Genomic DNA, 72,089 nt, shown 5'->3' on the forward strand with positions numbered 1-72,089 from the left:
TCCGTGTTATATGTCATACTGCATTTTTGTCCCATACTGACCCACTATTTTATGAGCATAAAATATTGAAAATTAATGATTTGTATTTGTTTAATCTAGGACAATTTATGTATAATTATAATAAAAATAATCTCCCAAATATATTTGAAACAATGTTTCAAAGAAATCAATCCATTCATAATTATCCAACACGGCGATCAAATGATTTCCATTTGCCATTTCTGAGAACTTTGTTGGCTCAAAACACATTTATTTATGACGGGCCAAAGTACTGGAATTCACTTCCCAGTAACATTACTACAGCTCAATCTCTGAATTCCTTTAAGAATAAATTAAAATCATTTTTATTGAAACTTTACAACATCCAACAGAGTTAGTTTCCCTTTATCATCTCAGTCAAGTCATCATTCTTTTTTACATAAGTCCTCCTATCAAACTATGTCCCTGTCTGTGTTCTAAATATAACGATGTGGTTTTTTTTTCTCCTGCATTCTTACCAACATAACTACGTATAAAAAAATGTTTTGCATTACATTCAATCCAGCTTGTATTTTATCACTTATTTTACATTATGAAATCCAGATTGCTTGCGTCCACGATGGCACATGCTGTAGTTCCCTCTTTTTTCTCCCTTTTTTTCCTCTCTTTTTTCCTCTTTTTTTTCCTTTCCTTTTCTCTCTTTTTCCTCTTCCCAATCATTTTGATGTCAGTTGACATCGGTTCGTTTATTGTGTTTTATATTGATGTTTTGTATATTTTTCTGAGGGTCCCATATCGTACAAGCTTTGCTTCTTAGTGGGACCCTCCACTTCCATCCTCATCCTTAGTTGACTTGTATTATACGCTTTATGTATTTAACAAAGATGTAATCACATCTACTTTTCATTTTCATAATTTTCTTATGTACCTTTTCAAATTTTGTTCTGTATCACAAATATCCCGTGTATATGCAATGTACATAAATTTCTTTGTTCATTTTGATGGAGGTGAAAATAAAGTTGAAAGTTGAAAGTTGAATATATTTTTCCCGAGAAAAGAAATATTACGTAGATTTGTTTACACAGATCAAACAGAGAGGGACTAAAATGTTTAAAATGTATCAAAATTTTTTGAAGAAAATGACATGTTACCACTGGTGCCGTTTAAGGCTCAGTGTAAAATATATTTTGATGTTGCAAGCGTTATGCATAATTCAGTATTATAATCATATCATCATTATCTTTTGTTGAAAATTCCATACTGTGTAGGATGATGAATCATCTTCTTGTATGTAGGTGGTAGCTAGCAACGCGTGACTTGTTTGATTATTTTTTTTACTTTAATTTTCACTTCTGCATGCTGCAAACATTATATCTATTACATTTACCTTTCTTCACTCTTTATAGTCTTCATTATCGATATTGCTATACATTCATATTTTTTCTAATATGTACACTCAGCAAAAAAAAAGAAAGAAAGAAAGTAAACACATTTTCCAGTTAATATTTTTCATATTCACTATCAAAGATCATCTCATTGGCTATCAATCTGGTAGGTTTGTACAAAGGGAAATTTTACGCATCAGTGAAGGCATTTGTTTTTGTCCTCCAAGACAGAAAAGTAAAAATTGCAGAATTGGACATATTGAAATTTATTTGCAAATGTCCTCCAAGATAGCAATGATAACAAAAAAACAACAACAATTTAACACAATGAGATTCACGAATAAATTTGTTTCCTTTTATAATCATGACTCTGAAATAAACTCGATTTGTTATGGTGTTCCACAAGGCTCCCTCTTAGGTCCTCTTTTATTCATTTTATACATCAATGACTTCCGGAACTCATCCTCTCTGCTGTCTTTTCTTCTGTTCGCAGATGATACAAGTCTCTTTTATTCTCACTCAGATCCTTATGTTTTGCTCGATTCTTTGAATAATGAACTTAAGTTGGTGTTTGAGTGGATTCAGGCAAATAAATTGTCGCTTAACATCAATAAGACCAATTATATGTTTTTCAGTAACAATAAAATCTCTTCCAGGTTTAGTTTTAGTGAACGGTTTACAGTTAAATCAAATAGATTCAACAAAATTTTTAGGTATCTATATTGACAGTAACCTTTCATGAAAGGTACATGTTGATTATTCATGCAAATTATTGTGCAAGAATGTTGGAGTTATTCACAAACTGAAATATCTCTTCCCAGAGCCAATATTGCATTTTTTTTTTATACAACTTTATTACTACCTTACTTGAATTACGGAATATTAGCCTGGGGGAATTGCTCAAAGACTAAAATCAATTCGTTATTTTTGATTCAGAAAAAGGCCTTGCGGATTATAAATCGTGCACAGTTTTTTGATCACACTGTACGCGTTAAATACTGGTGATCTTCCTAGTATATTTTCTTCAATGTTTGTTAGAAACAGTGATATCCATACCTACCCTACAAGACACAGTGAATCCTATCATTTTTTCCCCTGTTCGTACAGTTTTAGCCCTTAAGACAATTACATCGACAGGCCCTTCTTTCTGGAATGAGTTAGATTCGGTTGGGTTTCAATCAAGTTCTTTAAGTTCCTTTAATCAAAATCTTAAAGCCAATTTTCTAAAATCCTATGTTTAATTATTTTGCCTTAATCATTTGAAAAATTTCTGCATACTCAAATGATGCCTCGCTCGGATGACTTCATTAGTTTGATCAACTTGCTACTTTTCTTAGCATTTATACCATAAGTTCAATCATAAACATCATACTCTGTACATTCCGTAAACTTTATAATGTTCTCGATATCTTGTATTTTTGCACTTTACCTCACTTTTGACATTGATATACTGTACTAAAAGCCTATGTTATATTTTTGGAGCTCACATCTTACAAGCTTTGTTTTTAGTGGGTTCCGCATATTACACATTAATTATACGTCCTTATACATCTGTGCAATATTGGTTCAAACTGACCATTGTGTTAAAAACATTTCTTTTTCAAAATCAATGGAATATAAAACTTGTATGAAATGTGGAATGTGGAACATATATAATCAAAACAAAAACATAGTGGACAAACTGACGGTGGAACATAAACATTTTCTATCAATTCAAACTTGAAAGACATAGGAAGTAAGCCCTAAAGGTGATAAAATCGACAGATTTTTTTTTCCATTCTACCTGTAATTAAGGAATTTAGGAATACATGAGACAAATTCAAGAACCAAATATTATTTCAAATTTTCTTAATTTGGAATAAGATTTCAATTTTTAAAATTTCTTTGTTATCGTAATGTTTTCTTTTATGTCTTTTGACTGCGGATTTACCAGAAGATTCTTCATTTTCCTCCGTTATTTTTTTGCCTTTCTTTGTCTTTGGAGGGTTACAGAGACATTAAAGAGATGATAGGTTGATTTTTGCAAACTTATTTGCATTTCTATTGTGTTGAATTTGTCTTTTGTTGCCATTATTGTGTGAAAGAGCAAATACGTTTGGATAACAACTTGTCCATTTTGCAATTTTTACTTTTGCGCCTTGGAAGAGAAAAACGAATGTGTTTACTCATTGTCATGATATGAGATATTTTGTATTTGTCACGTAATAATTATTTTGTCTCATTTTGTCAATGTTCATCATGTAGATCATGTAAGAGAGCGATATTACTGTAATGGTCAGAATAGAAGTGCAGCTTAAAAAACCCCCCAAAAACAAACAAACAAAAGTTTCTAGCTAGGTCAAAACAGGACCACTTCAAAGAATTTTGGTTTCCGTGGACAGGAAGTGATGACGTCAAGCAGAGGCTTGACCAATGCAAAATGAGATACTCAGGAAAGTTTTGACAGACAGAAAACGCCAACCAATAAGAAAAGGGGGCAGGACTTCTATGAAAACTTTCTAGGAAGTCACTTCATTTAATTGATTTTACATGGAGACTTATGGTCCAATAAATGTATAAATATGCAACGCTTAGGCACAAAATTCAGATGCCATATAATTTGCGGAACATTCAGGACCGGTACTTCGAGATTGCAAAGTAAGATAGTAGCAGAGTATTATATGGAATCAGTGTGATTCAGGGATTGTTGCATTTCGGCTCGGACAGCCTGACCGTCCAGAAGAGAATCTAGGAGGATTCGAATTTAAACACCAGCAACTGTTGTAAGTACACGATCATTTAAATGAAGTTGTTTGTGCCTTGTAAGTTTCTATGTAATTCCCGATATGACATCAAACTCTGGACATTGTATGTGTGATGTTTGTATGACAAACCGAATTCTAATTGCATTGTGAAAGAAACAGAGACCTAGAACAACGCTTAGATTTTAATGGGCTGATTAATCACCCCTACTCAACATTGAAAGATAATGATGCATTGTGAAACATTATTATGGAAATTATGTGTGGCTAATCAGTGGTAATATGATGGAATATAAATGTGTTTCGTTTAAGACATGAATAGAATCAGGAATAACCAAAGACCACAAATTATAAGGGAGGAATCATGTTACCAAATTAACAGGGTGTTTAGGGTTCCAGAGAGAGAGAGAGCCACAGTTTGGGGTTCCAGAGAGGACCAGAAGTTGGGAAGCCAACGACCAGAAAGGGGAGACGACCCGCTACTTCAGGCAGGGCATCGTCGACAGCCTAGAGCAACCAAGCACGGGAGCTTCTATAATAAACCACCGAGCAGAGCAACTTAGCTCAAGACCAAGTGGAATTGGATATCTGTATTCAAGTGTGTACTATGTTATCATTGTAAACCATCACAGCTTCGAACAGGTATAATACATCTCATTGATTGTTATATCGTAAGAATACTGTGTGATTGGCTACTTATTTCGAGGCACTTTAGTTGCGCAAGTCAAAAGAGTTGATTAATAATGAATGGTCTGCTAACAATCTGCTGCATTTTGAGAGAGTCAACCTTTGACTATAGAAAAGATCCCAGTCGCAGGGAGGACTTTCGTTCCCCACATTCAGAGGAAAGTCCCCTGTGACACTCATGCGTAAAATTAACCTAATCATTGACCTACTAGGTTGACAGCTAATCAAATTACCTTTAACATGGAATATAAAACACCATTTTAAGCCAGAAAGTCTATAAGAAAGATGAAATTGAAAAGTGTTTACTTTCTCTTCTTTTTTTTTTTTTTGCTGAGTGTGGTATATGGAGGCCTATTTTACTTTGACACAAAGTCTTGGTTTTTGAAAATGCTTCAATTTGACAACGAAATCTACCCCCAACAGGAAAACTAATAATCGAACAAACTCACAATTATGATGATAATAAACAATAACAATAGTTATTTTGCAAAAGTAAAGTTAACATATTCAAGTCGGCTTCTCCTCCTTGAATAGAGCGCCTAAGTTCACCTCCTGCGAAATCTTTCAGTATGATAACGCGTAAATAGATCCTTGCCATTTGATTAGCTATTTATAAACATCGATCAGTCGTCCAATTTCACTATAACGGCATCATTCGTGCAATTGTCGCTCCATTTACCGTGCAATTTCGGCACCCTCCGTAAAACGTTTACGTTTGCATGCAGTGTGTGAATACGACAGCGCGCTAGCGTAAAGCGTTCAGTGAGCACTCTCTAGATCTCAGATTATCTCTTGTTTGTGAATTAATAAAACATCGAACGACAAGGATTTATTTCAGGTGTTATATAAAACAAATAAAACATGTATATATTTGTGTAACGGAAAAAATATTTCATTCGGTGAAAGATGAAATCTTTGATGAATTCAATTCTGCTGCGCCTCGTTGAATGGATCATTTCATCTTTCACCTCATGAACACCTGTCCATTACACTCATAAACATTCATTGTTCACGTATATCACATAACGCCTGAAGAGATCCTTGTCCTTTGGTTGGTTGTTTGACATTGATCATTCGTCTCATTTCACGATGACGTCATCATCCGTGCAATTGTAGTCCATTTACAGTGCAATTTTGGATCCAAACGATTTGCTCCATTGCACGCTCGCCGAAAGCCTGGCACACTACGCGTGTAAAGCGCTTGCGTTTGCAATGTGTGTATGCGACAGCGCGCTATAGCGTAAGGCGCTCAGTGAGCACTCTCGCGATCCCAGATTCTCTCTCGTTTCTAAATTAATAAAACATCAAATGACAAGGATCGATTTTAGGCATTATATAAAACAAATAATAAATGTTTTTCATTCGTGCAATGGACAAAATATTTCATTCGGTAAAAGATGAAATGCTTGATCCATTCAACGAGGCGCAGATCTTTTATCTTTCACCTCATGAAATATTCTGTCCATTGCACTCAAAAACATTCATATTTGTACAATAATAAATGTTTTTCATTCGTGCAATGGACAGAATATTTCATTCAGTAACTCAATATTTCATTCATTTAACTCGGCTGCGCCACGTTGAATGGGTCATTTCATCTTTCACCTCATGAAATATTCTGTCCAATGCCCTCATAAATATTTTGTATACCATCTCACACTCATGACCATTCACTGTTTGTATAACGTCAACATGTACACTTCCTGCTAGGGCTTGGACACACAAGAAACTGGACTATGAACTTAACCAGTGTCTCGATGACATACTGGTCAACCTTCTAAGGGGTGGCTTCAGAAGGCAGTGACAACACAGCACACACACACGGACATCACTTTATGATATTCTACGATACTACACGTACACAATACGCACATACCCACATACACAAACACATTCTTACAATACGCATTGCGAACAAGCGCTCGTGAATTCTATTACTACTTCAGGAAAGGCTTTAGGAAAGGCTGTGGACGTCATAATGTCGGTCATTACGACCATTTTAGGGACTGTTGCTTTATCCATCTGTGGTTTCAAGATTGTCCAGTTTCTCTTGTCACTGGTCGCTACTCTTCGTCGTCTCGTGTACATCCGACGACATCTTCCTGGACCTCCGCCACACTGGCTCTACGGCAACTTCCGCGACCCGGGGTTTATGGAGCCGGGTTTTAAGTGGGAGCAAGAAGCAGTGAGCAAGTACCGGAGACTTCTGGTGTTTTGGATGGGATGGAAACCGGTGGTGATGCTCAACCACCCTGATAGCATTAAGCCTTTACTGGCTACAAACATCGGAAGAAAGGTGTGTCCCAATGAAACTCATAACTGAACCAAAAGAACAATGCAGTTATTTGATAGCACTGTAATAGGTTAAAAAAGATTTAATGGTTACCAGGAAACCCATCGAGTTTTACTCAATTCAGCTTTAAGTTCCAATGTCAAATAAATTTCAAGTCTTTAATAAAGCAATATTTACAAATCGATGTAATGCAATTTATGCAAGCATGTATCTACAAATTGAAAAGAGAAATAAGCAAGTAGGCCTACATACGATTGATCAAGCTGTGCGAACATGAGGCTCACGTAAAGGACAGGCTTGTAGAGATATGCACGTGGAGATATGGTCCACTCAATTGAATTGAAGTGCAGATAATGGGAACACATAGAAGCATTCGTTTTCATTTTTAATTAATTTGTTTCTGTACCTTTATCATGAGGAAATGTTAACAAAGAAAATACATATTGAAGATAACGATGAAAGTAAATTTTGACATCGTGATTCAGCATAACACAGACTTATCAAAATCAATGAGCAGGATAGATTTTTCTACATTGTATATGTGGTGTTTTCTTAAAGTTTCATTGGGTGGCTCAGGGCTTAAGACATATGGTACAAAGCGTCATGACCCTGGAAGATGAGATCCATGATCTGTATTTACTTTAATGCAAAAGAAGGATGTGCTGGGGAGGGGGCTATACGAACATGGAAAGAGAAGCTTTTGGTGTTTTATGTATAGTATGATACACACACACACACTAAGAAATGCGGGTTCAAATTTGAACCCCAGAATTGTCGTTATACATCCACCCTATAGGGTGCAACTTTGCACCCCAATAAGCAATTTTCACCCGTAGAGGTGCAATACGCTGAATTTTGAACCTGCACGGGTGCGAATTTGCACCCTCAGTTTTGTGCTAGTCAAGGGTGCAAACATGCACCATAAACATCAATACACTGTGAATTGAAAATTTGGACCACGATTATCAAGGTTTTACTCGTAAGATCAAACTTACGCTCTGATGGATATGTCTGCATGTTTGTAGGTAGGAATATAAATATTTAGAGATTTAATTTTCTACTTGCATAATAAAAGATGCAAATGTGCATCCCAGGGTGCTGCTATAGGGACAAATAGGGTGCAAATTTGAACCTTTATTTTTTAGTGTTTATATATATAATTTATATATATTATATATTATATATTATATATATATTCATCAAATTCATAAGACATTTACTACATGTAACATGTCTTTTAAACTTATTTCAAAAGAAGTAATTTTTTATCTTATTCGGGCAGTTAGGTCATTAACTACGAACAATAATGTGAGTATTTTTACAATTCCTTGATCGCACAACTTCGTTTGAACTAAAAAAGAATACTGCAGACTCGCTTTCACGATTTTCTGTTCAGACGATTAATTTAATAGAAGAAAAGAAAGTGTTGCACCCCATCACATTAGGAGCTCCAGTTGACTCATGGTCTATCACCCTTTCTGCAAGTTGTGATGGCGGGAGAGTTCCTACTTTATTTAATGACAACCGAGAGAATATTGTAACAGAGAGAAAATACAATAAAATGATTTTGTCTTATGACGTAAAATCCCCCACACCCTCTCATATATATATATATATATATATTCATATATATACATATGGTTTAATGCTAGACCAGACTGTGAAGTAATCCTGACAATCCACTGTGTGAATTACTCTTTTGTCGTTTTACGTTTCGTACTTTATCGACTTATCATTCTGGAGATTATAGGCTTTAAGGGGACAGTTTAGTGAGTAATTCTAATTATCACTGTTCTTGTAGTCACTGTGATAATTGTTATTTTCATGATCACCGTCGTTTCTATTATGGTTATATTATTTCTTTCTCTGAATCAGTCTGAATTATATCAGGTTTTCAAGGATTGGTTCGTGGGACTGGCTATAATAGAGGGCGATGTTTGGAAGCGCCATCGCTCTCTCATCACGCCATCATTTCATTTTCAGGTCTTGAAACAATACCTAGTGGTTATGAATGAGGTGAGTGGCCTCCAGCAAGCTGCTCAACCATTCCTTCTTTTTTTCTGTGAAGTTTATTGTCATGATAAACATGTTGCTCCATGCAAAAAAATTGTACTACAATGTGTGAAAAAATTGCATTAAAACCTAGAATTGCAGAGACAGTCATTTCTTTGCTTGAAATTCTATATGCACTTAATTTCTAGAGCTATGATATGTGATATTATGTAATATATTTGCTCTGTTGGTTTCAAACGCTTCATGGAAGATGAAATTGATATTGTAGTTAACTTGTTACAGTTAATTTGTTATTCTTAATTTTACGTGAAAATAGAAAATGCGTAATTGTATTAAATCAGTGCGAAAAAAATCTGATCATAGGAAATCTTAAGGCCAAAAAGTTATCACCTACCTTCAAACCTCTTTTAAAGCGATTAAAATGTTATTTCCCGCCAAATTATGACTGCATTCATGGTGAAACTTACAGTAAAGCACATCTAAGAGTAACATGATGAAAATGTCTGCTTTAAGAATGCAGAAAATTCACTCATCAAAATGTTTTGTGATTGAATGAACCTACTTAACAATTTCGCGTGTTTATACTCTACTATACCAACTGCATGGTAGGGTCATATTTTATTTGCCATTCTTAAAGTAACTACCACTTAGATATCAATAGTGTGATTATACTTATAATTGCTCTGCATGTGGTTCCTCTGAAACTTACCTTTTTCATTCTTTCAAAAACTTTAAATTTAGCATACTTTTTACCTTATATTGATCCTTAGAATTTTTTCAGTGTGTCTCTGTGATATTTGGTTAACTGGTTGTCTTGTTTGATTGTATGTTTTTATGACTGAGTTTTAGTTTATCTACTCTTTTTCGATAAATAAAGAGGTTCCTTGTCACAGCTGTCTCTGCCTAAATTGTTTCTTTAATCTAGGCATTGGACGTCCTGATTGACAAACTTCACGTCGCTGTAGACGAAGGAAAACCGGTCAAAACACATGAAACCATGTCACAACTTTCACTTGACGTCATACTCCGCTGCGCATTCTCCCACCAATCACATTGCCAGGAAACGGAGTCACGTGAAGTAGAGGTCTTGGAGAAACTGACGAATATCTGCGCATACAGGTGATTCGACATCATTAAACAATAAGATAATCTCATTATCAGCACGCTGATATTTGCTATTATTAGTATGCATATCGCAATATACATTATATAAATTATATTCATTTACTTTTTACGTCTACGGCTCTCCTCCGTATACAATAACAAATGTCAGTCCTATCATGCTTATAGGTCGCTTTAGGGGGACTCTTAACCATTGTCACTAATACGGAGAAAATGGTGAGGTACTGTAATTGCGTCTAATTCACAGTCCTAGATCAGTAAATTTTTAAGTATATACGTAGTAAAATTAACATCTCATGAATACAATGCGCACACCAGCTGGTTGTAATATGCAAGGTGTTGGTGGATTTTTCTTAGAAAAAGACACAACTACCACCGTCGATACGGTCATAGCAGTTCTTCAACATAGTTATGAATCTGCAAGCCAATCACATGCAATATACGTGCAACGGGAATGGTTCCTCTGCCAATCAGAGCACGTCTATTGTATACGTACATTTAAAATGGCGACTTACAACTATAGCAAACGGCGACGTTGCGATATGGATACAAATTTTTGCAATCTAACTTCGTTACTGTTAGTTTTTCCATTGCACAATTGCACAAAGTTAGAATAATGCTATACATAATGTCAAACTTGTTTGGAGGTAAAAAAGAAGAACAGAAAAAAAGCTGTATGAAATTAGGGATATGGTAGCGTTTGGTCCTCGCGCGACCGCGGGCAGACCACCCCTGCAGTAGGGGTCTAGGGCAATTTTACCTCCTGATGAGTAGTTACCCACGGACCCTTCCTCTGGCCCTAATCCTAATCCTAATCCTGAACCTAGTCCTAACCCTAATCTTCGCTCTATTAAAAGCTTACCACTAACCAATATTTGGCCGGGGGTAATTGCCCTCTGGGGTACTAGCCCGGATACGTTATGGAGACAGCCTTCGATCTGTATAACGAGGGGATTCCGTGAAGCCATGCAGACGTAGTCTCCGCGGAATATAAATCCCAAACGCCGCAAGATACAGACCGACCTTTCGGTCAAGACTTTCCCCAATTTTTTTTATTTTCATTTATTATTATTGGTCTTCTTCAACAGAATGTTCCATCCTTTCATGTTCTACGACTTTATCTTTCGGCTGTCCTCCAAGTACCGTGAATGGAAAGAGAGTTATTCGTACATGCATGTCATACACGATAAGATCGTCACTGACCGGCGACGTAAATATGTCACGGAAAAAGAGGTAATTAGAGAGATGTACTAAGAGAATGTACTAATTCGATCAATACCATTCAGCACTTGTGTGTAAATTTTTGCACAGCCAATACAGGTGCTACTAAGGGGGGGGGGGGGGGAGGGTCAAGAGTCAATGTTAACACCCGCCCCACCCTCTTCGAGTGCTGAGCTCACGAGTTATACAGCCGATGGGTCAAACAGGACACGAGCTAGACACTGTAAGTGAGCATCGTCCATGAGCTCGACATCGAACAAGATAGGCCCAAGACCTTCACGGGCAACTAGCTCAGCTCGACACTAGGTAAATTAATTAAACTAGGTAAGGCCCATGAGTTCGACACTATAGGCAAACAAGACCCATGAGCTTGACACTAGGCTAAAAAGGCCAACAAGAGCGACATTATCACGGGGCAGTATCATGGGCCTTTTTTGTTGCCTAGTGTCGAGCTTCTGGACTTTATTTGCCTATTAACAGTGTCGAGCTCGTGGGCACTATTCGCCTAGTGGCGAGAACATGCATGGACCTTATTTGGTTCGTGTCGAGCTGGTGGGTCATTTTTGCTTAGTGTATGGAGCTCGTGGGCTGCCCCCTTTTTTTGACTGTATGACTCGTGGGTATCGAGCTCATGGGATGACCCCACCCCCCCCCCCCCCCCCCCCGCCTAGACTGAAAGAGGCTCTGGAAATATCCCTTGAGAGTTCATAGGATTTCTTATGATTTTTTTTCTTATTTCAACTTTGTTCCAATTGCAAAATGTGTGTGTGTGTGGGGGGGGGGGAGAGGGAGGGGGCATTATGGGCTGTCCCCCACCACCGCTTGCGGACCCTTCAATTTGTGTATTTTATATTTGCTCAAAGTTCAATCAGAGTCCACATTGGATTGACAAACACGGGAACAAACACAGTGAATAAAGACGAGTTTTACGAGAAATGCATAAACGGTTTTAATACAGACACCTTACAAGCACACAGCGGTGCTGATCCCATCATATATTGAAACAGAATACCCCCCCCCCCTCCGCATATTTATGATTACTCTCCTTGAATGTTTACAGTGTCCATTTCAGTTTGCCGTTTCTAGTTACAAGCAAATAAAGTGTTGGCCATAAAAGTTAGTATTTTCTACTGTATTCATTTTTGTTCTCTTTTTATGAAGCCGGAGAAGAGAACGATGGATTTTCTGGATACATTACTGCTAGCAAAAGATTCGAATGGCAACGGACTAAGTGAGAAGGAAATACGTGATGAGGTACTTTCCAGCTAACTTTGTTGTGTTCTTTGTTTTTCAATAGCTTTTCAAATTACCCGATATTCAGATTAAACCTGTATTCAGAGATGTACAAATACACACTTTCAAACCCATTGAGCCTAAATCAGGCTCTGGTGACAGATCAGTTTTTCTTAGAAATATTAGAAATGCTATTTTGTAAAGATATTCTCGGTATAAATAATGTTTATTTCATGATATAGATGAAGAAATATGATATGAAATATGATTCATTAAATGAATTGAAAACATCTCGACGGAAGAATTTCATGAATTTGAATAATTACGCAGTACCCGCTGCATGCTATAAGGATCAGAACCAACACTTGCTGTCGGGCGAAAGCTCGGTTGTCTAGTGGAGATGACGCCTGTCCGGTGATCAGGAGGTCGTAGGTTCGACTCCTGCTCGAGTATGCACGCCCATGATTTTTGTCATGACTACTACTAAAACACTAATCAATTCAGTGCTTATTTACGTCGATGTAAGGCAATTTGTCAATCAGTTGCAATGAAAACATCTCGACGGAAGAATTTCATGAATCTAAAAGATATGATCCTTTATGATAGATACCATTCCCGCTGCGCCATGAATCTTAATGGTCGGTGTTAATCGCGATTCTGCGTTAGTTCCTTATTTTACAATGTACATTGAAAACATTGTACAAGATTCGTCATTTATGATTTAATAGAAATTGTCTTCTCTACATTACAGGTAAGCACATTCATTTTTGGCGGCACGGATACCACCGGAAGTGCCCTCACGTGGTTTCTGTACACCATGGCCCAGCATACCGAGGAACAGGCCCGAGTTCAAGAGGAGGTGGACACATTGTTCGCAGGACGAGATGACGACACCGTTCGATAGTAATACTATGTTCGACCGGTTCATATAGAGATTGTGTTGCCTGATTGACTGAGTTGGCAACAAAGACGTTCCTAAAGATTTTTCCAATACTATTCTTTCACTTTCATTCAATAAAAGACATCACTTTAGTTTGTTGATACTGTAAATCGTGACAAGGACAGTCCCTTCAGTATACTGTATACCATATCTGCACTAGGAAGTAAAAGAAAACAAGGCAATAACTGACACACACACAAGTCATTTTTCATTCTAAACAAAATTCAATGATATGAATCGATGTGCCTTAGGTACAGCAAAATTACCAAGAAAAAAGATGTGAATAAACACACATATTCACACACGCACACACTCACACACACACACAGATACACATACTGTGCGTATCCCCCCCCCAAAAAAAAAGAAAAAGAAAAAAGGTAATCAAACGTTGGAGTGCTACTATTTAATGATTGTGAACTATGGAAGAAGACTTGTTCTTTCCATTGATACTTTCTTATTTTGACAAATGTCATGCATGACTGAGCACATGATCTTTAAAGACAACAATGACAAACTGCACTTTTTCCAAGTTTACGTGTATTACATAATATAAGCCTGTGTGTGTGTGTGTGTGTGTGTGTGTGTGTGTGTGTGTAATATAATTACGTGTATGTATGTTTGAGGAATAATGTATTCCTAAAATCAGTGATTAAATGAACGAATTGAAATTGGCGTGTACTTGACTTGGGTTGTGTTATTAGATAAACTAAAAGGATGCTGTGAGGAGAGGAGTATAGCACTTGAATATTTCTCAAAATACAATAATAGCAAAGAAAGACGCATTCTGAATTTAAGTCATATGAACGATCTTTACATATCAGCACGACTTAGTATGAGAGAGTGAATGAGATAATTGGTAAGATACTGTCATTGATGGGAATCCCGGTTTTTTTTTTTTCTCTCTCTTTTCGTTTCTAGCGAAGATCTTAAAAAACTAACTTATACAACGCAGTGTCTCAGGGAATCGCTGCGCATGTACATGAACATCCCGCCATCTCGCGTGCTGAGGGAACCGCTGAAGGTGGATGGATTCACTATTCCCGCGGGAACCAGCGTGGTGGTGAACATCTACCAGGCCCACCACAACCCGGATGTGTGGGGAGACGACCACATGGACTTCAGACCTGAACGATTTGAGAGGGCCAACGTCGAGAAGCGAGACCCCTTCGCTTTCGTCCCCTTCTCGGCCGGATCTCGCAACTGCATCGGGCAGCAATTCGCCATGGACGAACTGAGGAGCGCGGCAGCACGAGTCTTTCGCAGGTTCAGTGTTAGCCTAGTGAAGGGAGCCCGACCCGTCTTCCAAATTGTAACTAAGCCAGACAACGAAATCCTTCTCAAGTTTAGTCACCGTTAAACTGTGCTTTGATCACATTGCGTCAGAGTCTGCACTAGACAGAGTTTGATTTGTTGTGGTTCAGTTTATTTCTGCATTTAACAAATGCACATTAAAACTATATATCCCCCCCCCCCCAAGAAAGGTTAAAGCAATGATTGAGATTTTATCAAAATATCTCATAGGTAAAAAAACATAGGCAATTATATTACAAGATGAACAGATAAAAACATGTAAATGACATAAACAGGATGAGGTAAATATTCTCCAGTAAATGAAAGAGATAACTGAACGCAGCAAACCCACCATAAGCGGTTAACCTGAAGGCTAAAGGAAAGCTTATTTTAATTCTATCATCATTATTGATTAAAAAATGCCGATACGTGCATGGGATAATATTCAGTTAATACATGACAAGGTTTAGACTATCATTTAAGGATTTCAAGATGCTTGATGTTTATCCATTGCATAGATTATCTATTTGTAGGGTTTTTTTTGTATGATTCAATTAATGAAAATTCACCACATGCGCTGCCACAATATTGTTCATTAATTCAACATGGTTATAGAACAAGGCAAAAAGAAGGTGAGAATTTTCATATAACAAAATTTAAGACGAGTTTCCCAAAAAGGTGTGTTTATCTTACCAAGGTACAAGATTTTGGAATGACCTTCCAGTCAAAATTAGAAAGAAAACATCAAGGTCAAATTTTCGTAAAGCTGTCATAGAACTTTAAACGTGCTCGTGAGATATTATTAACATCTTATGTTTATCCTATTAAATGTAAAGACTTTCTGTTTTTGTTAGTAGTTGACATCGTATATGACATACAATAACAATTATCAGTATATTCACCATGGAATGAATTATTGTTCATCCATTTACCCTTAAAGCGAACTTTGTTTACTTTGCTCAAATGCTTTTGTCTACCGTGGACCCAAGTTGTGGAACTCACTTCCTGCTGAAATGAAAAATTAAATTAGTATTGAAACTTCAAATCCAAGTTAAATGATGTCCCTATATGTGCACTGGACTTATAATGTCGCTGCCTGGTATTTTGTATATTTATCTCCTATGGCGACCAGGGATGACATGTCACAGCGCTTTGCATCCAGTGGAAAAGGCGCTCTATAATGTCTACTATTATTATCATTAAAAAGAATTCTATTCAGTTAGTAATGAAACACCGAACACATCGCATAAACATATTTATAAACTCAAAAGAATTTCCTCATTTCTTAAATGCGAATCTTATTTCATCAGACAAGCTGTTGTGACATTCTGACTGTATGTCGACTTCCTCGTCTCATGACCCTTTTGTCTTGTGTTTGTTTGCCGGGTTTTATGACCGGGTCTGTGTGTTGTTTGTTTGTTTGTTTGTTTGTTTGGATGTGTGTGTCTGTCATTGTCCCATTCCATTACTTGTAGGCCCTACATCTTTCTCATATCCCTTCTGAAGCTTATATTCCCACTCATCCATGTACTCACGCATGCAAAGACTTAACTTTTTCGTTTTTAGTCAGGGAACTTGCTAATTGTACAAGCTCTGCTTTTTGTGCAAGTTCCCTCCATATCCATATCCCCATATTCCTTACTATAGCGAGTGCTATTTAAACTCACAGTGAATTCATGATGATCAAATATTTAAATCACATGTATTTCTATGTGTTTGTAGATGCACATAATACTTTTGTATTATTGTTTCCATTTGCATCAGTAGTCTATGACACTTCACTTTATTGCACAAATGGATTATGCTATTTTGTAATTATTTTGCATTATTTGGATATGGAAACAAATCAATGAAATTACATGAAATCATTGTACTTTTATTAGCACTTAAATATCTTATTGATAGCACGTGACTTGATTGGGATTTTTTCTTCAGTTTAGACTTCATCGTGTTGTAAACAATACATTTATTACATTTACACCTCATTTACTCTTTGTACTCTTATCTACATCACTATTCATTCATACGAGTTTTGTTCGTCATAACTTTTCTAATATCTGTATGTATTTTCTTTTGACACAAAGGCGCGGAGTTTGATAGCCCTGCAGTTTAAAATATTTCTGCTCTGAAGGTATAGGTGTCAATTAACACGAAGCACATAAGAAATTGTTCGTGTTTTGATTTGGAAGCTGATAAAAACCATCGATAGATGACTAAATTTTGTTTAGAACAAAAATATCAACAGTTGTGATAACATCACAACAAAAATAATATTGATGTTAAAATATATCTTCTATATTATGTGAATGACATCAATAATAAACAGGTGCCCAGATTGTTTTGCATTTCTTGCAATGTTGTCAATTGTATTAATATACTATTTGTCCCATGAAATAGATTTAAAATTTCTGGTTTCTATTATTTCTCTCTCTCCCGCTCTCTTTGTCTTTCGTTCTCTTTTTCTCTCTTTACACACACAGACACACACACATACACACACACACACACACACACACACACACACATATATATATATATATATATATGCAATTCAATCCAATTTTGTTTCATACTTCTCGTATATATCAATATTACATCAAAAGTAATAGCACAAGTTCTTCTACCTTGTCAATAATGTACAAATCAAACAAAAACAGTAAACAATGCACACACATGGTATATGCAGTACTTGTAATGATAATTGGTCGAAATCTCGGTTTGGGTTGTACAAAGAGAAATACAGCGTGTCCCAGAAAAAAAACGAAACCGAGTTTCATTGCAATTTTTTGCGATCATAATCACATATTTGCTTTATGAGTTGTACATGGATTGAAAGATACACTTCTCATCTTTCATTTGATGCACAACACGTTGTTCATAATTCATGCATGACTGAGTTAGAACAATAGACAGTGGTGCTACTAAAATTTCATTTGCACGAGCAAATGGCGACTTTGAATGAATTTTTCAGACTTTTCCAGCAATCTTTTGCAAAAGATAGAATCATAGCTGTGATATCCATTCTTTATACTTTCATGTGATATCCCATGCGTAAAAAATGATCAACGCCTGCTTGAGAAAACTTAATTTGAAAATATCCTTACATTTTACCCAGATTATAGATAGAAAGTAAAAAAAAGAGCAGTTAGCTTTCCCGACTCCTGCCCGACTTGGCAGATAACAATGGCCTTCATTCTTCAATGATTTCCACAAACATGAAGGGAGGGGGTAAAAGGGAATGTTACAGACGATTCGGTTGTGAATAGGGTCCTAAATTAGCACGTGATCATGAGCTTGCCTGACCATGCAGCTAACTACATAGCAAAGGGTGTTCATCAGCGGAATGTTTGGGATGGTAGGGTGGGAGTAACGGACCGAAAAAAACTTTCCTAGCCCCCCCCCCCCAAAAAAAAAAGACTACAACTTTCTGCCCTGCAGTTGCACCTTTGAAATGTTAGAAGCGCAAGTTCAGTGATAAATAAAGTGATGTACCCTCTCTTTCTGCTTCGCCACCCCCTTCAAAAACTTCAAAGCCCTGTCAGTGATGAAGGACTAACCACGCGTGAGGGAAAAATAGGGAGGAATGAAAACTGTAACAGTTAATAAGTTTGAGGTATAAAATCATCAAAATGTGTATCATTGTTGTAATGTTGATTTCCCGTAGCCATTGGACTGCGTGCAGCCTGAGAATACTCGCGATATTAGTCTTCAATTATTATAAATAATTATGTCACATAGCTTATTCTAAATAAATGACAACAAAGGGCTGTCCGTCTCATAGCATTCTCTGTAAATACCCCCCCCCCCACCCCCGAACAACATTCACTGTAGCACTGCGGTTGTTTTGTGTGAATTCAATAGTGCAGATGAGCCCATTGTCTAATGCTAAGACGGGAGAGCAATGCTTGTTTTTTCGCTTATTCGTTATAGAATTGGTAGAAATGAAGCATGCTTTCATACAGATTTTTCTCAAGCATGCGTTATTCATATTTGACGCGTAAGGTCTCATATGAAAGAAGAAAATATGAATATTTGGGTTATGAACTTTGTTTTTCGAAAACGTAACGTTATAAGTCTGAAAATTCACTTAAAGTCACCATTTGCGCGTGCAAATGAAAATTTGATAACACCACTTTTCATTGTTCTAACTCAGTCATGCATGAACAATGAACATTAAGTTGTACATCAAATGAAAGAAGAAGAGTTTATCTTTCCATTGATGTATATCTCATAGAGAAAATGTATGATTTCGATAGTAAAAAGTTGCATGGAAACCCGGTTTCGTTTTTTCTGGGACACGCTGTATTATGGGACCTACTTGAAAGCAAGCTTTCATGTAGGCAAGCTTTCATATATATAATGTATATTTCTCTCCTTTATTCTTCTTTTTCTTTACACTTTTTGATAAGATACGAGAGGTTTTGAATTTGAACCCAAACAGTATATGGGAAAGGCGAAAACATTTTTACCTTTGAACAACTATAAATTACTTATACTGGGGACAGAGTTTCGAAATTTATGATAATTGGGATGAAGAATAAGAATATTTTCGAACTGTATAAAAAATTGCAGTAAACAAGGATGATGACATGGCAGGGTCACCATAAGAATGCATGATTTGGGGCTCAAGGAAGCAGAACAAAAGAAAAAGGCATGCAAAGACAGGTGAACTCATGAGCAAGCGGTACTGTAATGAAATTACACTGACTATATTTCTGAAATATGTTACCCCCCTATGTCATCATCCTTTTCATTGTAATTTGTTTAAGTTTTTTTTTCAAAGTATTGTTTCTCTGCTCAACAACCACAATGAATTCCACAAATTTATACACGGAGCTGTTTATTTTATGTGCTACATGATGTAAACTTATGAAAAATCTTCTGGAGTTGAATCAACCTGAACTGTGTGACCTTGTGCACGCATCTCATAAAAGATGAATAGTCTCTTCGTCAAGGAGTTCTTAGGCTGAAAACGTTATTATGAAAACGGCTGGCATTTAAAGACTATCTGCCTTCCCCCTTCTCTTCTGGCTTCTGAGATATAGGCCTTCTTTTGAAACTTGCGACAAATTCGAAGTAAACCCTATATATTAGTTGTCACTTTTCTTGTGCCATTCACACACATCCCGAATTACTGTAATGCTTTCTGAAGCTCGAGTTGTGCAGCGCGATGCAAAAGCCATTCATTAATTTTCATGGGTATGCATGCGGCTTATGTCGTGTGATTATTCTTCACACAAAGTATGACGTCACTTTATGGGTGGCTCCATTTTACCTTATCTTTTTAATGAACTTTGTATGTCATTTTATCTAATGGTACTATCATGACAACACTCCTAGTTATTTTGAATCGGACCGAAAATGTGCTGACAGCAGTTTTAGGAGTTGTTGTTGCTATTGAGGCAGTTTTTTTCACATCGCTTGAAGGAAAATAATAATCTGAATAAAAAGGACCTGAACATTTTCGTGTGCATTTCCTAAGCTGATGAATAAACTGTCAATATAGTTCTATGTCTCCATTTTCTGTTTTTGTTTTTGTTTTTTCTCAAGACATCTGCATTCACGGAATATAGAATTGATTTCCTCTGCGTTCCTATTATTCATACCAAAGTGCTCTGATCGGACAGCCAGATAAGTTTGATTATGTCTAATCATTTGCAGTTCAACGTGTCAGATATAATATATACATATGTCTTGTATAAAGTTGATAGTAATAATAATATTAATAATAATAATAATAATGATAATATATATATATATAAAGTTAATAATAATGATATTAATGATGATAATAATAATATACATACATACATATATATATATATATATATATATATATATATGCATATTACGGGTGCTGTTCGTTATTTCGAAGGTTCGTTAATCCGAAACACACAAATTCCCTATACCTAGAGGTTCGTTAATCCGAAAATGAAAAAGGGTTCGTTAATCCGAACATTTGTGGCGTTATTCCGAAGGTTCGTTATTCCGAAGATTTGTTAATCCGAAAATGAAATTCGGAATAAGGAACCTTCGAAATAACGAATCTTAATATACGGCACTGTTTTATACGTTGCGTCCCAGCGTAATCTAAAGCTACTTTTTCCACACGATGCAGGGAGAGGAGAACGTCCAGCGCAAGCGTCGGCTCAAACGTCCGCGCGTCAAAATCTAAAGCTCCCTATTTGTGTATGCTGCGACTGTAAGTGCACGTATGTGTGTGTATTTATATGTAATGTGCGCGTGTGTGTGTTTTGCGGGGAGATTAACAGTTAGGGAAAAAAGCATCGAAATAAGCTCACAATTCTTTTTTGATGGTTTTCTTTATTTTTTGGACCACTGAATCTAAGGTTCGGATCAGTAAAACAGAAAAAAAAATATGTCCGTGTCTTTTTACATTACCTCTATGTTGTCCTCCTCAGCATAATATTTATAATAATTATAGAAAGTAGGCCTACTTGAGGTTCATATTATTCATTAGAATATTTCTCTGTGTCTGTGCTTTTTTCCTTCTATTAAAAATGAGATAGAATTACAAGATAATGAATATCAGACAGAGGCAAATATCCCAGTCAAGCAATGGTATCCTCCACTGTGCCGTAAAGCACCGTATTGAATGGAACCATGACTTCTTGTGGGTTCCAAGGTTGCTAATAAACGTATGAACAAACATGGGACCAATGACTTTGACTTTTATCGAAAAGCCTGGGCAATGAGGTTAAAGGACAAGTTCAACTTCATTAACATAAGGATTGAGAGAATGTAGCAATATTAGTAGAACACATCATTGAAAGTTTGACGAAAATCGGACAATCCGTTCAAAAGTTATGAATTTTTGAAGTTTTTGTGCAGTAACCGCTGGATGAGAAGACTACTGCAGTGTGTGAATAACTTTAGATGTCACATGCGTACAACAATGTAAGGAAAATATAAAGAGAATTTCACAAAATTTCATCTTTTGAAAAAAGTACACATTCCCCCGACTCGTTACCGACAAATGTTATGGGTAATATTATTCCCCCTGCCTTTAGAAAGAGGCAAGTCAAGTGCTCTTTTATTATGCGAAAAAAAGTGAAAATATGTTGAATTTTCTTTACATTTTCTTTATACTGTTGTACGCATATGACTCACAAGCTGTAGTAGTCTCCTCATCCAGCGGTTCCAACACAAAATTTTTAAAAATTCATAACTTTTCCGTCGATTGTCCAATTTTCCTCAAACTTTCACTGATGTGTTCTACTAATATTGCTGCATTCTCTCAATCCTTATGTTTATGAAGGTGAACTTGCCCTTTAAAGTGCCTCGTCGAGAGGCACAAACCAGGGGAGCCATAGCCTTTAAACAAGGCGACTTGCTCTGCGTGCCCCCGTATAGCGCGTTTACCCCACAAACCTGTTGGCCGGCGAGTGGAGCGAGCCCACTCGCCGGCCAACAGGTTTGTGGGGTAAACGCGCTATACGGGGGCACGCAGAGCAAGTCGCCTTGTTTAAAGGCTAGGGGAGCCAGGGGACTAGATCCAGGTACCTCACGATTGATAGTCGTAAAGTATAGTCTTATTCTCGAAGCCTCAACAGGTTTTTAGCTCACCTGAGCCAAAGGCTCAAGTGAGCTATTGCGATCATTCATCGTCCGACCGTGGCCGTGTGATGTGCGTTGTTCGTCGTGCTTCGATCTTTTACATTTTCATCTTCTTCTTGTAAACCCTAAGACGGATTTTCACTACTCCCCATTTAAAAGAAACCTGTACTGACATTTTCTACTTGTCTGATAATTCTAATCTACATTTTTTGATGCCTACAACTGGAAAGAGAGGATTCTAAAACCCAGGATAAGCCTGTAATGATTTTTTGAAAAAAATGAAAACGAGTAAGCCAAGGAACGATCCACACAATTTGGCATACGTCACAGGTGCCAACCTCCGACTTTAGCAAAACGAACTAGAATTAAAAGTTCTACACATGTCAATTTACTGATGAAATCTCACACGAAGTACTGCAAAAACTGCTATTTAGTAAGATTGCAATATGGAGCTGAAATAAACATGTTAACCAATATTTATTAATTTTTAAAAGGAATCTCTTCAAAAGCTTTTTATTTAGATCAAATTTGTGGGAAATATTCCAAATATGCAAAATGAAATTGGCATCATTATCCGAACGTGCTGCCCATAGAAAACTGTGTGTAAGTAACGTTGCACTAACTATGCATTGATGATGAGCGATAACGGTTCAACATCACAGCTCAAACTATCTAACGAAGATGAGGACCGAGTGATTCTTTAAATCTAAATCCAAAAAATAGTCAACGGCAATCACGGTTTACGCCTAGTTAGAAGAAAACGGCACTCAGTACATAATTACTCTAGACTAGAACTAGGACTAGGACTAGTGAGCAGTCAAGGACCGAGAAGATTCTACTCGCCGCTCCGTGTACAGCTGTACGTGCACAGCGCTAATAATAGGCACAGCGTAAACGTTTAGTATGCAATACATACCCCTGCTGCCAGAACTTGAAGAAAGTCCAGACGAAAGTCCAGACTCCCAAGGTCTAGCGTTGCCGCTAGAGGCCCTTGTGCTGCAGGCCCTGTTGTTTCTTTGCTGAATTTTGCAGGTAAGGTATCTGCTTTATGGATTTTCAATGTTCTTGTGGTCGAGATAAATCTCATGGTGGTCGTATTAACACCAAGGACTAACCTAGATCTAGTTTTAGTAGGACCCATACCTCGGAAGAGTGGCCCGACCACGTAGATACAAACAGTGCCACCGCTTCGCGATCCAAGCGCTGGTGTAGGCATAGTGCTAGAGTACTTCCGTATCCATGTAGATATCTCCAAATTCACCCAACCAAATTGCACCAAAATCACAAGAAGTATTTTATGACTCATGTCCACTTGCTCACGCTAATTGGAACCAAATCGCAAGTTGAGAAGCGTAAGTGAAGTTGTCGACTTTCCTGTCGTCGCTAAAAACAATCTGCTCTGTACGACTAAACAAGAGTGATCGCGGCGTAGTAGCCCTACTTGCCTGCGCACGCACAGACTGAAGTTAGCCATCTAATATCATGAGACAAATCTTTCAAGTAATCGGGAGCAAAAAATCAATTTATAAATTATTTGAGCTAAGTTGAATGAAAAATAAAGTTCGTAAATCACACAAATCGCTAAAATCGTGACATTTTTTAATTTAGTTCCCGCGTAAATTCCCCGTTCGCACAGCACTAGTCGGCTAACTTCAGTTCTAGATTGTGCATATCGCGTTTACCAAGATCTCTCGCGAAGAGTGAGGTTTTTTTTAGTGACAACTTGAAATTCGGCGTCAATATTGATACTTCTCGATTACCGATTTCGTTCAAATAAAATACGGTATTTTGAAATATGCTTAGAAGTATATCCTGTAATTTTGGTGCGATTTGGTTCAGCGAAATTTGAGACAGCTGCATGGATAGGACAGTACACAAGTGCCGCCTGCTAGCTAAATTGGGCCTAAGCGTCGTCTGCTACTCGGCACGATTTAACGCACGCGTATGCGAGGGCTTGTAATCAGTGAAACATTTGGCACCTGTGACATCACGACATCCGGGCTTGTCAGCTCATTAGCATAATTCTCGCCCAAATATTTCCATTTTCAACATGAAATTACGGACTAAATCGTTATGAAATTTTGATTCTGTTTGCACCGCTGGGTCTTTTAGAATTAAAAGAACAACATATATGAAAAAATAAAAAACCGGTACAATGCCCTTTTAAGGAATCTTTAAAAATCCACTTCTCTGGAACCAGAAGTAGGTCTTAGAGCTAACGTGATGTGTAAGTACATTGATAACTATACTTTCAAGGTTGTTCATGGTGGCAAGGTTGTTCATGGGGTTGCCCCTTGGTTCCTGGGAGTGGGTCCATCTATAACAGGCCTAATTGGCGGGCTCAAATCTAACATTTTCATCTTCTCCTTGAAAATGCTTGCTCAAATTTTCTTCGAACTTGGTAGGTATATCATTAGTAGAGTGATATAATAGGTAATTATATGTGCGAATGGAAACCCTTTTCTATTGCGATTAGCAGCACCCAGGGTCAAGGGGGAGGGGGGAGGGGAGACAAAGCCCGAAAAAGTAGAGAGTAAGTAGATTGGTTGCTGCTGTTTCAAGTGTATTCATGGCAGATCGAGGGACGGGTTTGATTTGATTTGATTTGATTTGATTTATTCTCTGTATGGCATCATTTACATTTTGAGCAATTCAACAAAAATAATATACACAAATATGATACTAATCATAGCCAGTTTCTACAATTTCAACGATTTTCGTTGCACTATATATCTGTGACATAATTACATTCATACGTGTGGGAGACCAAAGGAGTTTTGTTTTCACGTTTTCATCGTATTCAAATCGCATGCCCATATTCTCACTAAACTTTTTAAGTATTCTCACTAGGATGACAAAATAGTGTATAAGATAAATACTGTAACTATAATAAATTGTTCACATTTTGTACATTCAACAATAACTAACATCGATTATATCCTGATTAACATATTTACATTGGTTGTTTCTATCTGTAACTCACTTTTTAGAACTATTTTGAAGCACTATGAAGCTGGGTTTTTGTTTCATCTACAAATGGTTAATAATGCCTTTAACATGTCGATTAAAATGACAAGAGAATTATTTTACATAGTCCATCCTAGTCTGTTTAGAAGAGTCTAAAACGTCCCTGGTTACTATAAGAGAACATTTGTTTACTTTATGGACTGATTGTGTGTTTTTTAAACAATAATGTAACCTGAATCAGTATTTGTTTCCCTAACGAGGGTGACGAATACAAGACATTCACGGAGTGGACCGAGGGACTGGGCATCCTGGATGGCGCTGCTTGGAAGAGGCACCGTCGCACAGTGGGCCAGAGAGATACCAAAGTGCGCCAAAAGTCACTTTGGGCACTTGGGATTTTTTGACTTTTGACATGCGCTCTTGAGAGGCAATACATTGAAGAATGTATCATTAAAATATTTAAATCAGGTATGTACATTAAAGGGGTATATTTCCTACCTGAAGTAGCAAAATACAATATTTTAAGAGTTTCAAAGCAAATTGTAACCTCTTTAATAAATAAGTAATTTCAACATGTAGTTTTTGAGATATCAACCTGTAATTTCTCCCACATATTTCTCAGAGTTCATTTGACGTTATGAATGCCGTAAAAATGCAAAGAAACTTAATGTTCATGAATATTTTACGCTAAATATCCTGGAAAAGAGGCTAATTATTTGTCTTTTTAATAAACCCTAATGAAAAGTTTAGATTGCCACGGATTTCCAACTAAATTCTATTACCACCACATTCCCTGATGTCTCAGCTTTAAGCTGATACCAGATTTGGCTGCCACCTTTTGCCACTTTTTGTGTTAGAGCCGATTTTCCGCGACACAGTACGTCTATTTTGGACCTTACAGCCGCTTAGAAATGCTGTTATATCATACGGGGTCGCATGAGGGCGGCATTTTTTTTTATTTGTTTTTTTTTTCTCGCACGTTAAAGGCACAGAAATATGAATAACACTGAATAAGAGGCAAACAGAGTTATAAAATACATGTTTAGGGCTAGTCCGGCATCTAAAAGACCTCCTCCGAAGATAAAAGAGTACATAATTGCACATAGCCAAGGCCGTATAGATATACATGTATTATTGTCCATAATTGTCATAGCCACTACTGTAAACATAGCTATTCCCACTGCGATACATATTGTATGGACACCTAAATACTTCGATCCTACTCTTGACATATGCAGATAGAACGTTATACACCAAAACACAGAGATTTTATTATCATCGTATACTCGTTGGAAGCAAAGTCTGTTGGTTTCCGGCCGCTCAGCAAAGTGTATCGCAGTTTGTGAATCCGATTGCAGGTCAATGTCAGACATTGCTCGCGTGATCCTCATCAGACGATCTTGCCTCATCGGATCATGCCTGGCATGTCTGACATTGACCTGATAGGCGACCAATACAAGTCGGATTCATCAGACTGTGATTCCATACACTTTGTGGGATGTCGGAAGCAAAAACACTTTGCTTCTGACGACTGATGAGAAAGAAAAAAATCATTGTGGAACGTGGATGAATTTATAATTTCATATGATAGTGATTCCGATAAATTTGTCATTAAAAAAATATATATTTTTATTTTAGCTTTTCCTAGTAAACTTTCATACAGCAACCCTAGCATACATGGCAGACTCATTCTTAGCTGCTAAGTCATAACCTTTCATTTTCCTGATTACTGACTTCACAATTTGTTATCTTTCAATTAAAGTTAGACAAAATGGTTTTTGCGCTTGTATGAATTGATATGGCATAAGGTTATATATGAAGTAGAGAGATAAAAACTATATCGGAGATTGATTTTATATCGCACATTTATGTCCTGCTAGAATAAAGTGAATAAATTCACCCAAACGTACAGCGTACATCATAAACTTATATTCTAACTAGTTTTATTAATACACGGACACCAGTATCATTTTGCAGTACGTGTGTAATATGGAACTTTCAGCATGAATTTGATTCTTTTAACGAAACCCGAATGTTTATACACTTTCTGTGACATGTAAGCATCGTAATTCAATGGTAGTATATAAGCAGTGTCAGTGAATGTGAAAAGATGATTTAATCTTTAAAGAAAAAAAATAACAGCCTAAGATTTGCATTGCTTTATTCGTCATTTACAGACAGATTTTTGGTAGCCAATGAAAAAACAGCATCACAGTGACGTCATATGAGTTTGAAATTATGTTCAATCAATTCTACGCCCCCAATTACCCTTAGACACCAAATTTGGGTAAAAAGAAACCACGGAATATAATTTTGGCGCACTTTGAGCTCATTCTGGCCCACTGTGCGTCGTCTCCTGACGCCATCGTTTTACTTTCAGATGCTGAAAAGATACGTCGCCACCATGAATGAGGTTTGTCTTCTCAGAGTTCATGAGCCGTTCCTACATGCTTTAACACCAAGCCACACAGTCACACCCACCCACCCACACACACAAACACACATATATAGGCCTATGTATATATGAACACAGATAGCGATCTTTAACAGACTACATCTACATACCTTTCATTATGATATACAGTGAAAGTGTGGCGTATCTTCAACAGCCTTACAATCAGAGTACACGTCAATGAAAAAGCATTTTCAGAGAACATAACGTTGTAGATAGTATGACATGTTTTCAGACTAAATGAAATTAATCTAAACATTGACAGTTTTAATATGTCGAGGGCCTATGTCAAATATTGCAATTAAGATTGCACTTTATATTTTACGGGCGAAAGGCAGAGAAATAAGCCATGTACATGTACATCCGATTCTGTTCTTGCAGACTGCCGACGTCCTAGTGAACAAGCTGTCGAAAGCTGCTGATTCGGGGGAATCCGTTCAACTCTCTAAAACAATGGCACACTTCACCAGTGACGTCATCTTCCGCTGCGCATTCTCGTACATGTCTCATTGCCAGGAACGAGAATCACGTGTTGTCAACGTCATCGACCAGTTGACCGGTGTTATCGCGTACAGGTAACAGGGAGAGACCTTATACCAATGTATATCGGGTATTTACCAGGTATTCTTTAAACTAACCTTCAATAGAAACTTATATATATTGTACATGTGGATTGATTGAATGCAACATAATACTAGAACACATGTGTGAAAATATGAGGGAAATCAGGCATATTCGTTCAAAAGTTAAGAAATGTTAAAGTTTCTGGAGCCACCATCACTTTCATTGGTATGTTCTAATAATATTACTGCATTCACTCGATCCACTTGTATATTTGGTGAAATAGTATATTTCAGTGACTAATGCACCTGATTAGGGCAAAAACTTATGCCTTACGAAAGGGTAAGAAATTCATGTCATCTCGCAAGTTCTGTAACAGAAAGTGAAATGGGTTTGTCAGAATTTCTTTATAAAGGGTTGTGTATGTGTGCATGTGTAGGTTGGAATATCCATCTGTTCTAAAACAGCGTTCTTATTGCAGAAATTTCCGCAATTACAGCGGCAACATACAGCATGAAAATAATCATAAAGAAATATACATGTGGCGTTAACAAAATGTGTTGCTGTTATCTATGTTCCACCTTCACTTACATACGCGTTCTTTTTGCCTATATTTCGGTGAAACTTCCAAAAAATGAACGACGAATCCATCAGAATATACACCCCTCTGATGTTGTACGACTTCGTCTTTCGACTGTCTTCGAAACACAAAGCATGGAAAGATGGTATCCGCTACATGCACGGTATTCAGGAGCAGATTATCAAGGAACGGCGACAAAAGTATGCCGAGGAAAAAGAGGTGAGTGCTGAATTAATCATTGGTGAGGATGATTTATAAAAAGAGGAAAGGAGCTGATTGTTCCTGTTCGGGCCAAAAAAAAAAAAAAAAAGAAAGAAAGAAGAATCATACACCCTTTGTGACTTCGTAACTGTTTTTACCGTTCTAACTTTCTTATCTGCAAAGCAGTTCCTAAGTTTTGATCTTGATAGGTGTTTTGAATTGATAGGTGTATACCAGCAACATTGCGAACAAACAGCACGTGATAGGAGTTTTTATGGACCTGAGCAAGGCCTTTGATACAATAGACCATGGAATTTTATTAAAAAAGCTACATAATTATGGCATAAGAGGAATAGTTCTTTCCTGGTTCCGAGATTATTTATCCCAACGTCAGCAATACGTAGCATTTCATTCAAGTACCTCGTTTAAGTCATATATTACTTGCGGTGTACCACAGGGATCCATTTTAGGACCTCTACTTTTTCTTATATATATTAACGATATTATAAATTCCTCAACCCTTCTCACCTATGTATTATTCGCGGACGATACCAGTGTCTTCTACTCTCACAACTGTTTAAACACACTAGTGGATATACTTAATTCTGAGCTTGCAAAAATTTCTACATGGTTTAAATGCAATGAATTATCACTAAATATAGATAAAACGTGTTTCATAAACTTCAATACTTCACATTTGCAACCGATAATGCCTAATAACATTATTATTGATGGTATGCCCATTATTGGAAAAAAATCAACCAAGTTCTTAGGGGTAACCCTTGACTCCAATTTAAATTGGAATAACCACATTGATAATATAACCACATTAATATCTAAAGTCATTGGAATACTTCGGAGATTAAAATATTTTGTAACGGAAAAAGTACTCACTATGTTATACAATGCATTAATCTTACCGTATATTAATTATTGTAATGTTGTCTGGGGAAACTGTAATAAAACCAAAGTAAATGTTATTTTTCTTTTACAGAAAAAGGCAATAAGAATATGTACTAACTCACATTATTTAGAACATACTGATCCATTATTCCTTAGACTAAAAGTTCTTAAAGTTGATGATATACACAAATTTCAAACAGCAATATTTATGTTCAAATACACGCAAAATCTACTCCCACTCTTCCACAACGCATTTTCCCTTAACAGGGATGTCCATGCTTACCCCACGCGCCATCGTAATGATTTCCATTTGAATAACCCTAAACTCCTATCAGCTCAAAAATCAATTCGGCATAACGGGCCTGATATTTGGAATTCACTCCCTCTCCACATAAAACAGTGCACATCTCTCTATTCCTTTAAGGCAAATACAAAGAAATATTTCTTGGCACAATATCATACGGTACAGTAATCATTAAACATGTACCTCTTATACTCAACAACAAGGCAATATTTTGGTCCACCCCCTTTTCCCCTTCTTTTACTTTGCTGCTTGACCCTTCGCCCATATTATAACATATTCAATCATTTTCTTAGAAGTGCTGACCATCAACACTTTCGCGCTTCATCACCTGCACACGCACTCACAGGCACCACTCCTGTTTACCAAGTAATTGTATAAAACTGGATTTACACGCATTTTAACATGGCCCATCCGTATTAGTGTTCAAGTACTACAATAAAAAATGGTAATTTAACTCTGGCTGTCCGTCTGTTCAAGCACGGCTTATAACGGCGGCCCTCTGCATTATATGTATATATTATATATTGTACTGTGAATCAAGTCATTATTGGCCATATAAACATTTTGTATGTTATTTAACGTTTCATTTGTCTTTATATACAAAATATGACTTACTATGTAATATGTCAATAATTTTCAGAATTGTATTTGTGTAATTGAACCTGCCTTTGTTATTTTTGTATTCTGAAAGAAAATATGAAATGCAGAAAATAAAATCTTTTCAAACAAACAAACATTATCATCCGAAGCGATTGTTCACAGTCACATAAGTGAGGATTACATGGCAATTTGTATTTTGCTCATGCATTGTGTTGGTTGTCTCATCCTCTTGTATGAAGCCCCAAGAGAAGGTGCTGGATTTCCTCGACACGTTGCTGTTGTCGCGAGATTCAGATGGTGAAGGACTGACTGACAAGGAGATCAGAGACGAGGTAAATCATTAAACGCTTCCTTTCAAAATGGGAAGATGGATAATTGATGTTAATGTAACGGTAATATACTCTAGAATGGTATGTTTGTTTGATTGTTTGCTTGTTTTATTTCGATATCCATTTGCAGGAGAGAAAAAAAAAAAAACATTATCTGAGGCTCCACTGTCGGCACACATTCTTTTTATCTTAGAGACGACCAGGCTTTGTTCGGTGTGTTTGAAGGAATGGGATAAAACAACATGAAGATATTAATCATCTTTTATCTCTTTAATAATGAGTAAAATTCTGGCATAAAGTTCGACTTTTCAAGATTCACGTGATAAGAGCCACGTATCGACCATCCACAAGCATGGTTTTGAATGAATGATAGAATGAAAGAAGTTTAATCGTCTGATGACATTCTGTTCAGAACTTGTGGATCTACAAAATGTTTACTGGCTTTATAACAGGTCAACGGGTTCATCTTTGCTGGAACAGACACATCCGCAAGCGCGCTCACATGGTTCTTTCGGATAATGGCAAAACATCCCGAGGAACAGGTCCGAGTTCAAGAAGAGATCGACCGAGTGTTTGCAGGCCGAGATGACGACAACGTGACATTGTAACTGTCAAATTAAAAGAGAGTGAAGTAGTCTACTGATTCAATTTTCATCCATTCATGCTTCCTGCCTCCATCCTTACTCAATTGGATCACAGTCTGTAGCCAGACTTTTAACCCTATATAGTTTTTGTTTTTGTTGAAAATATTGCCTTTTTCATATAGGGCATGCACAAGAATGAGATAGTAAACAGGTATATTGAAATGAGCTTTTTAGATAGACCGAGCCAAAGGCCTGAAGTGAACTATTGCGATCATGCATGGTTCAGCGTCCGTTGTACCTCGCCTATCATCCTCGTCTGTTGTGCGTAACCTTTCGTAAGGGTTGCGTCACATTGGAGCGTATTGATCCTCACGTATTCGAAAATTTGGAGATACGTTAGCAAATGTTACAAATCGTTCGTAGTACGCTTGACGCACATTAAGTTCTTAGCTGTACGTTAGGATTCGCAGAGATTCGCTGGAGCTGATTTTTTTTTTGACATGTTCCAAATTTTGAGTGCGTGACAACGGAGTACCTATCAATCAACATCAATGTATATGACTAAAATTCATTGTTCGGCCGTTTTGCACGCTCGGTGTACATATTTCATTCCTCTTCCGTTCCTCCAAATACGTCTAGGCCATCTGAAATTTTGCAAACACAAATACAAATCATAAAAGCATATTCCAACCTACTAGGGTACAACGTTCACAAAACGTATACATCTGACGTGCATGATGCTATCTTACTGACAGGGAAACGACTGTGCACAGTAGAGGTAGCATTTCAGTTTCTTACGTCACAGCGGATGCGAGTACCTCTTTCAGCTCAGCACCAAATACAAACTTGTATTTAGGAATCACCTGATTTCAAGTCCTGTACTTATAGAAGATTGTGCTTTAGGTACTTTGTGCTTTAGGTACTTTGTGCTTTAGGTACGTGTGATTACTAGTATGGTCGTAACAATAAAATTGGGGGCTTGTCCGGGAGCCGAACCAGGGACGTCTCACAGGCTATCACAGTCTTGATTCATATCCAGGGATCTGCACCACCTATGAAACATCGTTTCTTTTTCACGAGCAAACTTCACGTGTGTCTGACCTGTCCACGTGTTTGCACTGAAAATGATCTCAGGTACAAAAACAAATAATTCAGGTGAATTATTAGTAATCATATCGTACAGTCACCTTATTAGCGTCCATAGATGAATTATCCGTGATTCACGGACGAATGATCTTCTCAGAATAACGTAAATCAATGGGCACAGAATACGGTACTCCAGAATACAAAATCCACGGTGATATGTGTAGAATCCAACGTCGCGACGACCGATTCCAGGCGATGTGCGACTGATAATCCACCAAGTGATTATCTACCAAGTCATAGGTTCAATGTAGCAATGTCCATAAAAAAACGAACATGGAGTCGGCCACAAAATAAGCGAATCATCTCTCCACAGGCAACATTTCCTGGCCTTCTCTCCACGAAACATAACAGCTCAGCAGGTTATGTATAGGACCAGTCACTTCAGAGACGGATGTGACGTTTATTGCTCTCAGTGCTCTTCTTATGTGGCTTACGTTGGTCACTTCAACCATTCTGGAACCTTCTGCAAACGTCTAAAGCCTGTAGCTACAATTTCAGAGCCTTCCACACACCTTGACCCATTTCCTATTTGTGAGAAAGACCTCATTTCAAACGAATAGAAAGACTAGCTCTGTTATTTTCAATCGCGGGATTCTCTACACTGATCCAAAAATGTTTTAATAATCATCACAGAGATCATGTTGAAACTATTATCACGTGAATTAGGAAAAGAGAACCCCCCATACACGACCCGGATTGATTGTAATAATCCATTTCAATTTCTTTTCCCACGTCTGTCTATCTGTCTGTCTGTCTGTCTATTTCTCCATTTATCTTATTACTTCTTTGTGTATCTATGTGTATATGATTTATTACTGAATTCATCGATTTGTTCCTTTACCTTACATTCATTTTCCAGCGATGATCTCAACGAACTTACCTACACGACTCAATGCCTTCGGGAATCGATGAGGATGTACTCGAACATCCCCCCATTCCGCTTGCTGAGGGAACCGCTGAACGTGAACGGATTCACCATTCCAACGGGATCGGAGGTGATGGTGCACGTCTACCAGATCCACCACAATCCAGATGTGTGGGGCGACGACCACATGGACTTCAAACCTGCACGCTTCGAAAGGGCCAAAGTAGAGGAACGAGACTCCTTCGCTTTCGTCCCCTTCTCGGCTGGACCTCGCAACTGCATCGGGCAGCAATTCGCCATGGAGGTGCTTCGAATCACTGCGGCACGCGTCTTTCGTCGGTTCAGCGTCAGCCTGGTCAAAGACTCGCTGCCAATCTATAAGAACGGCACCAAGCCAGAGACCGAAATTATTCTCAAATTTCATCACCGCTAGAGGCGCTGTTATAAAAGCTTTAGTGAACATAAATTAAAATATGATTGTACGAGAAATATGTAACACCATGCCACTTATCCATTGCATTTATGTCCTCGTTTATAGCACCGTCCTATATTTACAATAAATCATTCTCTGACTTCGACAAATGAACTTCACCCATTTCTTAAAAAAAAATAAGTAAGTTGCAAAATATTATGTTGAAATCACATCAAATCTAAATATGTGAATTCTATATCAATCCAAAACTTGTTATTCTTTTCCGTGTTTCATATATCTAGCTCATGCACCATATTTATTTCTGTATTACTCCATGTATTGTGAGGACAAAAAAAAAAAAAGCTGAGGAAGATAAATAACGCAAGGTTATTAACCAATGGTAACCGGCGACATCCTTTGTCATCATTTTATTGTACCTATATATATCTATATCTCGAAGCACATGTATACGTGTAGGCGTATAATGCGAGAGATCGTTCCTACTCGAAACGTACGCGATATCTTTTGTGTATGTATGTATGTACATATATATTATGATTATATATATTTAGATTTAAAGAAATGAAGAAACAAATTGGTCACGCATTTTGGTTAATAAAGCACGAGTATATACTCAAATTCTTGCCGTCCTGCGCCTTCTTCAGAAGCCTTGATAACACAGTAATTTGTACACAATTTAGTAGATTCGGTGACAGTACCCAACCCTGAGGCGTACCAGCATGACCAGTGTGTCAATCAAAGATGGTTCACATTCAATTATTTGAGTTTTTTTTTAAATGACTTTGTACAGATGCATCGTATTAAAAGCGGAGAAGTTCACGTGAGCTACCATTGCATAACACCCCAAAGTGTCTGTTTGTTGATACAGTGCATTTACCAGTGCGTCTGTGGAGGATCGCTTACGTTGATATATAGGCCTATATGGGTGAGAATTTTGAACGATGTACAATTGCCCATTTTCGCACCTCATGACATTCTTTCCCTTAGAACACGCCAGGAAGATCTAAGAAACCAGATTTTTTCATGTCATCTCAAAGATTGGTAAATTTCCTTTCAGGAAATATATGGTTTGGTTGACTTTTGCCTGATATTTTTCATTTGACAAGGACTTAAAGCGTAAAAATACGGTAAAAACGCTATTTTCACAATAATTTTTGTTTTTCAAAGTAATGATGTGCATATTTAAGCATACGTGGCATCTAATATCTGACCATGTTCTGGATCTGACATATCATGGGTATGAACCACAACATTATAAGAACTATATGAGCACGTATAAAATCACAGAGAACAATTGAAATATCAAAGTCCTAAACAGGCGAACGTCCGTGGTGCTTTTATTTCTATCGCTGCTGCAAATTCTACTTTGTTGTCCCAACTGTAATGTATACGAAAATTTGGTGTTCCACCTAATGAACATATCCTGCAAAAATTGTACGTCTGCTGGCTGTACATGGGACGCAATATTCTTTTATGCAAAATTATACTCAGTTTTCGTCACGGACGTGCTTCCGCTATTTTCGAATAAAGATCGTATCCCATTAAACGCTATTGGTGATATTGTTCTGAGTCGTAATCAACTAAGATCTAGCCACACGATAATATGTTTGTTTTGAGTTTCTGTCCATCCTTTGTCAAATAGGAACCGAAATTATATTTTTAGACGAACCTCCGAGAAAAAAAGAACGTCCGTAATGATTAAAACGTTTTCGAGTGGGACACCATCTTGCTTTGATGACGAAGGTGCATTTTACCTTTGGCTCTCTAGCCGAGGAGCTGTATGTTATTTTTGGAGCGGACTGAGGCTTGTCCGCAGTTTTTGGACCATGCAATTCACGGAAAACCAAGCAAATAATTAATAGTTTCTCTGAAAATTCACCTCCTGATCCCCCTCTGAGCAATAAATATGTTGTAAGGATGTCAAATGTCTTATAATTTGCATTGACAATACCTTTTCAAATTTTTGACAGAGTTAGGAAGGCTAGGTACTCTCTGCCGATTAGTTATCCTTCCGGGAACATGACCTTATCAGTAGAACGAACGTCCGTGACAATTCCAGCGAACGTCCGTGACGTATGCAATCCCTTCGATAGGGATAACTTGTCCCAAAAGTGTCCTGTATTCTTTAAAACTTTTAGCTCCAATAGTCACAAATAAAGTTTTACAAAGTAAACAATGAGTTTAGGGCAGTAGTTTCAGAATTTTTAAGGCGTTATGTGATCATGATGAAGAAACAGTTGAAAATTTACTAACAATTTTACGCTTGTTTTCCCTCTAATTATACAAAAACAGCTAAACACTGAAAACAAAGTTATAGGAAAATGGAATTTTGCGTTATCTGTAATTTCTGTGCATTTAAATTTCTTTGTAATGAGGATCTGGAGACAATTTGTAGTGTTACAGGTTCTGAAAATTTCGCTCACGGACGTTCTGTCCGAGAAAGGAAATTGCTGATAATTACAAATATATCACTGCACATAAAGTTGATGTTAGTTGAAAATATTACCAAATCACCTAGCCGCTCATACCCAAAAGTAAATAATGTTCAGCACTCAATTTACTTCTAATAACAAAAGGAAAACGTTTTGGTCACGGATGTTCGTTGGTAGAATAAGTCAATGGATTACATAGTAGGAGAAAGAGGATCAGTGCCACTTTTTAGTGACAGGTGCGCCAAGTGTTTATCTTTTGAGTATGGTAGCTGCCGTCTCAAACAGAACACATCCAGTTTTGGCCCCCATAACGGACGTTCGCTGTAATTGTCATGATATTAAATGCCTTAATTCATTCTTATTTTTCTCTTCATGACGATTTTTCTCTCATTCCCTCAATACCCTGGACATGCTGCGACCAAACAGAAAACAGAAACAAAACAAAACAAAATAAAATAAATCCGAAAAGTGCTACGTAATCACATGCAGGATAATGACGGAAGAAGTCTGTAATGGGCATGTGTTGAATGAAAAATAGAAAAGTTTCAAAAGGACGTGTAAGCAGTTGAATAAAAATGACTGAGAAACAGAGAAGGGATCGAGCTGCTCCAACACACAGAGAAAAGAATTGCCAGTGCACTCCCGTCGTACCAAATTCCTCTGGAGAAGTTTTTGTTTGTTTGTTTACGTTTTTTATTCATCGAAATGCCGTCACAAGCGAACAAAAATAATGCAGTTTACAATTGTCGGATGAAAACAAACAAATCATCCGCTTATCATCACATGGTGTTGTTTTATACTCATCAATGAAAAGCAATGACCATTTGTAATTCTTTCCAAGATTTTTTTTTTTCATTTTACATTTAAGAGACAGAGAGATCGTCAATTTGTTTGTGTTTTTGTGCTTACTTTGAAAACACATGTTAAAAAAAGTAATGATCAAGAATAGGTTTAAGGTTACACTTTGATACGTTCGCTCTTCCTAAGATTCGTTACTCCGATGTCCAAAGGTTTGTTATTCCGAAAATGAAAAAAAAAGAAGTTTGTAGTTAATTAAGGAGGTTTGTTATTAAAAATTTTCTTATTCCGAAAGTTTGTTAGTTCGAAAAATAAATATTAATGATCATTATCTTTAGGTCCGTTCTTCTAAAAGTGGAAAGGGCCTGATATTCGTTTAGGTGAAAACGGTTATTATGAGGTTTTGAAATTTGAAGGATTGTAGTTGTTAACTTGTTTCTCCACATTTGGATAAGCGAACATGATTTTTCATGTTCCGATTAATAAACCTTTCGATTAACCTTCGGAGATTCCTATCATTTACCGAATAAAAAAGCTTCATAATAATACGAACTCTATCAATTTTCGTATTGACAAACTGTATGAATAACGAGCCTCCGAAATGACGCGCTACAACATGTTTGTTATAACGAATCATATTGTATAATATCGAAGTCACAAACATCCATCCATGTAATTTGGACTTTACTGTGTCTTGTTATGACGAAACTTCGCAGTATCGAACCTATTATCATTTCTGACTAATATAATAATAAAATTTCTCCTCGGTAACTGTGTGTAACACAAGGAGCAAACATAGAGGGATTTCTTCCCAACATATTCGTTTGTCCTCCCCAGCTAAACAACGTATTTCTATAACGGAGCACATTTCTGTTGTCTTTCTACGTTAATTCTTTGTCATAATTTTAGCTGTGACCATGTTCGTTATAAGCAAATTTTGCATTGTAGACTTTAGATAACAAATTTAGGACCTGAATCTTTACTTCATGATAAACAAATTTTGATAAATATATTCGTTCTCAAGGATGGACTACGTCACTGAGATTACACGTACGTTTTTACGTTCATTTACGAGAGATGGAAAAATTGTTTTCTTTGATTCCTCAGCATGAGAAGATAAACAAGCTTATGTAATTGAGAATTGGTAATATCTGTTCAGGATTTTGCAGAGGAGTTTGTTCTCGACATGAAATTGCTGTTTGTTGTCAGTAGAATGCGTTTCCAACTCAGGAGAGCTGCATCTTGTTTGTTCCGAACGTCCGTGAGCTACATGCGAACCTCCGTGATGAAAACTATGCTATGTTCGTTGGGTTATAGAGACTGCCTAGATCAGATACATCTTAAAAAGGTATGTTATTATTCGGGAGTGGGGATTGAAGTATGGGATAGTAAAATAAGAGGTCAAAATATTGAGTTTCTGTAAAATGCGCGTAAAGTGGAGAAAGTGTTTAGCGGAAGAGCAATATTTCAACAGAAACGACGAATTTAGTTAAATCATCAGTTGTCTACCATTACGTACAGGTTAAGAGTACAAGCTTAATATTCTGCAAGCACGTACACATGTCCCTTAAGATATTTTGTTAGGATTTTGAACTGAATCAGATCTTTGCAAACTATGTTAAATGGTATTCAAATGTATGTGCTGTACTATTCCTCACGGACGTTCGCTGCTCTGGACATGGTAAACTTCAGCGGTGAATAAAAACTTGTTCCTCTGGGCAAATCCTAGTATAATTGGGTTCATATTAAAGCTTGAGTTATACTCTTTCAGGTAAGATGAATAATTTGGAGAATTTCCTACTTTTTAAATTTTGCCTTGTTTTGGCTCAATTGTACATCGTTCAAAATTTTGACCCATATATATGCAAATTGATATCTATCCATGCGTTTCACGAAAAAGGACCTCCGAGATTTTGTAGCGCGATTCTTTTCAGACACTTCATTACAACAAAATGTCAGCGCGATTGGCCGAAAGTCATTGTTGACTGTCGGTCTTTTGTTCCTGGGTATATGCTTCTTACAACACTATTTCATGTTTTAATGTGATTGTGACGGAGATCTCTTGTTCATTAAATAAAAGAAGGCTAAGATTTTATTATTCCTTTGACTATCCGGTTACATTTTGGTGGTTTATGCTTTGACTATTCTGTTTGCCATACAGACTTTACTTTTCTTTTTTTTCAGATGAAAGGAACTTGAACATGGAGTAATGTACCCCTTTAAGGCTGACTTCGTATTGCAAAATTTGATTAGGTCAAACACAAGGTGGAAATAACATCATGCTATAGATAAAAAACGAATGACGATGTTAGACTTTAGATACTGGCTGCTCATACGCTGTATTTTGTTCTCACATTGGATAGTCAGTCCGAAATTAGCGTACAGCCATTCGTTTGCACACTACAAACTTCCCCTGTAACTTCGCTCTCTCTCTCCTTTCTTTGGTTAAGAAGAGGCTAGAGGTGCAATCCTGAGTAGTAAATTGGAAAGAAGAGAACATTTTTTTATGAGTCGTGTTGAATTAACCTGCGCCTTGGCCTTGCAAAGTCCGCATCTCGATCGTAAAAGATGAATAATCTCTTCGACAGGGTGTTCAGGACAGGAAACTTTACTATGAAAACGACTGGCATTAACAGACTATCAGCTCCACCCGTCCCTTCTGTCACCTGCATATATCATAATTATATCATATATTGCTATACCTGCTGCAATCCCCTGTACACAAGATTCGACCTCCAGTGCCATTCACACATACAAATAAGCGCTTTTGAAACTCGATTTTCGCATCATTTGCATCATTCATGTGTGTGAATGCGACTCTATTTTGTACTTTCTAGATAGGCCTACAAAGTAACTTGTGTATGATTTAATTTTCTACGAGCTTTTACATGTGAATTTTCTGACTCTGTTACTATCACGGTTCCAGTAGCTCAGATGTAATAATATTGAATACTCCTTTTCTGTCTCGAAAGTTTTTCGAATTATTGGAACACTTAACATTTTTGAACCGAAAGGAAAACGCTACTGTATAATAGGCCTAATAGCAGTTGTATCGGTTGCTGTTGCTATATGTATCATTGTATTATTTTTTCTGAACATTATTTGAGGGAGATAACAATCTGTATGAAATGGAACTGAACATTTTATGTCAATTGTCTTAGGCTAATGAAGAAACTGTCATCCCTATTGGTAGTTCCGTAGGAATAGTTTCTTTCTCTATTTCTGTATTGGACTGGGCGTAATATGAATTTGCTTTCCCGTGGCATGACTACCAACATAAACATGCCAACATGTTTTGATTGGACAGCCTGCTATGTTTACCATTTGATTATGTTTAATCCAACCCATTCAATTGACGTTCACTTATCAGACAAAAACGGGAAAACATAAGGACGAAATATATTTATGTTGTTGGCTTGCTATTGCTTTTTCTTTTCTTTCAAAGTGCAGAGCATTTTCCTCCAAGAGGAAAATAACAGATATCATTATGCTCTGGCTTGCACAAACAAGAAAAGGCACTTTGAACTTTACAAAGGACTCGATGACATACAATTCACCTCTATGAAAAGGTGCGGTATCGAAACGGACAAAACACACTCACAGATATATAGACATGCACATAACACATATTGTTAGCCTATACATGCGATAATAACACACAAAATACATTGACGCATATCAAAACAAGCGCTCGTGAATTCTGTTGCTCCAGGTGCATTTTGGAAAGGGTGCTGACGCCATAATGTCGTTCATTACGACCTTTTTGGGTACTGTTGCTTTATCAATCTTTGGTTTTAAGATAGTCCAGTCTATCCTGTCACTGGTCGCTACTCTCCGTCGTCTAGTATACATCCGACGACATCTTCCCGGGCCCAAGCCTCACTGGCTCTATGGCAACATCCGCGACCCGGGGTTCAACGAGCCGGGATTTGTTTGGGAGCAAGAGGCCGTGAAGAAATACCGCAGACTGTTGGCGGTTTGGGTTGGATGGAAGCCCATGGTTATGCTAAACCATCCGGATAGCATCAAGGAACTCTTGAGTAGCACGACCATCGGCAAAATGGTATGTCTCCAGAAACAAGGTAGCTGAAAATCAGAGAAAATATTTATTTAAGTTCATATTTCTTACTCCTACTATGTTAAAGAAAATTTAATTGGCTGTCACAATGGTGGGTCAATAAAAAAAAATGTGCATGAGTGAATACATTCGTTTTTGTCTTCTAAGGCATAAAAGTAAAAATTGCAAAAATGAACAAGCAGTGATTCATGGGTTGGGACCTAAATGCTCTTCCACATAACAATGAAAGGAAAAGGCAAATTTAACACTATAAGAAACATGAATAAATTTTCCAAAATAATACATGTACTACGATCTCTATAATGCCTCTGTAGCCTCTAACAGATAAAGCAAGGTTAAAAGCATTGGAGAAAAATGAAGAAACTTATGTCAAATCGAAAGTCGTCGTTTAGAAAAAAAAAAACAATACTAACAAAAATGGTAGAAATTTGAAATGTTATTTCAAATTTGGAATTGGCTCTTTAATTTGTCCCATGAGTTTTTAAATTCCTAGATTCAGACATGAAATTAAGAAATTCTGTCCATGTTATCATATTTGCGGCTTACTTTCTATGTCTTTTGAAGTTTTAGTTGACCGAAAATTCTGACTTTCCCCCTTTACAACACTTTGTCTTTGTTTGAGGATGAGAGATACAAGAGAAGTACGACTCTAATTTGCTATTTCATATCTCTCATTGTGTTAAATTGATCACACGTGATTGCTATCTTTAAGGGCATTTGCAAATGACTGACAAAATGTCAATTTCTGTCATTTTTACTTTTGTGCTTCAGAGGACAAAAACGAATATGTTCATTCATGCGTGAAGTTTCCTTCAGTATTAACCTACCAGGTTCAATGTAAATTAAATTACCTTCAATATGGTATATGATACAATAATTTCAATCTCAATCTCCAATCAAAAATAAGAACTAGAAAAAGTGTTAACTTTCTTTTTCATTTTACTGACTGTTTAATCAATCACATCTACTGACTTTCATATTATTTACTGACCGATCGTCAATCGCACTCCAACCGCTGATATTCATTTGCTGACTTGAAAAAAAAACACTTTTTGACGGACCCTTTTTTCCCCGTTGAAGTTGTGACGTGTTGTGACACTGTAACTGTATCAAAGCTAGTTCATAAACCGATGACGATCGCTGACTTTTTATATTATTTGTTGACCGATTGCGAATACAGACTAAAACCGCTGACATATATTTGCCAGCTCTAAAACAACAACAACAAAAGAAAAACACCGTCTTTTTTGGAACCTTTTTTTTCGGTGTTGTGCCAGTTTAACTGTATCATTGCTAGTCCATAAACTAAACCAATAACCGATGACTATGGAACCTATGACTTTACTTGATATGATATGATATATATAGTCTGGATTGGCAATCGGTCAGCAAATAATATAAAAAGTCACCGATCGTCATCGGTTTATGAACTAGCTATGATATATACACTGTAAAAACACCAGTGTTAGATTTAACACCATGGGTGTTAAATCTAACATCGATCAAGCTTCAATAGAGGACCACACCCACAGGTGTAGAAAATGTATTGTGACGGTGTTAAAAATTGTTCACCTGACACTTCGTGGTGTTAATTTGACACTGTGTCTGGTGATATTTTTGACACTGCGCTAGAGTTAATTCAATAAGGACACCGCATGGTGTTGATTTGATATTGGTGGTGTTAATTTCAATGGTATAACACCCGTCCAGCTTCAATAGGAGACCACACCAACTGGTGTTACTGTGGTGTAAATTTTGTTTACGCATTTTTTCAAAAATCAAGTACTTTATCGGAAAATTCTTTATCGTCTTGTTGAAGTTCAAAATTAACAAGTAGTGCAGTAATTAAGAAACTATTCAAAAAACAATTTTATATTTTGAAATGACACCCGGAGGTGTTAATCTAACACCATGAATGAGCACCGGAAATTTAACACCAGCTCGGTGTTTCATATTTAACACCGGACTTTTTGCAGTGTACGTATATATATATATATATATATATATATATATATATTATTATTATTATTATTATTATGGGCTCGACTGTAAAAACATCATACTGAATGGAATGGAATCATGACTTCTTTGTACTGTACCATGATTGCCAATACTTCGACAAACATAGAACCAATGACTTTGACCCCATCGAAAGACTATACTTAACATTCGTCACAGGAGAAAAACACAAGCCACACTGCTGCCGCGAGACTACAGATCCAGGGACATTGCGATTGATAGTCGTAGTCTTAATCTCGAGCCCGGCAACAGCCCTTCTTTCTCACTGTTCAATAAAGGCCGATCAATTTGTTTTCGGAGGGTCTTCGCCAAGGTATCTCGATTTAAACGAGGTACTAGCATGAGGATACCTTTGCAATATTGTGCTTTACCCATCTTCTTAGTTTCCTGAATAGTTTAAAGCTTCTCTGCTTGGTACAATATTGTTTTTGTTTGCTTTTGATAAATGTGTATTGAACTAAATGCATTCTGAATCCGTTTTTTTTTTTTCCAATGAGGGTGACGAATACAAGGTATTCAAAGAATGGACCGAGGGTCTTGGAATCCTAGAGGGCGCTATTTGGAAGAGACATCGTCGTCTTATGACGTCATCGTTTCACTTTCAGATGCTGAAACGATACGTCGCCACTATAAATGAGGTTTGTTTTCGCAAGATGTCATGCTTGAACACCCAGCCACACACACACACACACACACACACACACTCACACACTCTCTCTCTGTACTATAGTGATTTGTATATGTATAACTATTTTGATGATAATAATGATAATAATGATACTAATAATGATGGTCTTGATAATAATGATGAGAGTGATACTAATAATGATGGTCATAATGATAACAATATTAACTAACAACGGTAAAAAGCGCATTGAATGTCCACCAGATTCTGCATGTGCTCACGTAAAGGGACGACCATGGTATACAAATATACAAATACAAATTGTGAGATATACAAATTGCAAGAATATTAGACATAATAAATAATACAAATTTAGAATATACAAATTGCAAGAACACGCTTTTGATAAGAGGGATACATGTACTTTCTGTTCCTGTAGACTGCCGACGTCCTAGTGAACAAGCTGTCGAAAGCTGCTGCCTTGGGAGAATCCATTCAACTCTCTAAAACAATGGCAAACTTCACCAGTGACGTCATCTTCCGCTGCGCTTTCTCGTACATGTCCCATTGCCAGGAACGAGAATCACGCATGATCAATGTCATCGACCAGTTGAATAGTGTTGTCACATACAGGTATCAACGAAAACTATACTTTATCTTAACTTTCTTTATCGTGATTTCGTCCTTCCCCTCCCACTTCCTCTCTCGTCCTCACTGTTATTATATATATATATATATATATATATATATATATATATATATATATATATACAATCACACATATATATATATATACACCCTTTTTTTTCTCCTTTAAAAAAAAAAAAGAAATCCAGTCCAAAATTACATCAATTTCATAAGATATAGAAAACAATTCCCGGCAGAGCAGTATACCAAAAAAAAAAAAATGATCAAAATAGGATAAGAAAAAAGCAAATTATCCCAATTTGAATTAAAAAAAAAACAGTTCTTGACCATTCGTTTTAAATCACCAAGTTGATGATGTCATGCTCTCACAATTCAATAATGATATTATTATTATTGCTTTTTTTTTGGGGGGGGGGGTTGGATTTCCAATTTAAACACAAAGAATACGAATCCAGAGTTCGATTCTCGCCGGGACTTACGTCCTTGGACAAGATTTTTTTTTTCCAACCCTCCAAGTCCCTCTCGACCCATTTGTCAGAACGGATCAGAACGGGCACCTGGCAACGCTAGGGTAATGATACTGGCAGGGTTCTCTAGTAGAGCAGTGGCCAACACTAAAGATGCTACCCTGGATTAAAAAAAAAAAAGACCGTATTATTACAATTATTAACACAGCATCTTCATTTTGATCTTAATTCCGGTGAAGCAGAATGTTCTAGTGAAAAAATAACTGCACCGCCCATTTTATACAGCTAATCATATTCGTCTGTTCGTATATCGTCCAGAACATGTCTGGCAGAGTCTAGCAGCGTTTTCACTGCTAACATTTCTACAATGACTACGGCAACAATATAAAAGTATACACTGCAAAAAGTCCGGCGTTAAATAGTGAACACCGAGCTGGTGTTAAATTTTCGGTGCTCATTTATGGTGTTAAATCAACACCTCCGGGTGTCATTTCCAAATATAAAACTGTTTTTTGAAGAGCTTCTTAGTAACTGCACTTCTTGTTGATTTTTAATTTAAACAAGACGATCAAGAATTTTACATTAAAATACTAGATTTTTGAAAAAATGTGAATAAATTTACACCACAGTAACACCAGCTGGTGTGGTCTCTTATTGAAGCTGTACGGGTGTTAAACCATTGATATTAACACCAACAAATATCAAATCAACACCATGTGGTGTCATTTTTAAATTAATACCAGTACAGTGTCAAAATAACACCAGGTACAGTGTCAAATTAACACCACGAAGTGTCAGGTGAACACTTTTCAACACCATCACAGTGCATTTTCTACACCTGTGGGTGTGGTCCCCTATTGAAGTTTGATCGGTGTTAGATTTAACACCCATGGTGTTAAATCTAACACCGATGTTTATACAGTGTGGAAATATGATTGTAGCGTTTCCAAAATGTGATGCTTTCTGTCTATCAATGCATTCATTATTTACACGTGTAAATGTTCTTTTTGCCTATATTTCAATGAAAACTTCAAAAATGATCGACGAATCCATCAGAATGTACACCCCTCTGATGTTGTCCGACTTCGTCTTTCGACTGTCCCCGAAACACAAAGTATGGAAAGATGGTATCCGCTACATGCACGGTATTCAGGAGCAGATTATCAAGGAACGGCGACAAAAGTATGCCATGGAAAAAGAGGTAAGTGGTGACGTCACAGTTGGTCTTTCTTGACGAACTTTTGAGGACTTTTTCTGACAGGCCAAATCAGCTTGTATGGGTGCATCTGTAGTTTGTAATGTGGAAATTACGGAAATGGTACGAAACGAAAATTCGAGTCCATCTGAATGCTAAAAGTGAATGCTGCATATTCAGTATTTCGTTTGAATTTGCCGAAGGAATGTTTGGAAATGATAGTGGACTAATTATCGCCAGTTGCACTAGTTGTATTATTTTCTAGAATATCTAGCTTTGATCATAAAAGGAATGCTTTGGAGATCACAGAGCCAATTCATAGACGCCAGATAGGAGAATACACATCGTGTTTAATCAAAAATCGGTCATTCGTGATAGAAGGTAATTCATGAAAAGGAGGGATAGGAGCTGAATGTGATGATTGCCTCCCCAGATATAACTAAAAATGAGATTTTATCATGCACACTTCATCACTGAGTTATTACATCAAACCAGTTATGCTGCGTTGTTATTGTCCCCCATGTCTTATATTCAAATTGTTCTATCGTGTTCCATTAAAAGCTTTTGTGAAAAAAAAAGTTTTTCAAATCAATAAAATATCTCCGTAATAAATAGGGCCTATAGTGCTTACTGACTGTTTGTTGAATTTGTTGAACTTCTTGACAACCACACAATAGAAATGCTCGATGGTGGAAATCCCGTTTAGATGCTCCCACTTTGTTATTGTTAGGTCGTAAAGGCTAATTCATGTCATGTGAGAGTATGAATCAGCGGGTCAAGTCTTGACCAAAGTATTATTGTATTTTGTTTGTGGTTGTATCATCCTATTGCATCACTCTATAAAGCCCCAAGAGAAGGTACTGGATTTCCTCGACACGTTGCTGTTGTCCCGAGATTCAGATGGCGAAGGTCTGAGTGACAAGGAGATCAAAGATGAGGTAAAATCGCATCCCTCTTTCCCAGACTTGGAATACAAAAGATCAACGGTAATAAAACGGGAACATAATTGTAAAGCATGATATGCTTCTTGTTTCAATATCAACTCGCTGGAGGAATGATATTATTCTAAGTTCATTATCCTTATCATTCACCTGTTTTTGATAGTCATCTCCTGCATTTCTATCACATTTTATGCATATATGTTTAAGTTGTCTCTTGAACAGCCGGTACGAGAAACCTTAAATTGTAAAATGCATGATGATACCTGGTTGTCTTCATTTTGTGTTATGAAGAAAAACAACGCTGAACATTTAAGTCAGTCATTTTCGTATTTCCAAGTATTCAACCAGTAAATTCACATTACAGTGTACAATTCGATAACTTTCTTCAGTTGACTTTGTGTTACATTCTTGTATGAAAAAGATTAGAAGAAATAAGATAGGTTTCTGATAATGAAATCGAAGTTATTGAACAAGAGAATGCAATGTACAGATGTCTTTGTCTACTGTGTTGGAGGAATTTGTAAAAAAAAAAAACAACAACGTAGAAATAGTGTGAAAGTGGGTTGTTGTTGTTTTTTTTTTTTTGTCTCTTTGGTGTGTCAAATTTTGGCACCAAGTTTGATATTGAACCTTTTTTCGACCATCTTCCACAATCATGGCATTTGATAAACGTATCTATGACAACAAAATTCAACTTGTGGATCTGAAAACCGTTTCTATTGTATCAGGTCAACTTGTTCATCCTTGCTGGGTCAGACACCTCTTCGAGCGCCCTCACATGGTTCTTCCGCATTATGGCAAAACATCCCGAGGAACAGGCCCGGGTTCAGGAGGAGATCGACCGTGTGTTCGCGGGCCGAGATGACGACAACGTGACCTAGTAAGAGACTCAAGGCATAGTATGGTCACATGACTAAATCAATTTCCGTGTATTCAATCTTCCTTCCACAAAAGTGCACAAGAATGTGGCAGCAAACTTGTATAGATATCAGAATTCTCATGTTGCCCTATTCGTCTTTCCTCTGAATCAGAGATGGCAAATAAAGAGGCTGCACGTTCGTTCACTATCCAAACAAAAAGAAATAGTACACATGTACATTATTTTGTTATTTTCTGTCCCTGTCATCATAATCCGCAATCACATTTAAACCCATATCACGTGACTGCAACCACTTTACACTTTCACGGATAGCATCACAATTCATCCCGGACTATCGGTCAGGGATCATCCTTGCCATCTCTTGCATTAGGCCCTACCAGATAAACACAGAGGGTACATTCTGACATGATCCTTGACGTACCTGCCGGGAAAGTTTTCATTGCGGAGTTCACTGTTAAAGAAACCTTCGATCCTTTACTTAAAGGTACCGTGTGCCGTGTACCGTGTATAGCTGCCGAATACACTCGGATGTGGATGTGTTGTTGTTGTTGTTGTTGTTATTTTTTGTGCCCCCTCACCTTCCGCATCTTGCCAAAGGCATCTTGGCACGCCCGTTGTCTTCATAGTGATAAGTACGTACATCAGTTATTGTCCGTCGCATATCAGTTTGCACTGTCATTATTCACTCGTATTGTTGAAATGCAGTGAATTTCAAGTCAGTGTTATAAATACGGACCCCCGGTGTCGACGGAGTGGCTCGGATGCTTCGGATGCTATGTACATGGTGTAAACGGTGCCTTCAAGGAAAAGAAAAGCCCCACACGTTACTTTGATTATCAACATTTCTACGATTTTATTTTGTTTTATTCTGTCGCGCGTTCTTTAACTATTTACTTGTTTATGTATCTGTTCTGTTATCTGTTTTAAAATTGAATTATCTGATTAGCTACTTTTATACATTCATTTTGCCAGCAATGACCTCAACGAACTTATCTATACGACTCAATGCCTTCGGGAATCGATTAGAGTGTACATGAACGTCCCGCCCTTCCGCGTACTGAGGGAACCGATTAAGGTAAATGGATTCACTATTCCCGCGGGAACCGAAGTCATGGTGCACAGCTACCAGATCCACCACAATCCAGATGTGTGGGGTGACGACCACATGGACTTCAGACCTGACCGCTTCGAGAGGGCCAATGTCGAGAAGCGAGACCCCTTTGCTTTCGTCCCCTTCTCGGCTGGACAACGGAACTGCATCGGGCAGCAATTCGCCATGGAGGTGATGCGACTGACTGCGGCACGAGTCTTCCGTCGCTTCAGCGTCAGCCTGGTCAAAGACTCGCTGCCCATTTATAAGATCGTCACCAAGCCAGAGACCGAAATCCTTCTCAAATTTCATCGCCGCTAGGTGCGCCTACCCATTGAATCTCTGGTGTCATGTATACAAATAGTATCGTCCTGCAGCGCAGCAGTAAACCTTCTTTGACTTTGAAAAATGAACGTTAAGACAAGTTTAACCCCTTGCAATTTTAATGAGTAGACTTTTGGCATGTACATGTACCTATAAAGACAGTATTAAAAAAAAACATACGCACCCACACACTCACTCACATTCATATGTACTTGTATAAATCATAATGCATTATTTGATACGCATACGAAAAGTAGCAAATTAAGGTGTGCAACTGAATCGTTCTGAAAACTGTAGTTACTACCCAATACAATTACCATCAGCAATCAACTCGGGGATGAGGTTCTGGTGTACCATTCGTACTATTTGACAACACATTATGCAATCTGATTCTGGTTACATTTAATATTCATACCCCTCACATGGACCCTGAAACCACACACCCAGCAAACATTCCACCGCTTATTATTGTGTACCCTTTGGATCAGCGAAAGACGGAAAATGACCACCACAGAGCCCATTATTTGATGGAAATGAAAAGAAAGTTGAATTAAATTGAATTGAATTGAATTGAATTGAATTATTCTGTACTCTAATAAACAATTCTCCATATCTCAACCGGCGGCATTCTTTGTCATCATTTTACCTCACCTATGCATGTATGTATGATATGAATATATATATATATATATATATATATATATATATATATATATATATATATATTTATTTATACATATGGTTACATGAAAGACAAAGAGAGTGGGGGGAGAACTTGTTTACCATGGACATGGAGCCAGTCAGGGCCTGATTTGGGCGGGCTGCCCGGCCAGTATAACAGATAAGAGATCGCTTTTCGAAAGGGTTTCCGATACGGTACGAGGACGCTCCAAATATTCAAGCCTCAGAGTATATAGACCTAAATAGTAAGAGTCACCCATAGCATGGGTATCCATACATGGGCTCAATTCATGACTATGAACGTTTGCGATATCAAAGGATCCAATTAAAAGTGTGTGCTCGTTCTGTACATACCTCCTCGAATAGGAAGAGTACTGCTTAAATGGTCTGGAAGGTAAGCAAAGGAATTTCTTGGACTCTTCAGTATTCAGTACCACTGTACCAGGGAAATACAACGTTTATATTTATCACGCTCGCATTACAATTAATCTCATTTAACACTTACTTCCAAAAGATACGACAGTTACATCTTGTAATTTCATAAACGACAAGTAAACCCACACAAATAAATTATAATATGAACTTCGTTTCTTATTATACTTCAAAATCTGTTAAACAGTTCTTGTAACTGATGAATGGTTGGGAAATCTATGCTTCTTGCAACACTATTTCCTGTATCAAAACTCTGCTGCTCGAGTCCTCAGTGGAACGTTTCGGTCCTCCAGCATTACCCCAGTTCTTAAAAATCTTCACTGGCTATCAGTATCCAAAAGGATAACGCTTAAAATTCTGCTCCATTCATGGAAAGCAGTACATTCTTCAGCTCCATGATATTTGCGAAACCTTGTTTCAGAATATGTATGTCACCGGCAGAAACCTCCGTTCATGTAATAGTCAACAATTAACAGTTAAAAGAATGATCTCGACTTTCAGAGAATAGGAAAAATCAACTTATGAAATAATACAGAGCATGCTATTCTAACACGAATTCAAAGTTTATTTGATAAAATCAGTTTTGGAATGACCAAAGTAAAACAAAGCGATCATAATAAAAGATGGGTCCAACCCTTTGTTACAATCGCTATGTGTTGGATATCTCAGCCATTTCAAAACCAATTTTCATCATTCATTATAAATGATGAATTCCTCTTGGAATTACATGCTCTTTTATATTTCATAAGAAGTTTTTCATTATCTCACAAAAAAAAATGTTAGAAAAGAGAAGTGAGGTCTCAACCAAAACTGTGGCGATCCCTTTAAGTTTGACTCACAAGAATTTCAAAACTTGATTGGTTCAAACATTTCAAACATGAGATGGAAATGACATCACGCTAGATGAAAAATTAATGACAATGTTAGACTTCGGATACCAGCCACTGATGTCTTTACTTCAGGACATGAAGAGCGTACATCCATCGCTTTGCACACTACAGTCTTCCCAATAACTTCACTCTCTTTCCTTTCTTTGGGTAAGGAGAGGTTAGAAGTGCGAACCCAAGAAGTAGATGGGAAAGAAGAAAACATTGTTTAGGAGTCGTGTTGAATTAACCTGCGCCTTGACCTCGCAAACTTCGCATCTTGTGAGGTATAAATAGTCTCTTCGACAGGGCGTTCAGGACAGAAAACTTTATCATGAAAACGGCTGGCATTAACAGACTATCAGCTCCTTCCCTTCACTTCTGCCTCCTGATAATTTTTTTCCACCTGCTGCAAATTCAAAGAAATCCCTGTGCATAAGATGTCAATTTTCTCGAGCCACTCACACATATTAATGTGTTTTTTTTTTGAAACTCGAGTTTTGCAGCGCAATGCAAAAACCGTTCATTTATGCGGGTGAATGCAGATTATGTTGTACATTCTACTTGGCCTACAAAGTAACTTATGTGTAGCTTAATTTTCTCTAAGCTTTTATCTCTGAATCTCGTACGGCATTCTGCCTTGTTGCTATCACGCTTCAGATAAGATATAACATCAAAATACTCATTTTCTCTCTCTACGCCGGGTCTAGTCAGTGAAAATTGTTTGAACCACGGAAGCACTTCATAATTTTTGATAGAACTCAAGACGTTTACGATGGCAGTTACAGCAGTTAATGTATAGTGCAGTTTTTTTAACACATCGTGAGGAAGAAATAATCTGTTCTAAAAGGGACCGAACATTTTTTATGTACACTGTCTTAAGCTCCAGTAATTCGATGTTATCCCTTTTGGTATAGTTCAGTAGGAAGGGTTTAATGTCTACATTTCTTTTACATTCTCTCAAGACGTCTGCTTTGGGACTGTGCGTAAAACAAATTAGCTTTCCTATGGCATGCCTACCAATATAAACATAACAATATGCTGATTGGACAGCCGTATATATTTGCCATTTTGTCATATTTAATGTCATTCATTCAGTTGACGTTTACTCCATTTGTCAGACAAAAAAAAGAGAGTACAATGGAGAGAAGTGTGCATTGTTGGTTTGCGATTGCTTTCTCTTTTTCTTCTTCTTTTCCTTTTCTTTCAAAGTGCAGAGCATTTCCCTCCAAGGGGGAAAGAGTAGATATGTTTATGCTCAGACTTGCACAAACAAAAAAGCGCACTTTGAACTTTACCAAGGGCTCCATGACATACGAGCCACCTTCAGCAAAAGGTGCGGTCTAGAAACGGACAAAACACACTCTGAGATACACAGACATACACACACAGATACACAGACATACACACACACACATTTATATGTAGTACATGCGATGATAATACACAATACACGTTCACCTTGTTCACGCACAGCGAAAAAAGTGCTCGCGAATTCTGTTGCTCCAGGTACGTGTTTGTAAAGGCTGTGGACGCCATAATGTCGTTCATTACGACCATTTTGGGGACTGTTGCTTTATCCTTCTTTGGTTTCAAGATTGTCCAGTTTCTTTTGTCACTGATCACTCATCTTCGCCGTCTAGCGTACATCCGACGACATATTCCCGGGCCCAAACCACACTGGTTCTATGGAAACATTCGTGACCCGGGATTCAACGAGCCGGGATTTGTTTGGGAGCAGGAGGCTGTAAAGAAATACCGCAGATTGCTTGCGGTGTGGGTTGGATGGAAGCCGATGGTTATGTTAAACCATCCGGAAAGCATCAAAGAACTCCTGAGTAGCACGACCATCGGCAAAATCGTAAGTCTCTGAACATTTATCCCGAAACCAATTTGGCTGAAAGTCAGAGGAAATGGCCACTGAGTTAGCCTTAGTGAGACCGATGTTGGCAGTTTTCTCATCATATTTCCGAACACTCTGAATCCTCGTTATAATTCTCACTCCTGCCATGCTTGTCGATGAAGAGGTGTCATCCCACGAGTCAAAACGCCCACAACTTCTACATTCAATAAGGTCAATGAGTCCTAAAACCCACGAGTCAAACAGCCCATGGTGAGTTCAACACTAGACTAATAAGGCCTATGAGTCCGTCACTAGACAAACAAGGCCCACGAGCTGGTCATTAGGCAAAAAAAAAAAATGTCCATGAGTTCAACACTAGGTAAAAACGACCCACCACTTCGACATTACATGAGGGTATACACTGTCGTGGGCCTTATTTGCTCAGTGTCGAACTCGTGGATTGCATAACTCATGGGCTGTATGACTCGTGGGCTGTATGATTTTATGGGTGTCGAACTCGTGATGTGCACCCAATGAAAATGACTTTTGCGATACAATCATATCTTCTGAACTCCAACCGCTGACATTGCCAGAGTTTCATTGCCAGTTAATGTCGATATGAATAACAAGATATGATGAAATACCATACTGTTCATCTCTAGTCTCTTAAGAGTTTAAAGCTTCCTTGGTTGGTATAAGTGCGTATTTTGTTTGCTTTTAATAAATGCTTGTTGAATTGAATGTATTCTTCTTAATCCACTTTCGTTTGAAGGGTGACGAATACAAAGCATTCAAAGAATGGACCGAGGGACTTGGCATCTTAGAGGGCGCTGTTTGGAAAAGACATCGTCGCCTCATGACGCCATCCTTTCACTTTCAGATGCTGAAACGATACGTCGCCACCATAAATGAGGTTTGTCTTCGCAGAGTCCATAGTGGTTTATACATGCTTGAACACACACTCATACACACACGCTCACGCGCGGACACACAAACGCACAGCTATTTATCTCCAACAATATACTTCTACTTTAATATTTCATCTTCATACCTGTCATTATACGACAAAATACGCATCTAATGATTATTGTACCGGTATTGCGTGATGCACCCTAATGATCATAAAGTCAATAAGAGAGTTATTTTCAGTGAAAATAATCGTTACAAATAATAGGCCTATAACGTGTTGTCAGGCTGAACGCAATGAATTTAAACATCGATTTTAAGAATATCATTGTCAACCATTATGTTAACTTTGTTTCACGCTTTCTGTAATTTATTTAGGCGAAAGTTGGAGAAATATGGCATGATAGTAATAACGATATTGATGATAATGATATTAAAGATAGTGATTATAATGGAAATTACAATATAATGGTTAAAAACGCTAAATAGCGCACAAACAGTGTCTCTTTTCGCTTAAGAAAAGGGAAGACCACAATAGAATCTGCAAAGTGCAAGAGTAGGCCTTCATATACTTTCTGTTCTGCAGACTGCCGACGTCCTAGTGAACAAGCTGTCAAAAGCTGCTGACTCGGGGGAATCCGTTCAACTCTCTAAAACAATGGCAAATTTCACCAGTGACGTCATCTTCCGCTGCGCATTCTCGTACATGTCCCATTGCCAGGAACGAGAATCACGCATGCTCAACGTCATCGACCAGTTGACGAGTGTTCTCACATACAGGTATCAAGGAGAAATCATACTTTGTCTTTATCTGTGCAGCCAAGGGCGTACCGAGGGGGGGTGTTTTGGGTGTTCAAACACCCCCCTTTGCCAAAAGGGGGGTGTTTGAGGTGTTCAAACACCTCCCTTGGGCAAAAGGGAGGTGTTTGAGCTGTTCAACACCCCTCTTCAGCAATGTTTAGATGTTGACAAATGAAACAAAAGCTGTCTTTACCGCTTTTATTTCCGTTTTGAATTCCGCCTTTCCTTTCTTTTGCGTTCATTTTTTTTTCTCTCTCTCTCTTCCTTGTTTTATCTTAATGTTTGTGTGGACGATGACACATTATGGAGTTACATAATATACGCACTAAAGAACTCGTGTACAGTACGTGTTAATACTACGTTACCGCACCGCGCGCGAAGCTGACGCGCAAACAGTAGACATTCCCGATCCCTGCTTTGCTTTCTGACCGAATCGCGGAGATACACGTACATTGCGCATAATGTTCAGCGTTTACCGGTATTATACCGTACGCGGTACCGTAAATTGTATATGATGCATAATATTATGTGTGTACAATGCATGCTGCGCTGCAGCCTATTATAGGCACATTGCATGCTAAGTTTACATAGTAGTATCAACTACCAACAGTGGCCATGGTGGCGTATCTAGTGGGGGGGGGGGGCAAGGGGGGCACGTGAAAAAAAACGAGAAAAAGAAGAAGAAGAAAAAAACGACGAAGAAAAAGAAGAAGAAGAAGAAGAAGAAAAAAAAAAAAAAAACCCTCGCCCGGACGGGGGGAAGGAGAATTGGGGGGGGGGGGGGGGGGGGGGGGCAGAAAACCAAATCAAACAAGATGAAAACAAAACATTAATTCCATGTTTTGTAACGCTGAAATATAAAAATTTTCGGCTCGCTCGCTGCGCCCGCTCGCCAAAATTTATCAAAAAAAAAATAAGAAGAACAAAACGTAATGATGACGTGGAAATATAAAAATTTCGGCTCACTCACTCGTAGTAATTTAGAGTATTTTTCCAAGTCCTTAGTTTGTTGGCATAAATCGCTATCTATGAAGCCGTCACTATATCTTGATTAGAATTGTAAGATTTAATAACCAGAAAATGACAAGAATTCCATTTTTTGCAAGGTGAAATACAAAAATTGTCGGCTCGCTCGCTGCGCTCGCTCGCCAAAATTTATCAAAATTTATCAGATTTTATATCACCCTCAAAAAACCCTTTTAAGTGCTCGAAAAGCATATCAAGTGGACTTTTTGAAAGTCCCTACCGGGATGGGATTGGGGTTGAACACTGCTGGTATAAATCGTTATCTATAAGACCGTCACTATATCTTGATTAGAATTGTCATTCGAAGATTTAATAACCAAAAATGACAAGAATTCCATGTTTTGTAAGCTGAAATACAAAAATTGTCAGCTCGCTCGCTGCACTCGCTCGCCAAAATTCTTCAATATCTATTACATTTAAATCACCCTCAAAAGACCCCTTCTAAGTGCTTGAAAAAGCATATCATGTGGACTTTTGTTAAGTCCCTACCGGGATGGGGTTGGACACTGTTGGTATAAATCGTTATCTATAAGGCCGTCACTATAGTTAGAATTGTAATTCGAAGATTTAATAACCAAAAATGACAAGAATTCCATGTTATGTATAAAGCTGAAATATAAAAATTTTCGGCTAGCTTGCTGCGCTCGCTCGCCAAAATATATCAAAATTTAGGGTTGCCTATTACATTTAAATCACCCTCAAAAGACCCCTCTTAAGTGCTTCAAAAAGCATATCATGAGGACTTTTTTAAAGTCCCTACCGGGATGGGGATGGGGTTGAACACTTTTTCAGAAATTAGGGGAGCAATTTTCGCGCTTGCCCCGGGCGCCGTTTTCCCTAGATACGCCACTGACTACCAAGTACAGTCAGTATAGCCTACTGGAAGCAGCAAGCTCTGGAAGCTCTGGGAGTAGCAAGTTACTTGCTACTCAAGGTAATTAGTAATAGCACATGGACTTGGTAATCTTTAGTAATAGTAGATATGAATTTTTCAATGACTGAAAGTTAAAACTGAAAGATAACTGAGTGTGAGTCTACAAATTGTGGTTGGATGACTTTATTGCGCCTAAAATTCACTAGATATCTAGGTCTAGGAACAGTGGCGTAACTACGGAGGGCATGGGGGCACGTGCCCCCCCTCCCCCAATCCGCTGGTTAAAAAAAAAGAAAAAAAAAAGAAAAAAAAAAAAACAAGGGATAAAAAGGAAAAACCTACGAAAATGATAATTCAAGGGTTAGTAAACTGCTTTTGAAATCGACATGAAAGAATGATCAAGAAAAAAAGATATTTTTCTAAGATTTCTTTTAACCATAATAAAGAGGTATAACATTGTTCAAAAAGCCCGGAGTCGACAAAAGATTGTGATTCAGCGTGATTCCTGGTTGGTATTTTGAATACAAGCAGGATGTGCGCAGTGACTCAGAATATCGGAATGGCAAAAAGAGTCGCTGCAATGTTGCGCAATGTGATGTTTGATAGGTTGTACACATTTGCTATCAAAGCTTGATCATTGATTATGCAGTGTTGCTATACATACTAGTCTCTATTAAAATGCCTTGCATTGCCAATAATAAGACTTGACCTTGGCTATTTCCCAACTTTTCCATCTATATGAAACACACACACTCACAAACACAAACAAATTAGGGGATGCTCTATACCGTATAAAGTACAGATTTTGGACATCTTTCTCCCGCTTGGTTACTTCGACGCCCCCTCGCTGGTCATACCTCCCCCAATCATGAACATAAACCGACACCCTTGACTACTAGTGGCGGATCCAGGGGGCGCACCGGGCGCCCCTCCCTCCAATGCGAAAAAAATATACATGTAGCTACAAACGACAGTTTTTGGACGGTAAAATGTCAAAATTTTAAAGCTCGCTCGCCTCGCTCGCTCGCATTTAACCGTTATATGCCATTCTCCTGATGTTACAGCCAGTGATTGCCAGCAGTTGCGCCCGGTGCGCCCCCCCCCCCGAATTTCCAAAGCGAAAAAAATACAGCTACAAACGGCAGTTTGGGGACTGTAAAATGTCAAAATTTTCAAGCTCGCTCGCTTCGCTCGCTCGCATTTAATCGTTATGCAATTCTCCTGATGTTGCTGTCAGTAATTGCCAGCAGTAATTACGCCCGGTGCGCCCCCTCCCTTTAATTTCCAAAGCGAAAAAATATAGCTACAAACGGCAGTTTGGGGACTGTAAAATGTCAAAATTATCAAGCTCGCTCGCTTCGCTCGCTCGCATTTAATCGTAATGCAATTCTTCTGATGTTTCCTGTCAATAATTGCCAGCAGTTGCGCCCGGTGCACCCCCTCCCCTTAATTTCCAAAGCGAAAAAATATAGCTACAAACGGCAATTTGGGGACTGTAAAATGTCAAAATTTTCAAGCTCGCTCGCTTCGCTCGCTCGCATTTAATCGTTATGCCATTCTCCTGATGTTGCTGTCAGTAATTGCCAGCAGTAATTACGCCCGGTGCGCCCCCTCCCTTTAATTTCCAAAGCGAAAAAATATAGCTACAAACGGCAGTTTTGGGACTGTAAAATGTCAAAATTATCAAGCTCGCTCGCTTCGCTCGCTCGCATTTAATCGTTATGCAATTCTCCTGATGTTGCTGTCAATAATTGCCAGCAGTTGCGCCCGGTGCGCCCCCTCCGCTTAATTTCCAAAGCGAAAAAATATAGCTACAAACGGCAGTTTTGGGATTGTAAAATGTCAAAATTTTCAGCTCGCTCGCTTCGCTCGCTCGCATTTAATCGTTATGCAATTCTGCTGATGTTGCTGTCAATAATTGCCAGCAGTTGCGCCCGGTGCGCCCCCTCCCCTTAATTTCCAAAGCGAAAAAATATAGCTACAAACGGCAGTTTGGGGACTGTAAAATGTCAAAATTTTCAAGCTCGCTCGCATTTAATCGTTATGCAATTCTCCTGATGTTGCTGTCAGTAATTGCCAGCAGTTGCGCCCGGTGCGCCCCCTCCCCTTAATTTCCAAAGCGAAAAAATATAGCTATAAACGGCAGTTTGGGGACTGTAAAATGTCAAAATTATCAAGCTCGCTCGCTTCGCTCGCTCGCATTTAATCGTTATGCAATTCTCCTGATGTTACTGCCAGCAACTGCCAGCAGTTGCACCCGGTGTAACCCCCTTAATTTCCAAAGCAAATATATATATATATATATATATATATGTATATACATATATTATCATTTATAGCTACAAACGGCAGTTTGGGGACTGTAAAATGTCAACATTTTCAAGCTCGCTCGCTCCGCTCGCTCGCATTTAATTGTACAGTTATGCAATTCTGATGTTGCTTCCATGAGGTGCCCCCCCCCCAATGTTTTGACCCACGGTACGCCACTGAACACCCCCCTTTAAAAAATCCTGGGTACGCCTATGTGTGCAGCTGTGTACTTTATCTGTGTACTGACTGTGTAGGAACAGTATAACCCCAGTCTTTCCTTTCCTCTCTCTCCTCCCCCCCCCCCCCCCCCCCGCTCCCCTTCCCTCTTCACACCTGTCTCATTCTCATGGTCCGTATACGCTCTTTTCTATCCTTTAAATTAGAGACAACGTCTTCATTTTGACCTTAATACTGGTGAAGCAATATGATTCCAGTGGAAAAATAAATGTACCATTACACCGCTAATACCGCCAATTATCCATCTGCTCGTATATCGTCGAGCAGAGTTTTCATTGCAAATATTTCAGCAATGACTACGGCAACAATACAAGAATATATAGAACATAATGTACACTCCTCTGATGTTGTACAAACTCCTCTTTCGAGTGTCCCCGAAATACGTACATCTGTTTGCATATCGTCTAGAGCATATCTTGCAGTATCTAAGAGTGTTTTCATTGCAAATATTTCCGCAATGCTACGGCACTAACATAAAAATATATAGAAATATACATGTAGTGTTTACAATGATGCCGTTTTCAATCTATGCCATAATCATTCACACGTGTAAGTGCTCTTTTGCCCAACGACAAATCCATCAGAATGTACACCCCTCTGATGCTGTACGACTTCGTCTTTCGACTGTCTTCGAAACACAAAGTATGGAAAGATGGTATCCGCTACATGCACGGTATTCAGGAGCAGATTATCAAGGAACGGCGACAAAAGTATGCTATGGAAAGAGAGGTGAGTTGTGATGTCACAATTAAGAAATGGAACCAGTCTGTTGGTTTTCCTTGACGAACTTTTGAGGACTTTTCCTGACAGGCCAAATCAGATTGATTAGGTCCCTCTGAATGATCTATCTTAATTTTCGTGGTTTGATATGTGGAAATAAAAGAAATGAAACAAAATAACACTGCTCTCCATCAAAAAGGGAATGCTGCTTATTTAGTATTGTATAAATTTGCAAATTTGCAGTAGAAATGTGTGGAAATGATAGTGGAATTACTCGCACGGTGCATTACTTGTATTATTTTCTTTAATAAAAAATATCTTGTTTCGATCAATGCTTTTGGGATCACAGAGCCATTCATAGACTCAAGCTTTAGTTGAATACACATCAAGTTTAATCCAAAATTGGCGATTCGTGATCGAGGATGACTCGTAAAAAGAGGGAGGGGAGCTGAATGTGATGCCTCCTCAGAAATGTATAAATAAAAAAGACCAATCATGCGCATTTCATAGCTGAGTTGTCATGTCAAGCTATTTATGCTGTGTTGTTATTGTACTCACGACCATTGGCGTATCATCTATTGGTCTATCGGCTTTTGTGGTGAAAAAAAAAGAAAAGAATTTTTTTAATCATATCTTATCTCCAGAAATCCTCGTGCTTACTGACAACTATATTGGCTTTGTTGAACTTTTTGACAATCACAAAATAGACTTGGTCGATGGTGGATATCTCTTTTGAATGCTCCTACCTTTGTTATTGTCTGGTCGTTAAAGTTAATTCACAACTAGAGAAGCACTCCGAGAGCGTATGACCTCCGCCAAGAAGCTCATTTGAACCACTGTGATCTTGTTCTTCCATAGTGATCAGTCATTGTATAAGTAGTTTATTTCAGTTGTCTCATCCTCTTTGATTACTCTATGAAGCCCCAAGAGAAGGTGCTGGATTTCCTCGACACGTTGCTGTTGTCGCGAGATTCAGATGGTGAAGGTCTGAGTGACAAGGAGATCAGAGACGAGGTAATCAAAGATTAGCGCCATCATGTAGAAGAACAAACAGAAGAACTGTGCTGAACATTCACTCTTAAAACATCCGAGTCAGAACTGACCCGGAACTGGGGCCGTTGGGGTCACACACCGTTCCGGGTCAGAAATGACAAGGAATGGGGTCAGATGTGACCCCATTCAGAGTCATGAGTTGGGTCAGGGTGACCCCATTCGGGGTCTTCATGACCAAATTCCAAGTCATTCTTGACCCGGAACGGTGTGTGATCCAACGGACCCAGTTCCGGGTCAGTTCTGACCCGGATTTTTTTTAGAGTGTTTAACTCAGTCATTACTTGTTTCCAAGTACAAGTATCTGCGCTATCAAATTCAAATATTACTCAATAAACTTGTTCAGTTGCCTTTGCGTTACATTCATGTATGGAAAATGAATGCAGAAATGAAATAAAATCTATCAAAATATCAAACTTATTTGAGGCAGCAATGTGAATCCGTACGTTAAGAGACGACTACGCTTTGTTTACTGCGCTTGATGGAATAGGGTGAAACAACGTATAGAAATACATATTGTACTATAAAAGCTTTTCTCATTCTCTCTCTCTCTCTCTCTCTCTCTCTCTCTTAGCACCTCCAGTGTTGGCACCAAGTTCGATATTTATCTTTTTTCGACTATAATCCGCAATTAATGGTATTTTTAGATAATAGTAACGATGACAACAGAATTAAACTTATGGATTATGCAAACCGTTACAGGTTAACGTGTTCATCTTTGCTGGAGCAGACACCTCATCCAGCGCCCTAACATGGTTCTTTCGCGTTATGGCAAAACATCCCGAGGAACAGGCCCGGGTTCAAGAGGAGATCGACCGAATTTTCGCGGGTCGAGATGACGACAATGTGACATTGTAAGTGTGAGAGTGTCAGGGCGTAGTCTGGTCTACTGATATCATTTCTATGTATTCCACAAGAGTGCACAAGAATGTGGTAGTAAACCTGTATATCAGAAAAATCTGTCTATGCCGTGTTGCCCTATGATTCCTGTTTCCTCGAAACTTAGGCCTAGATGTGGCAAATAAAGAACCTGCATGCCCGTTCATTATCCAAACGAAAAGAAACAACGCTTTTGTTATTATCAGTCTCACGATTCTTTACAGCAAATGGCAAATAATCATCATACGCGAGATCACTTTAAAACCAATAAAGTGTGATTGCATCCCCTTTTATACTTTCACTGATCAGATTACGGATCATCCCAGACCATCGATTCGTGCAAGTGTGAAAGGGGCCTATATGAAAAGAGAAGCCCAAACGTTTGATTATTAACATTACGTGAATTTTATTTTTTTCTTATCTATAAAATTTTGATTATGTATCTTTTCTACAAATTGTTTTCAAATTGACTTTCTTCCTTTTCAATTTTATCATCATTTTGCCAGCGATGATCTCAACGAACTTACCTACACGACTCAATGCCTTCGGGAATCGATGAGGGTGTACATGAACGTCCCGCCATTCCGCGTGCTGAGGGAACCACTTAAAGTGAATGGATTCACCATTCCCGCGGGGACCGAAGTAATGGTGAACGGCTACCAGATCCACCACAACCCGGATGTTTGGGGTGACGACCACATGGACTTCAAACCTGAACGATTTGAGAGGGCCAACGTCGAGAAGCGAGACCCTTTCGCTTTCGTCCCCTTCTCGGCTGGACAGCGGAACTGCATCGGGCAGCAATTCGCCATGGAGGTGCTCCGACTGACTGCGGCACGAGTCTTCCGTCGGTTCAGCGTCAGCCTGGTGAAAGACTCGCTGCCGATCTATAAGATCGTCACCAAGCCAGAGACCGAAATCCTTCTCAAATTTCATCGCCGCTAGAGGCGTTGTTACAACATAGTCATCTGAACATGGATGTTTATAAAATCATAGAAGATGTGAAAATGCTGGAGTCGAAATGGGTCATGTGCTTTCGATCCAGGCAGAATCTTCGTCAGAGGCAAGTTGACCATCAATGACCATCATCTTGCCTCTGACGATCGAAGATTCTGCTGGGATCGATCAAGCTAGGAGTTGTAAAGTTTAGATTAGGTATTAAGATCAGTGCTCCTGATGTGTATCCCTATACACGTAATATATAGAATCCGTCTTACAATAAATCATAGTTTGATAAAATGAACATTAAGAGAACCTTATCCACCCTTTAGTACAAGTGTAGTAATTAAGTAAAGATTCTCATCAGGCACCTCCCCCTTACCCTTCTAAAAATTCAAGCAAGCAAACGAACAAACAAACAAAGAAAATTCAGATACGGGCACAAGCACCCACTCATGGTAATGGCCTTCTAGCCGCAATTTAATGTACCTTTTTGGTAATTCTTTGTACTCTTCATTGTTAAGTAACGTATGTTTTAATCTTCTGGAAAAATTCGAATCATCAAATCGAATATATCATAGGCATACATACATCTTTTATGTGTATGTCTACGTCCGAATGAGTACATTATTTTAAAAAGACCCATTTTCCTGTTGTGAAATCGTTCTCTCAGAAATGTTAAAGAATATTACGCTGTCCTCTTAAGAGTTCTTTATTTATTCATTTTTTTAAGCTTTTGCCACACCATGTATTTCATCAAATCACTGTCAGAAGCTCATTGAGCCTTTCACTTGCCATGGAGAATACCAATATCAAGGGATATTCTTCGTTTTTCATGCTTAAAGAATAATCATAGATTAACTTTATACAGATTTGTAAAATGCAGTGTATACAATAATTCTGCCTTTCACAGGGTCAACATATCGGTTGAACTGCAAACACTAAGATCTATTAGCTATTCAGTTTTAAGTTAGATAAAGCACAGTCTCGCCCTGTCTCGCTTTTGATAACAATCTTCAGTGCTTTTTGCAAACTTCATCTTTATTTTAAGTTATTTCTGACTTTGTGCTTGTGTCGATTTCTTTGCTGGTGCTTTTTTCCCTTTGATTATCCATGCGCTTTGAAGTATATTTTCTTGAAATTCTTTGCCTCGCTTGAGATGCACGAAACTTAAGAGATATGCTGTTTTTTCTTGTCGAATGTCGGAGGCGGTACGAACGCATGATGAGTTTTCGACGTGTACAGTATACATTTAATTTGGTTTATGTGGAATGCGAAACGCGTCATTTCATATTCAAAATCATTATGTTCCTTTTTGTTTTAGATAAAACTCTGTATATGTCGTCAGGTTATTATGATCTATAGTTATGTGTAAAGTAATTCCTGTTATCAGCTTAAACTGTGTTTTACATTCTATCTGTATTTTAAATGTTCCTACTTTATTAGCACTGCTGGTATGTGTACATGGTTGCTGATTATTTGCTTGCTTTTGATTTTTTTTTTTTTAAACTATTTTCTCTTTTGATACATGCAAAATCATTGTAATGACCGATCCTGTGTAGAGGATCAATTTTGCTAATTTTGAATAAACAAAACGCCGGCATTTAAGAGATTCTGCGCGTATAATGTCTATAAATCGAAGTTTGCCAATTTCTGACATTAAAAAGAAAAGATAATCGGAATGTTTATACGAAGGAAACAAACGTCTGTAAGGGGGAAAAGTCGGTCAATAGGACGCTTTGAAAATATTTCTGTAAAACACAAACACAAATAAACACATGCATCGTGCACATACGCACACACACAAACACACGCTTGACAACTAATCGACTCTGATGACAGATAACATGAACATGGGTAAATCATCTGCCCAAACATGCCAAAGACGAAGTCCTGATTCGTTCCGCGTCATCGGTTTGTTTGATGGATTGTTTCGGTGTTTGTTTGTTTTTTAATGATGTGAACAGTTTAGTCAACGGATTGTAATTGAATGTCGGTGTATTTACAAACGAGGAGGTGAATGTTAGCGAGGGATGAAAGTTTAATTTTGAGTTTTCTACAATTTATCTCCTTTCACGAATGAAATTTGAAAGATCGCAAGTTACTGCTGATCTATGATTTTTAATCACAACATGTTGCATGTTGGGGAAAAGGAACTACGGGACTCGAACCACGGGTTCTTGCTATTTCTAGTAAGATTTAAAAACATGTATACATATAGATGTAACTGTCAGATATGAAACCGATGCGTATGCATAGGCCCTAATGTATTTTTATATTTTACACGAATCTATGCTACTTTCACTTTCTATCATCAGGCTCGGTCAAGGAATTTAGAAAAAAAACACCTATACAGTGTATATACAGCCTGTACATGCGTTAAACTTCATTTCATTGTCTGTATTAGCCACATCACACGATCATCACCAAATTCAAAGTTATAGACCCGCAGCTTTTTAGCCTCGTGCATTGTATACGTGCGGTGCACATGTAATTTGATGTTTGCCTGCATGTATCATGCGTATTCCTTTCGCAACTTGATTGAGACTACATGTATTTGAAGAGCTTTCAACCAAAAGGCAATGGAGGATTTAGCGCCTTTTAGAAGCAAGTTCTTCATTTTATGACGTAAAGATTGAGCATAAAAAAGCAGCAGCAACTCATCGACTTTTAGTTTGGTACTATCTGCCAATACTTGGATACTTTTGGATATAGATGAATCTGATCACATCAAGCTCGAAATGAACGTCATCATCATTATTCTTGATTTTCTTCTTATTACTTTTATTTCAATCATTTCCATGCAAAGAATATTTTGCCTGCTGCGATATCAGACCTGTGAACCAACAAGTTCGTTCGTGAAAATGATATTAAGAGTATAAAATAATGTTTATGATTCTTTGCTTGAAAAAATGTGTATATTTATGATGCTTCGCAACACAAAAAAGACCACCACTGAAACAAAATGGTAAATACGCACTCCTTCTTTTCTTTTTTTAATCTACGCTTTTATATTTGTGGGATTAATTGGCGCTTACTTTCGGCTGAGGCGGAGCGATGGAGGGATGACTGCTTCTTGTTAAAGTCATTATGCAAGTGTCTTTCTTTATTCACTGTTCTCCAATATAATCCAACGCATTTACACTTAATACATCATGTTTAAAACATCCCCCCGTGACTTTTCGGTGGTTGTTTACGTTTGCACACATTAGAGGTGGTGAAGACAAGGGGCATGAGAAGCGGAAAGAAAGTGGGAATAGAAAGTTGCTGTCAGCATGTCAGAAGATTAGTTGATCTTGTCCAGAAACAGAAACCAGAGAACTGATAAGGAGCTTGACTTAGGAAGGGTGGCTGTGAGATGGATGCAGTGTCTGGGAAGGATGACTATGAAAATTAATGAATGAATGAGACATATTATTGTCCACAGCTGCATCATAAAAATGAACATAATACTTCTTGCACAGACACAATATACGCGTCTTTAATTGGTTAATGATTCGTTGATAATGTGTCTGTCGAACAGAGTTCCACGAAAATTGAAGAGCAAATATCCGGGTATGTGTATTGCACTGAAATTCTTTACAACGTGGAAGAGCGAAAGCGGATTGGACACTGTGTTCGAGATACGATCTGTTGTAAATCAAAGAACAGAGTACATCACATATATGTACGTGACGTCTTACCTTGTCCTATTTTTGTTTAACCCAACCCTGTAAGCACTTGGTGAGAGCTATCAGAAGGTACAGTCAACACTGCACTTCCTTACACGCACCCTAACTACCAAACTCACTCACTCTTGCCTATTTCCTACACGTTGACCGTAATTATGCCTGCTTTTCAGAGGCCGTCATTGAAATCAAGCATCCCCTAAACATGGCGGTATCCATTATTTTTGTTCGTAATAATTTGACTGAATAATGAACGATTTCCCAATTTTTGTAGTTTACTCCAATACGCACAATATATTGCTCATATCATTTTTTTTAAATTTGTTTGTAACGTTTTATTCACTTTGTGAAAAACGCAGTAATGAAATCAATCTGTCAATCAAACAAACAATCAATCAATCAATCAATTAATCAATAAAACGATCAATCACTCAATAAATCAAACAATCAATCACTTAATCAATTAATCAATGGATGAAACATCTGATACACGCTATTTGTTGTCATTTATGCTCTTGTAATCTGTATACATTTTTACATGCTGCTCTTGCGGTAAGGAACGAAATGTGAAAATTCAACAAAAATATGATATCTACACGTAAAATGAGAATCTTCAATTGCAGTATGATAATTATTCATTTCTTCATTATTTCAGACGAGATATTTCCGTGGTGATAAGCTTAATAATAATTTTGTTTAAATTGAAAATCGTGTATCGTACGTTTCTTTCTGGTCTCTCGTTTGATTAGTCAGTTAGAGGCATACCCTTTTTGCCCATGAAACAAAAACCCAGCATTCGTTCTTTAAAATAGCTGTAAAATGTGAGTTTGAGATAGAAACAACCACTGTAAACATATTAATCAGCATGATCAGTATAATCGATGTAAGTATTGTTACATATACAAAATATGAACAATAGCTATAATAACAATTTTTTCCCAGACTAAACCGTCTACACTTATGGTTAAAGGGGATGGCTAGTAACTGATCAGTGGGAATCAGTGGGAATGCTGGGGGATGATTGTTCCAGTTCTTGTGGGATTCATTTAAAGGTACATTATATATCTATTGTTGTGTGAAAATTATTTGCTTCCGAATGGTCTCAGATTCAATTAATGTGCAATTTAATGTTTCCAAGCTAGCATGCCTGTGCAGTGACGGGGCGTTAAAACTGCACATTACTTGAATATGAGACCGTTCTGAAGCAAATAATAATCACACAACAATAAATTATAATGTGCTCTTAAATGAATCCCACAAAAATTGGAACAATCATCACCCAGCATTCCCACTGATTCCCACTGATCAGTTACAAGCCATTCCCTTTAAATTAGAAAATAGCAATATCTCCTTAATATTTTAGGCTTTATTGCAGAAAATAGATACATATACAATTTATATATGCATATATATATATATATATATAGACATACATGGTAGGATGATTTGTGATACAACAGACCTACACATGATTATGCATCAAATGTTATATCTTGAACATCTTTTTAATCACTGTTCCCAAAGCTAAAACAGGACCTTTAAGGTACAAAGCAGCAAAGTTTATCTACAAGCCTCTGTTTTACACCTGTTGCAGTAAATCTAATAAATAGTATGATAAAAGAATGAAAAAGTAAGATAAAATACAAAACAACATCAAATATAAGACCAACAAATTAAACAGATGAATGGATAAACAAGACTCCGCTCTGTCGTCACAAGCATACTAATCTATAAAGACACTTATTATGCAAAAACAAAGCGTGTGGTAAAATCAGTTAGGTATAAAAAGCGTTACAATTGACTGTTCTTGAGGGCAATCTGAATGTATATTGCCACTGAAGACCGAGTGATCCATAAATCGATTTATTAGGGCAACATTTTTATTTTAATGACAGCCAATGAATAGACTACCATTACAAGCACGACAGTGGGTACATGGGTATATTGGTACATGTATCATGTAATTGTTTCTTAATTGAGAAGGAAAAGACTTGGTTTTATTAAATCATTCCTGTGCTGAAAGAGGTCAATATTTTACTGGAAAGATTTAAATTTCATTTCATAACAAACAAAAATGGAAAATGCATTTCTGAAGACATAATGAAAGAGGAGTGATAGAAAGTCTAACCCTACACAGCATAAATCGATATACTTATGAAACAAATTATTTCATATACTTGAAAAAATATACTGCCATTTACAGGTTATACACATAAGAATATTTTCACTAAACCGTGCGCTCAATTGGAAGGCTGCAAATTTTAAACATTTTTTGGTGCAATATATACGGGAGATTTTATGTTTCGTTTTGAGGCATCCTTTCAGTCTCGCATATCACCATCAGCTTTCTCTCCTCCCGGTGCATGCTTTGCTGAGTCCTCGATCTCCCCGTCGCACTCCACTTGCTGTCTTGAGTGATCAATGACACCGGATCTTCCCGGTTCCTATGTCGGCGAACACAGGAGCAGGCACTGAGCAGGACCTTCCAAAAGTCAGAGAGTCTTGTCCAGTAGATGATGGGGTTGATGATGGCGTTGACGTTGACTAGCCACCATCCGACGAGGTAGAGGTTGTAGAACCACGGGACGGTACGATAGATGCCATAGTGTGTGTCATACGTGTTGTTGAAGGCGGGCTTTGTCCAGAGATACAACATGCAGAAACACATGACCACCCAGCAGGCAAAGTTAGAGCAGACGATGAGCGCGAAAGTGCACAGTATCTGCTTGTTCTGCCTGACGCGGTGAGCGTAGGCGCCCTTGTTGAGTTTGACATCGCGCGTAGACGCTGCTATTGTGACGTACACGATGCCGTAGACAAGCGCACTGATTCCAATCACCGTCAACAGCATTATGGGAGAGATGAAGTAGAAGAAAAGGCTGGCGTGAAGGTAGTATGTACCCATGTACACGGAGAAAACGGCGAGCCAGATGACCACACACACGACCACGCAACGAGGCGCCGTGACCAGTTTTCGGCTGTTAAATGGGTCGATGCGGATAATGATCAGCCGATGAATGGCCACGGTGAGTGTGCTAAGGATCCCTGCCATCATTGCAGCTCCGAGCACCCTTGACAAGTAAGGCGTCTGAAAGACATAGAGAAAATCATCAGCATCGGTATTCTTTGAAGTCATAATTGACGTTGTCAGATCAATTCTATCAGGGAGGTCACCTCCTTGATTATGATCAAATCACTGTATGGTGATTGATAGTCAAAACAGACTTGTCCCATGTTTTACTGTATTTTTTTAAAGCTCTTGACTTACAACAAAGTAAAACCGTTAAAAGTCAATGTCGGGTGACTTTATCCATCATTCAGTACACTGTTGAAGCTCGCACGCATACATGTGATCAATCTTATAGGTAGAAGACAACTCGTTCATACTAAAAAAAAACCAAAACAAACAAAAACAAAACAAAACAAAAACAAACAAATTAAACAAGGACAAAAACGAAATGTTCAGATGAAATCCACTTTTGCCACTCGGCAACACACACAGAATCTGCTCCTTGAAATGTGACAAGTGTAATAGTTATTCATACGCTTTCACTCGAAACCAAGAATGCCTTCTTGAATGGCCATGCCTTTAATGTGGTAAGGAACATACTCGATGGAGATCCACAAGAAAGTCTGTCGTCTCATTCCACCTGTATTTACTCTACACATTCACGATTTCAGGAAATCTGTTGACATAATGTCTTAGATACATTTTGCTGATGATAATTAGGCCCAAGTCATCCGTAAACTGAGGTGGAAATTGTTGCAATCTTGCTATATCATAATAAGGTGGGAAATGAAAATGAAATAAAGTTGAACTTGAACTTCAACCTAAGTTATCATTTACTATATACTTGCATATTTACGGAAAAGTGTGATACCTCATTTAACGAGCTACTATACACCTTTAAAAATATCGGTGACCAATGACCAACTCAATATGCATGAATACTATCAAGCAAATCATTTGCGGGTAGCTGATACAATAACTTGCCCTAGTTATTTGAAGATATATCAGCAACTTTGTTTGAATTCATTTTCGAAGAAAAAATTCATTAACCATTATGATTAGAATAAACACCCGGATAGGTTGATTGTACGAATTGCCCGTTTTTGTACCTCGACAATTTTCTCGATTTGTGATTTTGCACAATTCCCCCATACAAGTTTAGCATATTTCAGATACGGCAAAATGAGCCTGGAACACATACGTTTTGAAATTCAATTAGCAAAGAAGTGTTTCAGTTTGTTTAAATATCCAGTATTTCTTGAAAGGAACGTACATAAATAATCGAAAAGAAATTTCGGCGGGTGGCCGATAAAAGATCCTAAGAAGTTTGATGGTTCCGCTTGTAGATGATATTTATCATTTAGTTATCTAACATCGGGCAGGTGCATGACAGAATAGCCAATTAAATAAACATAAAAAACAACGACAAAGCATATATTGAGAGAAAATTGATGTTTGATTGAGTCCATATTTGAACTGACGTTAGTTCCATTTTCACCATATCTCAGAAGGGCCATACAAAGATAACGGTCATCGGAAAACATATTTAAAAAGACAAAATATTTGATGAATTTGCGAAATCATAAATAAAAAAGATTGATGAAAAAGAGAGAACATCGAGGAACCAAGCAGGATAATTTTTAAACTATCTCTAAAGTCATTGAAACTGACAAACTGTTTACTGTTGGCTAAAAGGAATCTTCACCAGTCCATCATAGCATTTGAGCTTTTTTCTTGTCAATGAAAATTAGCAAAGCAAGGTTTTAGATTTTTTTTTTTCAAAATTGAGACCCTCATAAAATATCACATTCAGTTAAAAATGATTAGGTAATATACGTGATAGCTAAAATGTACAAGAATTTGGTAAACAAAGGTAAAAAGTGGTCAAAGAGAAAATTAGAAAGGAACTGCTAATATTTTCTCTTTTCTTTAAATATAGA

General features: G+C 37.7%; 4 protein-coding genes across 4 annotated transcripts; all 4 read left to right on the forward strand.

Annotated features, from left to right (window-relative positions):
- The first annotated feature begins 6,770 nt into the window (after positions 1 to 6,770).
- Positions 6,771 to 14,974, forward strand: LOC139708214 (ultra-long-chain fatty acid omega-hydroxylase-like). Its single transcript, XM_071620187.1, has 7 exons — positions 6,771 to 7,088; positions 8,961 to 9,101; positions 10,024 to 10,217; positions 11,309 to 11,453; positions 12,603 to 12,695; positions 13,426 to 13,577; positions 14,536 to 14,974. The coding sequence occupies exons 1-7, from the start codon at positions 6,771 to 6,773 to the stop codon at positions 14,972 to 14,974; spliced, it is 1,482 nt and encodes a 493-aa protein (XP_071476288.1).
- A 12,882-nt stretch (positions 14,975 to 27,856) lies between these two features.
- Positions 27,857 to 34,410, forward strand: LOC139708215 (ultra-long-chain fatty acid omega-hydroxylase-like). The gene is made up of 6 exons (XM_071620188.1): positions 27,857 to 27,865; positions 28,286 to 28,479; positions 29,120 to 29,264; positions 31,293 to 31,385; positions 31,835 to 31,986; positions 33,972 to 34,410. Exons 1-6 carry the CDS (start codon positions 27,857 to 27,859, stop codon positions 34,408 to 34,410), a joined length of 1,032 nt encoding a protein of 343 aa, XP_071476289.1.
- A 6,924-nt stretch (positions 34,411 to 41,334) lies between these two features.
- Positions 41,335 to 49,954, forward strand: LOC139708216 (ultra-long-chain fatty acid omega-hydroxylase-like). The gene is made up of 5 exons (XM_071620189.1): positions 41,335 to 41,703; positions 44,235 to 44,375; positions 47,518 to 47,610; positions 48,342 to 48,493; positions 49,466 to 49,954. The coding sequence occupies exons 1-5, from the start codon at positions 41,383 to 41,385 to the stop codon at positions 49,902 to 49,904; spliced, it is 1,146 nt and encodes a 381-aa protein (XP_071476290.1). The 5' UTR covers positions 41,335 to 41,382; the 3' UTR covers positions 49,905 to 49,954.
- A 3,407-nt stretch (positions 49,955 to 53,361) lies between these two features.
- On the forward strand, positions 53,362 to 63,477 carry LOC139708217 (ultra-long-chain fatty acid omega-hydroxylase-like). The gene is made up of 7 exons (XM_071620190.1): positions 53,362 to 53,747; positions 54,502 to 54,642; positions 55,222 to 55,415; positions 60,468 to 60,612; positions 61,525 to 61,617; positions 62,356 to 62,507; positions 63,039 to 63,477. The coding sequence occupies exons 1-7, from the start codon at positions 53,427 to 53,429 to the stop codon at positions 63,475 to 63,477; spliced, it is 1,485 nt and encodes a 494-aa protein (XP_071476291.1). The 5' UTR covers positions 53,362 to 53,426.
- Positions 63,478 to 72,089: the final 8,612 nt, after the last annotated feature.

The sequence above is a fragment of the Diadema antillarum genome, unplaced genomic scaffold (assembly GCF_040938485.1).
Source record: "Diadema antillarum isolate AM-2024a unplaced genomic scaffold, OU_Dant_1.0 seq00001319_RagTag, whole genome shotgun sequence".
NCBI classification, from domain to species: Eukaryota; Metazoa; Echinodermata; class Echinoidea; order Diadematoida; family Diadematidae; genus Diadema; species Diadema antillarum.

Excerpts from the sequence above, each read along its gene's own strand:
- LOC139708214 (XM_071620187.1), top strand. The coding sequence starts at position 6,771 with ATGTCGGTCATTACGACCATTTTAGGGACTGTTGCTTTATCCATCTGT. Across the intron at positions 7,089-8,960 it reads CTACAAACATCGGAAGAAAG|TCTGAATTATATCAGGTTTT; the intron begins GTGTGTCCCAAT and ends TCTCTGAATCAG. Across the intron at positions 10,218-11,308 it reads ACGAATATCTGCGCATACAG|AATGTTCCATCCTTTCATGT; the intron begins GTGATTCGACAT and ends CTTCTTCAACAG.
- LOC139708215 (XM_071620188.1), top strand. Across the intron at positions 28,480-29,119 it reads ACCGGTGTTATCGCGTACAG|AATATACACCCCTCTGATGT; the intron begins GTAACAGGGAGA and ends CGAATCCATCAG. Across the intron at positions 31,987-33,971 it reads GATGACGACAACGTGACATT|CGATGATCTCAACGAACTTA; the intron begins GTAACTGTCAAA and ends TTCATTTTCCAG.
- LOC139708216 (XM_071620189.1), top strand. The coding sequence starts at position 41,383 with ATGTCGTTCATTACGACCTTTTTGGGTACTGTTGCTTTATCAATCTTT. Across the intron at positions 41,704-44,234 it reads GCACGACCATCGGCAAAATG|GGTGACGAATACAAGGTATT; the intron begins GTATGTCTCCAG and ends TTTTCCAATGAG. Across the intron at positions 48,494-49,465 it reads GATGACGACAACGTGACCTA|CAATGACCTCAACGAACTTA; the intron begins GTAAGAGACTCA and ends TCATTTTGCCAG.
- LOC139708217 (XM_071620190.1), top strand. The coding sequence starts at position 53,427 with ATGTCGTTCATTACGACCATTTTGGGGACTGTTGCTTTATCCTTCTTT. Across the intron at positions 53,748-54,501 it reads GCACGACCATCGGCAAAATC|GGTGACGAATACAAAGCATT; the intron begins GTAAGTCTCTGA and ends TTTCGTTTGAAG. Across the intron at positions 54,643-55,221 it reads ACGTCGCCACCATAAATGAG|ACTGCCGACGTCCTAGTGAA; the intron begins GTTTGTCTTCGC and ends TCTGTTCTGCAG.